At 36.8% G+C, this 59549-nt stretch overlaps 4 protein-coding genes across 18 annotated transcripts; 1 reads left to right on the top strand and 3 right to left on the bottom strand.

Moving 5' to 3' along the window:
* Positions 1-1960: 1960 nt before the first annotated feature.
* pcyt1ba (phosphate cytidylyltransferase 1B, choline a) lies at positions 1961-14320 on the bottom strand. 4 transcript variants are annotated; one of them, XM_081352703.1, is made up of 10 exons: positions 14160-14320; positions 10674-10804; positions 10355-10582; positions 8329-8428; positions 5296-5412; positions 5015-5166; positions 4865-4943; positions 4643-4785; positions 3942-4130; positions 1961-3521 (listed from the first exon to the last, which is right to left on the bottom strand). In XM_081352703.1, the coding sequence occupies exons 3-10, from the start codon at positions 10391-10393 to the stop codon at positions 3309-3311; spliced, it is 1032 nt and encodes a 343-aa protein (XP_081208829.1). In that variant the 5' UTR covers positions 10394-10582; positions 10674-10804; positions 14160-14320; the 3' UTR covers positions 1961-3308. The 4 variants fall into 4 exon arrangements, with proteins under 4 accessions (XP_081208829.1, XP_081208831.1, XP_081208828.1 ...); XM_081352705.1 differs by having other exon boundaries at positions 1961-3518; XM_081352702.1 differs by having other exon boundaries at positions 10355-10561.
* crhb (corticotropin releasing hormone b) lies at positions 13970-41191 on the top strand. Of its 5 annotated transcripts, XM_081352707.1 has the most exons (5): positions 14068-14102; positions 24624-24782; positions 30987-31048; positions 39736-39903; positions 40239-41012. In XM_081352707.1, exon 5 carries the CDS (start codon positions 40261-40263, stop codon positions 40747-40749), a length of 489 nt encoding a protein of 162 aa, XP_081208833.1. In that variant the 5' UTR covers positions 14068-14102; positions 24624-24782; positions 30987-31048; positions 39736-39903; positions 40239-40260; the 3' UTR covers positions 40750-41012. The 5 variants fall into 5 exon arrangements, 4 of the variants coding, with proteins under 4 accessions (XP_081208832.1, XP_081208834.1, XP_081208835.1 ...); XM_081352708.1 differs by lacking the exon at positions 24624-24782 and having other exon boundaries at positions 13980-14102; XR_014029195.1 differs by lacking the exons at positions 39736-39903; positions 40239-41012 and adding an exon at positions 38101-39448 and having other exon boundaries at positions 13981-14102.
* A 1225-nt stretch (positions 41192-42416) lies between these two features.
* On the bottom strand, positions 42417-48917 carry trim55b (tripartite motif containing 55b). Of its 3 annotated transcripts, none has more exons than XM_081353130.1 (8): positions 48142-48917; positions 47640-47809; positions 46108-46285; positions 45879-45974; positions 44029-44262; positions 43630-43652; positions 43426-43550; positions 42417-42889 (listed from the first exon to the last, which is right to left on the bottom strand). In XM_081353130.1, exons 1-8 carry the CDS (start codon positions 48259-48261, stop codon positions 42702-42704), a joined length of 1134 nt encoding a protein of 377 aa, XP_081209256.1. In that variant the 5' UTR covers positions 48262-48917; the 3' UTR covers positions 42417-42701. The 3 variants fall into 3 exon arrangements, with proteins under 3 accessions (XP_081209256.1, XP_081209257.1, XP_081209258.1); XM_081353131.1 differs by having other exon boundaries at positions 46108-46282; positions 48142-48470; XM_081353132.1 differs by having other exon boundaries at positions 42569-42878; positions 43427-43550; positions 48142-48493.
* Positions 48918-51671: 2754 nt separating this feature from the next.
* dnajc5b (DnaJ (Hsp40) homolog, subfamily C, member 5 beta) lies at positions 51672-59107 on the bottom strand. 6 transcript variants are annotated; one of them, XM_081352257.1, is made up of 7 exons: positions 58849-59073; positions 58686-58756; positions 58347-58418; positions 58110-58232; positions 56329-56542; positions 54651-54825; positions 51825-52166 (listed from the first exon to the last, which is right to left on the bottom strand). In XM_081352257.1, exons 4-7 carry the CDS (start codon positions 58214-58216, stop codon positions 52081-52083), a joined length of 582 nt encoding a protein of 193 aa, XP_081208383.1. In that variant the 5' UTR covers positions 58217-58232; positions 58347-58418; positions 58686-58756; positions 58849-59073; the 3' UTR covers positions 51825-52080. The 6 variants fall into 6 exon arrangements, with proteins under 6 accessions (XP_081208381.1, XP_081208380.1, XP_081208383.1 ...); XM_081352256.1 differs by having other exon boundaries at positions 51881-52166; positions 58845-59073; XM_081352255.1 differs by lacking the exon at positions 58347-58418 and having other exon boundaries at positions 51672-52166; positions 58849-59107.
* Positions 59108-59549: the final 442 nt, after the last annotated feature.

Here is a 59549-nt window from a genome sequence, read left to right as displayed (position 1 = left end):
GTCCTAAAAATAATTTTCTTAATGCAAAGTCGTTCTTAATTTTTTTTCTTTTAATGTTTTAGGTGAAACGTGAGCAGGACATTTCCCCGTTAGATGCGCTCAAATGTTTTTGGGGTCAGGGAGTATGCTGATGAACTGATGTTTCCAAGCATGCAGGAATGCACTTTTAAAAAAATCAATGTTGTTTCAAACATGTATTTATTTATTTATTTATTTGACCCCAATTTATTTAGCATTTCCCCCCAAGACTCTGAGCTGGGCCTCAGTCTTTAAGTGCGACCAGCAGAAGTACATCTCCTACATTCACTTATAGGTCAACAATACAGAGCTTCCTGCTAATGTAAATGGTGAGAGACTGTGATAAACTTTAAAAAGAAGAATGCACCACAATAGCCTATTATAGCATTAGTGCTATAGTCATTTATTTCTTTTTTTTTTTGTCTTCTGCGTTCACGACTTATGGCCCCTGCATGGTGATATTTAATAGTTGATATAAAGATATTTGCTTTCAGACTTTGATGGACCAGAAAGTTTAGATGTTTGGATTGAGAGAGAAAATGCATAGCTAGATATAAACTCATAGATGTAACTCCATGAAATGGCTGACTTTTGATTTCGATTTTTAGCTAAATATATTTTTATTATACCACTACCTCTCAGTCATTTCTTGTTTTCTAGAGAACCTCATCTTAAAATAATTCCTGACAGGGATACAATTTGGGACCGTTTGAGTGCAATGATTCTTTGACATTAGATGAAATACAGGGCAGCTTGTCTTAACTACAAGTGTAACTTTGCCCAGGCTAGTAAGTTTGTCTGTTACCCTGTCATTGATCACTTAAAAGATGATTTTGTACGCACAAGTATATTTAGGTGAACCTGAATGATATTTCTATAGTTGCTTTTTGGAAACTCCAGAAGGATGAACTTTGTGTTTTTACTGCAACACTCCATGATGAATCTCACGAAACCGGTCAAGAACACGTCTGAATCATATTTCATCCTAAAAAAATTATTCTGCATAAGACAAATAAATCCTATTTTTACAATGAGATTTCTTTGCATTACAGTACTTGAGAATTGAGGAATAAAATCTATTAAATTCTCATGAAAATAGAAAATAGGTTCAAAAGACCTTAATGGTCCTAAAGCAAGCAAACATTTGAGATGATGAAATATGATTTTCCCCATGATATTTGCCTCATGCTGTTGTTTTATACAGACCCATTGTATATCCATCAGCTGATGTTCTATTACTGTTCCACATGTCATAATCTTTCCATAGAAATCATACAAAACCATCTACATCTGTCTTAATGCTGGTTTGTTAGTCCTCAAGGGAACTTTTTTGGTGACGAAGTGCATACAGTACCTTACATTTTCTCATGTTATTGAAGTTTAGAATTCAGTATTTATTTAAAAATATTTTTAAAATGATTTGTTAGTTTTTATGTTTAAGTCAATGAAGAATGCACTTTGATGCCTTGAATTCAGAGCGTTCAGAAGAGCAGACTGAAGTATGCCTTGTCGTCGTCAAGCTCAAACAGTCTTTGATTTAGCTGGTATACTCTCGTTTATGCATGCGTGAGGTCTGTTCATGCTACAACACCTTAGGAAAGACTTTTACCTACAATGAAATATCTTACCTGATATTCTAGTGTTGACGTACAACCATCTTGTATCTGCAAAATGGACATTTCTGTGTGACTATTGTTGTTTTTTTGGATTTGTTTTCTTGCTCTTCTCAAGTAAAACACCACTGCTTATAGATAAATGCTGTTTGAAACAAAATACAAAATGTGTTAGATGGTTTTGTGTAAGCCTGACATTCACACATAAATCATCACGATGAAGACATTCCATAAAGTACTGATATAAAAGAACAATAAAGAGATCTTCCAGTACTATCATTGATTTTGTGTACTTGAATTTGTAATGAATCTCAAAACTGACGATTGTTCCGTTTCTCAGTTTATTATTTACATTTTAAGCTAGTTTTAATGTAAAAGAAAACATATACAAACCAAATAAAGACAATTTTTACAAAGTACAGATTATGCAAATTGACGAGACTCTTGCATACATATAATGGCATAACTAGACAAGACGGGAGGAATTACATGTGAATTGAGCAGCACAGATTAATGTGATATCCCTCATTTGCATGATTTTGTTTTTTTCTTTCATTTTATTACCATTTATCTAAAAGCTACTAGACCTTTTGGCTGTATTATTCTTAAGACCAATCTTGATCGTACCACAACATGTGCAAAGAAATTGCTTTATTTTGTGGTAAAAGCTGCAATAACACAAGTTGATGACTGTTAATGAGAATTAAACACATTCATGCACAGACAACTTAGTGAACGCTAGCGGCCTCCTCATTGGTGCACTGATACATATTCATGAGGTGGATCAGACATCATTTTTCTTGAAAACAAGGAACAGGGATTGGTGTATGTACAGTATGTTACAGTAGGGCAGTCCTGAGCAATAGACGACAGAATCAGTCCTCATCCTTTTAAACATTTGGGGCGAATTCACTAAAGTTGTGGTACTTTTGCTCAGTATTTCAGTGCAAAAATCAGTTCTATTTCACTAACCTCACTTTTTTTGGCCACTATTCTGTCATTAACCTAATTAAAGTAAACTTAAAATAAGCAAATAATAATGTTTTCTTGTTTTAGCTGATAACTGATACTAACTCTAATCTATACTTCATTTTGTATATTATATTTCTATACTATATTTTGTCTAAATAAAAAACTAAACTAACGTTATAATGTACAGTATGACAGATGGACATTTATTTTGAGATTTGCTTAAGGTTACATTAAAGTTATTAAATTATTATTGTGTTAAATATGAACTTTAAGTGTGTCTTAGATAATGACAAAGGTAATTTCAATTTAAAAACACGGTAATTGAGCACACACAATTAAATATTCAATAAATTCTAATATCATCCAAAAAAACAATGTTTTACTGGTATCCCTGTTGATTTGCATTCATGTTTAGGGATTTGGGTGCGAAAAGCTCACACAGCGTGTTCAAATGTGGCCACTATTTATTCAGTGAATCCCCCCTCTGTTTACTAAATCTCCTCTCAGGATCTGTTCAGGGCTGCAATGGCTTTTTTGCTGTAATACCAGCACAACTAAACAGGACTTCAACAACCCTGCGCTGTGTACAGTACTTTAAAATTTTCCCATGAGGGTAGTTGACCTGTCATTGCTGCCAGTGTGTGTTATGTATGTGATGTGTGAATGGGTAAAGTGCAGTCTATTCTGTGTGTGATGGGCCACTTTTCACTTCTCATCCTCGTCTCCCTCGCTCATGCTGCTGATGGAGGCTGAAGCACCCTTCGGGGACGAGGGCGGTGAGGTTCTGGGCATGGCCCAGCGGGAGGGGGGTGACGGGGAGCGGGATGGGGAAAATTCCCTTGGTGGGCTGTTGCTGGGTGAACCGCGCGGAGATAACGCCTGGATCATACGTCCGCTACGATCCTGAAACATCTGCTTCTGGAAAAATGAAAAGGTCATACTATATACAAATACACCATTCAAAAGTTTAGGGTCAGCAGGATTTTTTTTTTTTATTAAAGAAATTAGTTGGAATGATTTCTGAAGGATCACGTGGCACTGAAGACTGGAGTAATCAGCATTTTTAAAATATAATAAAATAGAAAACAGTTATTTTATATTTTAATAATATTTCACAATACTACTGTTTTTACTATATTTTTGATGAAATAAATGACCCCTCTGTGAGCATTAAACATTACACATTTTTACTGACCCCTTTTGAACGGTAAAGTGTGTGTGTGTGTGTGTTTATATATATATATATATATATATATATATATATATATATATATATATATATATATATATACACATATACATATACACACACACACAAATAAATACATATTTGCTTACCCATGTCCCATCTGGGCCGAATAGCTCCAGGAAGTTCCCAATGAACTCGCGTGATTTCTCCTCCCACTTCTGGATAAGATCATGGCTCTTCTCTTCCACTCTATATACAAAGTGCTTGGACTTCTCCTCCACTGTCCGCACTTTCTCTTTCATCTTGTCCACCTGATTCTGCAGACGGTACTTTTTTTCCTGTCCACAAACAGTTCAGCGTCGGTTCAGCAAGCATTTTATATATGTCAATGGCATTCAAAACACACTTTACTTTTGTAATGTTTCGTACTTCAGAGAAAACTAGGATTTTCAATGAGAACGTTTTATTGATTTTAACTATGGGTCAAATTATGCAACACTTAGTAATGGAATGTTTTTGGTCTATTTTTTATCTTTTTTTCCAAAACTATTTAAACATTCATATTATCACTATATTTATATATTCAGTTCATACATATAGTGACCCAAATACACCCCTCTATGATGAACATGTTTAAATTTATGAATTAAAATGTATTTAGATATATATTTTTTGGTTCAGGTTGTAACATGTCATGTGATCCCAAAAAGTAAATATTTATGAATTAACAAAAATTCTCTGAAAAATGGTTAGAAAAAATATGTTGATTAATTTGTTTCAGAAAAGTTTTATTTATTAAAATAAACTGAAATTGGTTCAACATTTAAATACATTAAGTTCACTTTCTTACATTAATATAACTGACATTCAGTTCTTTAGCGGTGTAGCCCCTCTGCAAGTTGCGTCTAGCGTACACGTCATAGTCTCTCACTATCCGGGTGATCAGGTCGGACGTTGAGATCCCTTCTGTCCTTTTAGTGGGCACAAACATACCTGAGACACTCAAACATGTTAGACCTGGTCTGAAGCACAAACATACACATGCTCTTAAGCGAAGAATGCTTTTCTTTACCTGCCTCCTTAATATGCTTGTAGACGTCCTCAGATCCAGCAGAGGAGTATGGGATGTCATCATGTGCCACAAAGTCAATCTAGAGAATATGAACCAGAGGGTTAATCGCAGGGAATTATGGGCACGGTACTGTGCTAAGACTTGACTAACCTTGTGTTTTTCTAAAAAATCTGGAGTAAGAGTCCAGGGCGCATCACGCAAAATCTCATCGACGTAGCGACAGTGTCTCAACGCCTCGTACCGCTCGTCTTCCGTCATTACGGTGAAACCCTTGAACTTGTGAGTGAGTTCATCACTGCATACTTAACACACACACACACACAAACACACACAAATACATATTTCATCAGTTTAGGACCACACAATTCTTAATTCGACATCTCCTACAGAATACTGAAAAGTCTGGATCAGTAAATTAAGTGTGTCTGTACCTCCAACTATAAGGTAGGCGTTTGGGAACAGATTCTTAGCCTGCATCAGGGCGCGAGCGTGTCCAGAATGAAAAAGATCGAAGATGCCATCTGCATAGATTCGCACCGGCCGGTCCACTGAGAATGGGAAATTCAAGACACGTTTAGAAATTATTAAGCATTTTCCTGGACATACACAAAAAAATTGGTTTATACATTAACGTTCAAAAGTTTTGGGTCACTAAGTTTTTTTTTTTTTAAACAAATTAATACTTTTATTCAGCAAGGATGCATTAAACTGATGAAAAGTACCAGTAAAGACATTTAGAATGTTACAAAATATTTATTTCTCAAATAAATGCTGTTCTTTTGAACTTTGAATTCATCAAAGTATCTTGAAAAAAATATTAAGCAGCATAAACTTTTTCAACATTGATAATAATAAAATGTTTTTGAGCAGCAAATCAGCATATTAGAATGATTTCTGAAGGATCATGTGGCACTGAAATCTGGAGTAATTATGCTGAAAATTCAGCTTTGCCATGACAGGAATAAATTACATTTTAAAATATATTTAAATAGAAAACAGTTATTCACAATGTTACTATGTTTACTGTAATTTTGATCAAATAAATGCAGCCTTAGTGAGCATAAAAGTCTTATTTAAAAATGATTGACCCCAAAGTTTGAACGGTATTGAACGCCTTTAAGATGGTCATGTTCAACTTTTTCCTCAGTTTTACCTGCCACAAACTTAAAAAAGTCCTTAAGGGCATCAAAAACCTTTCAACCCTTCTCCTTTGGTCTCTTCTTCACTGTAGCCGAGCTCAGTTATCGTTGCCCAGCAGAACTGTGGTATGCGAGAGCTTTGTGACTGTGAGAATCTGGGTCACAGAATGAACAGGGAATCCCTGAATCTAGTCTTTCTGTTTCTGATCCCAGTGGTGGGCTATTCTACAAGCACTGCATTTTCCTCTGCCACTGATATGGGATCAGTTTAAGTAGCTTAACTTATCAATGTTTGATAGGATTAGAGAAAAGGGTCCAAAAGATAAAAGTAAACTTGTTCTTTTCCAGAAAAGAACTTTGAAATGTTTTTTTGCACATGTACACTTACAATACACATTTTTTGTTACTTTTTAATAAATCAACTACCATGGGTCTTAGACTTAAAGCCTTACTTGTTTTTGGATTGTGTCAATAATTATGCATTCATACATAAAATATATATATATAGCTTAGGTTTCATCCTGTTAATTTTCTTGCAATTATATACAACCCCATTTATATATAAAATGCAATAAAATTCACAATCTTTTATTTGTTAATTCTCTTTAACCTTTATTTAACTGACAAATGTACAAAGAAATGATTTTCAAAGTGTTCACTGACTGACTAAGTGTATTCTATTTCTATTTGTAAATAGAAACAAATTTTCATTTTGATGGCAGCAACACACTCCAAAAAAGTTGGGAGAGAGGCAAAAAAAAAGTGAAAAGCTTTAAGTTAAAATTTAAGTTAAGAAAAATTTAAGTTAAACTCTTTTGAAACAGTCCACAATGAGCAGGTGAACTGGTAATAGGTGAGAGTATTGTGATTGAGTGTAAAAGGACCATCTCTTTTTTGCAAAGACGGGTCATGGGTCATCACTTTGTGCCAAATATCATGAGAGAATTGTTAAACAATTCACAAATCACATTTCTATAAGATTGCAAAGAATCTATGTCTTTCCCCATCTACCAAAAATATTGTGAAAAGATTCAGGGAATCCAGAGAAATCTCAGTCTGTGTAGAGCAAAGCAGGAGACCTCTGTTGAATGTGTGATCTTTGAGCCCTTAGACAGCACTGCATGAGAAACTATAATGCAACTGTGTTAAATACAGCCACACAATATTTTGGAAAACCGTTGTCACTTAACACAGTCTGACGCTGCATCAAGAAATGCCACTCAAATCTCTGTTTCGCAAGGAGAAAGCTACACATCTGTTCAATGTAGAGATACCGTGAGTTCTCTGGGCCCGAGCTCATCTCAGATGGGCCAAAAGACAGTTGAAATGTGTGCTGTGGTCAGATGAGTCCATGTTTCAGCTTGGTTTTGGAAAAAATGGACATCAAGTTTTCATGGTCCCTTTCAAAGACGAAAGGGACCATCCAGACTTCCATCAGCGACAGGTGCAAGAGCAAACATCTGTCATTGTATGGAGTTGCATCAGTCCAAACAGAAAGGGTGACTTGCATTTGTGTGAAGGTATCACTGACATGGAGGCGTATATTGGGATTGTACACACATTTAATGGCATTAAGATGACATCTTGGGAAGCAAGACAATGCCAGGCCTCATTCTGCACATGCAAAAACAGAGTGGTTTCTAGACACTCTACACAGTAGACTGGATGTGCCTGACTGCTAGGCAGAAGTCCAGATCTGTCCCATCATGAAAAGGAGAATCAGACAACGACGACCACGGACTGTTGAGCAGCTGTCTTGTATCGGACGAGATTGGGCAAAAATTCCACTTACAAAACTGCAACAATTAGTATCCTCAATTCCCAAACATTTAAAAAGTATAATTAAAAGGAAAGGTGATGTGACACAATGTTAAACATGCCTCTGTCCCAACTTTTTTGGAGTGTGTAGCAGCCATCAAAATCAAAATTTGTTTATATTTACAAAATACATTTAAGTTGGTCAGTGAAAAACTTTTCTTTATACTTTTGTCAGTTAAATAAAGGTTAAAGAGAATTAACAAAATCACAGATTCTTGATTTTATTGCATTTTACAAAACTTTTCTTGAAATGGGGTTGTAATAAATCAAGATATAATGAATGAAGTTATGCGCTTCAATAAAGTTAAGTTTTAGTTACTATGTAAGAGCTTGAGATAGCATATTTCTGAGTGTGTTACACCCAGTTACAGAACTACTTCATGATGTGAGCATATTAATTTTCTTAGGTTATAGCGTAACAGGAATGACCTTATTGCAAAAGTATTTTTTTAACTAGTGTTTATCTTTTTGTATGATAAAGTGTGAAGAGAGAAAGTACAGACTGACCGGGCGTCCCGAGTCGAGCTTGCTCTACAGTCAGCTTCTCATGTGGCGCCCGACACTTACAACTCGTCTCGGGGGTAAATAAGGCTGGCTCTATAAGAGTCTAAAGAGAAGAATGAAGAATATATTGATTTGAGAGAAATTATGAGAAATATATATACACATTGTAGCTTCCCAAATAAAATATTGTTTAGGTTAAACAAGCCTAGATCCTGCTGACTTGACATCCTATCTAATCTTCTCAAAAATGTTTTCCTTTTTGTAGTAATACAGGTTATTATCTGACGTATTGATTTCAAGACAATCTGTGTAACAGTGTAACGCCGAATATTGATTTGTCCAGTAGAGGCTTCTCTGATATCGTTGACTAAAGACAAATCATTCGTCCACAGCAGCACAGAGTGGGGGAGATGCTGTACATAACACAGATATTTCAATCTATTCAAACCTCCTAGAGGCTTATTGCATAAACAGAGAACAAAAGGTCTGCAGAGACTGTGACAACACATGGCATATCAATGTATAGCAAGGCAGCAGGGATACACTTCATTTTTTGTGCATCTTTCAGTTTAAATGTGGGGAAGAATGGGGTTAGTTGTCAAAAGTGTATTGAATTTTGGCTAAAAATGAATGAAATAGGCTAAAATCAATTTCGATATGGAAAGAATTTATTAAATATAAAATATTATCTTGTTAAAAACACTGTCCACTTCAAGTCTGTATTATATTAATAGCTGGAGCATATGCATATAGTTACTAAATAATTCATGAAAAAGGAAAAAACAGTAACATACAAAATGATCAAATTATTGAGATGTGGTTTTATTGTGAAACTTTAACTTTCTTAAAACTTTTTTTTGAAGTATTCTAATTTAAGACAGATTTGAATTTGATCTTTTGAAACAATGTTATATATTTAATGGGTTTTTGTTTAATAAAAACATTGACCACTTCAAGTCTGTATTATATTAATAATAGTATATTATAATGCATTTTATATTTGATATATTAAATAAAATATATTGTTAGGCAATGGGGTTTTGCCTAATAAAAACACTATCCACTTCAAGTCTTACATTATATTGTTTTTTATATATTATATTATACATAATTTATTTTATATAATGTATTCTATTTGGGTTTTTGCTTAATTTAAGGAGTAAAATAAACATCATGAAACAACAAAATGAAAAAGGCAACAAAAAATATCAAAACATTAAATTGTGTTTTTTGGAGTTCACTTGTTTACTCAACAGTACATTTCTAAAAAATGTTTTGCATTATTCTAATTTAAGACCATTTTGAACTTGGTTTGTTTGAAACCAATACAAAACCTTTCCTACAGAAAAAAATGTATTTATGAAATCAGGAGATATCAAGTATATAGTGGCCTTTGACTTAAAACTTTGTAGTTACAGAGATATTATCCTAAAGCCAACCTTCTATTGTGACAACTAGCCCCGATCTGTTTCCATAAATGTGGGCGGAGCCACCAGACACTGCTTAAATAAATACTGGTCAAACACAATAAAATTTACATTTTACAATGAAGATATGCAATGTAGGTGTGATATGGAGGAAAAATCTCCATGGAGCGATGCATGATTCATTCCCATAGCAACGGAGATGGTGTTTCAAAGGATGCTGGGTACCTTTCCCAGAATTCTATACAAGGTGAAGAGGAGGAGCAACATCACAAAAGGGCAACCTGCAGATAAATGCAATCTGGATGGTGTCTGTAACATTAGCCCTGCAGCATCCAACCAATGTGTTGGCTCTCTCACTTAAAAACAACATCTGGTAGATGCAAAGGATTAAAAGAGCTGATAGCAGCATTATGACACGGCATTAGCACAAACACACACACATTCAGTACAAAACATCTCACTTTAACTGCAGTTTCACAAGCTCAGCGTCACCCAGACAGCAGGACAATAAAAAGGACAGATGAAAACAAAGAAAAAGTGATCCAGCCTCTCCTCAACGTTTCACGGATGCCCTCGACGACAACAAAACGCATATATCTCACCGTTCGTGGCAGTGGACAGGTATGTTCCAGCTCCTCCATGATTTCTGGAGGGTCCAAGCCAAACAGGATGTGACTCCACCTGTACCTGACTCAGCATCAGTCTGGAGGCGCTTTTCTAGCCGTTAGCCGAGCCTCGGTCAGGGATGCTCTACTCCAGCCTGTGTCTAGATCCCGCCCACTCGCTCTTCTCTTCCTCTCAGCCCCTCCCTGCGCACACACACAGGACCTCTATGATGGCACAACAACAACAAGGAAGAGTCTGTTGATGAGGGCAGTGGCAAGTGCGGGGAGGACCAATCAGCAAAACATGCCCTCCTACCTAATTTACATACGAGAGTGTGATTGGCTGAGCAGGCTATAGCACCATCACTGTGAACCCACTGCTGAGTATCTCTGAGTGCTCTTCATCTTGCTTCTTCATTGTGGTGGCTGGTGGATCACAAAGGCTTGCTGAAAGAGACAACAATACAGTTAAGTTGGGATAGTAACGTAGATTTCTCATCTGATCCCCATTTATCAGCCCTAAACTTTAGACATGACAGTGAAGTGTAAGGCGTTTGTAGCAATTTGTATTCATTTTCCTTTTCATACTATTAAAAACAACCATGCACCGTTATATTTTAGATTTAAAAATAAAGATATTTTAAGTTCACGTGACGTATTTTTATATTTATTAGAATTTTTGTTCATTTGCAAACATAGGTTTAACCATTTTAAGCTATGCAAAACAAAGACCTAAGCTGATTTTTTTTATTAGTTTTGTGTAGTTCTGAAAACATTGACTACTTGAATTTGGTCCGTCTGGCGAAGGTCATATTTTTATATGCAGGTTCGATATCATTTTTTCAAAAACAGGAAAAAATCTAAAACAATTAAATGATTGATGATTATAAATAATATCCTAATAATATAGTTTATTATAATATTTATAATAATATAAATATATTTATGGTAATTTAATTCATATACAATAATTGAACAGTAATCTATTAAAGCTTACCACAGTTCTGTGCTATTTTTATTTATTTAATTGCTTTTATGTAATGTTTCATTTTTTGTTTCATAAAACAGGTATTTAATAGATTACATACTACCATACATATAATACACACACACACACACACACACACACACACACACACACACACATATACATAAATATATATATATATTAGAAACATCATGGCCATATTCCAGGAAGACAATGTCAAGATTCATCAAACTCAAACTCTGAAAGAATGGTTGGGAGGGAGCATGAAGAATCATTTTCACACATGAATTGGCACTTCAGAGTCCAGACCTTAAAATCATTCAAAGTCTTTGGGATGTGCTGGAGGGGACTTTACAGAGTGCTGGACTTTTGCACCGTCAACACAAGATCTTGACCAAAATTTTACGCACCTCTTGATAGAAAAAAAATGTTGTAATGTTATTTCCATCAAGAGATGCATCAACTTTTGGTCAAAATCTTGTATTGAGGACGCAAGAGTCAAGAACTCTGTAAAGTCTCCTCTAGCACTTCATGTGTGAAAATGATTCTTCATGCTCTCTCCCAACCATTCTTTCACAATTTGAGCCTGATAAATCTTGACATTGTCATCCTGGAATATGGTCATGATGGGTCTTCCTACGTGGTTGTTTAAGAAATGAAAATCTACTCAAGTGGGGTTAGAAGAACTGTTGCACATATAACTAGAAACATAATCACTGCAATAATGATCCAATCATAGACTCTTAAGCATTTGCCTATTTAAATCCATTTATTTTTTTATTTTTTTTGCCTGGCAGTGTATCTAATAAAGCTGTAAAATATTGCTATATTATATTTTGTTTTTCATTGAGATTTACTTACAGTTCAGAAAACATTCTGAGAACTGTTCAGTTGTTATCCACTTGGTGGCACCATTGTTTCAATTTAAGTTAGTGTGTTTGAACAGGGCACAAAGTGGTTATTGAAAATAGTTACAAGATGCTACCGAATAAAATAAGGGTTGGAAATTAGACAAGCAGTACTTGTTAATATTTCCCCATACAGCTTCCATCCATTTACTGCTGTCAGTCCCATGGCTAATCAAGTTAACAAAACTGAACATTTTTAAGTTTCTTAATATTAGTTGACAATGTTTCATGATAAACAGGATCAAGAGTAGCTCCATTCAGCACAAACTTTTCCCTGAACATGTCCTGTGTGCATCTCTCCATTGAGTGCCAGTGTTGCCCTCATTCAGCAGGTAATTATTTCAGTAACAGGACAGAACAGAAGTGCTTTGAAGAACCACCCCCTATGTGGTCCAGGAGAGCTGGCGAGAGATTCGATATCCTCTTATGTGTTTTCTGTGAGCTCCTCTCCTCATAAGCATGAAGACCGAGTCTCATTTTCCTCTTAGACTGGGGGTATGTACTTTTGACTGCTGTATCCCCAGAGACTCAGAGGGCAACAGTACTGTGAATAACACTTCTATCGGTGGGGCCGTAGCTAATTGATTCAACTCTCACGGCTTTGTGAAGCAGCTGCGCTCCAGCTCAAAAAGGTTATCGGTCTGTGTCATAATCAAATAGAGAATAAACAGGAAGATCCTTGACAAAGAGAAGAGACTCTTCCCTCCAAGGCGTTGAGAGGGTCTGCGGGGAAAAAACACTTACTTTTTAAGACAATTCCAATGTGATGATAAGTGTGCTGATTCAAGGTTAAGGATATTCTTTTATCTCTCTTGAATACTGAGATTCCCCTGAGAATTGTTTGACGTAATCTGGCTAAGTAACTTCTTTTAAGTGACAATAATTTCATTCTGGCCTTACAAACAAACTAATTAATTTTTCATTTTCACAGACATGCAAAATAAGACACTGCAAGGGACATGCATGCTTATTTACTTCCTAATCAATTTAAATGTTAATTAGCATCCACTGTAGCATCCTTGCTAAATGAGTAAGTGCATGCAAGACACACTGTAGGAATATTTCATGCTAAATACTAGTTTTAAAAGAATAGTTCACTAGAAGAAAAAATAAATCATAATTTATTCATAAACATAAGTATAAGTCATGTTTTATTCATCAATTAGTTACTATGCTAGAATTCGATTTGCTATTTAGGTATTTAGACAAACTTCTCATTGTTTGTATCACTTGTCTGGTATGGGCTGCGTTTCACAAAAGCATCGTGAGGTAAGTTGATCGTAGAGACCATTGGTTGCTGGCAGTGGTTAGACATCGGTCTGCCAGTAGATGGCAGAGTGAGTGATGGTGCATTGAATCATTGACAAAACCGATTCGTTCAAAGCCAAAATCATTGAAGTGAGAGACTGTAAGTTTTGAATACCTAGGCTATATCTTCTAAATGCGAATTTTGTCATTGTTTTTGAGCACACTAGCTTATAGACAACAGTAAGGCTAAAAGCCAAAACAAAAAAATCAATTTTGATTTAATCGAATCCTCGTCCAACGCGCAATGGGTTGTGGGCAATGTTAGCCGTTAACGGTGCACGGATTTGCACTTCGGATTCTAACAGTAAAAATAATCAACCGGTTATCTTTGAAATACTCATTTCAACATACTACGATTTGGGACACACTAATTCTAATGTCGAATACTATTTATTTAGTACGGATAGTATGCGAATTTTGACGCAGTGTTGTTCGGAGAGGCAACGGTCAGTTCTGCTGTAGTTTTGTTTGGAACTAACTTATGTTCGTCGGCGCAGCAAAGAGTCGAAGCAACTGTCGATATTCTGGCTGTATCTTAAATGTAAGTAGCTCAATTTCAACTACTTTTTAACGAGCAATTTTTATATATTACACTCACCTCTGGTGGTGGTGGGTTGCAGAGTGGATAATTTTGGCATGAGGCAGGTCTGTTCAACTGTTTCCTGTTTTCTCTGTTTACTACTTTCAGCGGCTCTCTTCCTCGCTAACAGCACGGGAATGCACCTGCCCTAGTCCGATAACGATTCACGAAGCTACTCTAAGCAGGGGACGCGTCGCTAGACCCTTTTTTACTGAGGCACCAGGCACGGGCGAGCCCCAGTGAAATATTACTAACTTAATGAGTAAAAATAATAATTTTCCCTGATAGTACTTCATTAATCACGTCGTGTGATGAAATTAAGAACAGTTTAAATAAAACTGTTCAATGCACAGGTAGTTCCAGTCAGTTAATCACCGTTCTATATTAATGCGCTCCTTCTTTCATAAGCACGCGCACACAGTTCAGAGATTTTTTGTACACAGCCTGCACACATTATGAAGCAGAAGCTTGTTATTAACGCGGCCCGTGAATTTTAGTAATAAAATACTATTTTTTTTTTTTACTATTAATTTGCTATTTGCTGTTTGTATAAAAGTAGGTTCATGATGGACCCTTTTCATATTTCCGTGTTTCTCAGAAGCGGAAGTCGTCATAGTTGGGTCAACTTCTGTAGTGGTGAATGAGAGACTACATCAAATATACTTTTTTGTGTTCCCATTTGGTCAAATATCAAAAGAAAAACTCCTCAATAGTGTTTTCAAAACTTTTAAAAAAGAGGAAACACATTGAGAGTGATTTATACCGGTTGTTAGAAGAGAGAAATATGTCAATTTGATGCAAAGGTAAAGTATAGTGTTTATGGACAGTCTAGAAAAAATGATAATATAAAAAACCTTGCAGTATTTATGATGTTGATGACTGTTAAAACGCATCATCACAGTCTGTGTAAAGGGTCTATAGAGCTGGTAAGTCCCGCCCCTTCCGCTAACCCCACTGGACCTCTAGGTTGAAAAATCGTCAATGCAAGTGAATGGGAGAAAATAATTATTTTCTGGTTCCGTTTGAATTGTGCCATGAATTTGAACATATGTTGTCTGTGAATTTTTAATATAATTTTTTGTTTAAAGAATGCTACAATTTAGCGGGTAGAAGTTTGATACGGTTAGACTTTGAGTGAGAGCACTTTGTGGACTACAACTCTTCGCTGCTTTCGACGCGTTTGAAACGTCACCACCACTCGCACACGGACACTAGCTCACGGATCCCGCTAAACATGGCTGTGTCTTTGGTGCACTTCACCGCCTTCTTTCAGGGAAAGGAAAAAATCGTTGAGGTAGGGGCAAACCACGGGTAAGTCAACTTTATGGGGTGACGTCACATAGGCGACATGTAGTCTTTCTCGTTATGTCTTTTCCACAACTGCTAGCCGAAGAATCATACCATATACTGTCAACTCGTAACATGAAAAATTATATAAAAAATTCACAGACAACATATGTTCACATTCATGGCACAATTCAAACGGGACCAGAAAATAATTATTTTCTCCCATTCACTTGCATTGACGATTTTTCAACCTAGAGGTCCACTTGGGGTTTTACGGAGGGGCGGGACTTACCAGCTCTATTTCTATTAGTAGGAAAATGCTGCAGACGGAGGTAATTCACACACACATCTCTCTCTCTCTCTCTCTCTCTCTCTCTCTCTCTCTCTCTCTCTCTCTCTCTCTCTCTCTCTCTCTCAACAATTAATTCAAATATAAATTATCGGACAGAATAGACCTAACGAGTTGTAACTCACGAAAATAACCCTGATTTTCACCCATCAGTCAAATATTGCACTGCAACATCAACAGCTTTAACTTGTAGTTAACTTGTAGTAAATGACCACAGTATAAGCAGGATAATCCACTGCTAGCTGTGCATTAAACAATATGAATGCACTCCGCTTCGCATCTAACCTTAATTACTTCGCAACGGGTGGTTCTTCTCCTCCACATTGTGCATTAAAATTGTTTAATGCACCACTAGCTGTGGATTATCCCTTATGTATTCCTTTCAAATTTCTTATTTTTTTGACAAAGCAGTTATGTGGGAGAGACTACTGCAGGAAAAATCAGGAGAAAGCTGATGTCAGAGTATTATGATGTGAATTCATGCTGACATGCATGTCAACAATAGAGTGCCTTGATTCCCATTGTTTTGTCAGACCTATGTATAGCTATTCAGGCAATATATATTTAGAGTGAAAAAGCTTAAGCCACAAGGGCTTTCTCAGTTTGAAGAGCTCTGTGTGAAACGCGCTCAGGACAATTGATGTCTTTACGGATCGCAGCTAGTTGCAATAAATTAATTAACTTGCCCGATATAGAGCCTTTGAAATAAAATTTATGTCACAGCAGGAGCAATTTCCTGACTATAAGGGCCTGATCACACATGCTCTGTGTGAAAATAAAGCCTAATTATGTCCGACATCTGGTTTGCATAGTTAAGAATTTTCATATGATAAAACAACAAACAAAGCATCACATACCATTTGTTTGATGAGAACCCCAAAGCTACACAGCATCCATCTAATCGTTTACTATAGATAGCTTACAGGTATGTGAAGAATCTTGTTACAGCACCCAAAGCTGTGATTCTGGATTTAACAATGTCAACAGATCACCAAATGGCACCGTTTATTTTGGGCATCACTAATTACACCCGGTATTGAAGGCTTCTTATGAAAGTGAAGCTTCTGACAGCTATGGAAATGAGAATAGGAATGACGCTCTCGTGTTTGCCTGCAAGTAGTGTGACTGTGAGAATTTTAATGAGGTGAGCGCAATATTAACAGTCGCAAACAGTTTTTGTTTAGGTCCTGGTGTGAAGTCCCATGTTCTGTTGTTCCAGCAGTTTCCATCACTGCTGGTTGTTTGATGACGCACGCAAAGAAGTTGGTTATCGTGAAGGGTTATTGAGTGCTTGTTTTGTAATCGGAGCACGCATGTGCTTTGTTTAGTGAATTTATTTTGTTATTGCAGTCTTTGATTTACCAAGATGTGACGACGAATCACTGTTAAATTTCCCTAAGGCTTTCCGAGCTTTATTTTATTGGATGTATCATGGCCTTAAAGTTAAGTATTTCCGCAGCAGAACATGATCAGTTTTGAGAATGCACATGTACCCGAAGGTCACGCTGTCGTTGTGTCGGTGGTGGGAGTGATCAGGCTCTCCCTGTAACACTTTCTGACTGGTTGCACCTTCGGTGATCCATGAATCATGAAACGGGAGGGACCGACATTTCCTAAATGGAAGGTAAAGTGTTGTTGTGTTGGCCATCCACTTCTCAGGGAGATTGCTGTTGACCTGTCACACACAGAGGGCATGATGGGCAGAGAAGGGAAGCTAACAAAAGGGCAATGATTTCATGCCCGTCTGACTTAATCCAAGTGACCATATAAAGAAAGACGCTCAGTTGGACGTGTTCTTGTATTTTTAGTCCAGTGTTATATAAATTAAACTGACCCACTTTGCCTGGGACATCCAATTATATGGAATCACATGGAGGGAAAACTGTGTCAGGAAGTCCACAGACCGTGATTTCCCACTGAATCATATTTGTCCCGTCGACTTAGGGGATTCATTGGAGCAACCGGTTCAAGGTGTCACAAAAATAATGTTTTTAATAAAGAGTCACATTACAAACACTTGGCCATCAAACATGAACATGAGCAATGATTTTTTTTGTCTAAATTGCTTATGAATGCATTGTTGCATTGAATTGAATGTGACAATTTACATAAGAATGGTTATACAAAACATTTACACAGAAATTTGTTATAAGAAACAGTTTACCCTGAAATTTGGTCTGTTAATATTTTCCTGAAGAAATCCCATTTATTTAATAAAAAATAATGCACTGGATTGAAGGGTCACATTTTTAACTCAGCATATTGTGTAATGAGAGAGAAGTCTGAAAAGTTTTTATCAAGATGTGTCCATTCACAACCAATGAATGTTAATGGGTCATACATAGGGAATTAGCTTTTTTAGAACACTTGAGATTTCCTCTTTAAAATATTGTTTTGATATTTCTGACATCATACAGTATTTAAGGGAGTGACATAATTTTTGACCATATGGTTAAAACATGTTTCTGAATATTTGTAGTAATCTTGATTTAGTACCTTTTCAAAAAGTCAAGTCAAGTCAAGTATGCTTTATTGTCAGTTCTTCCACATGTACAGTACATACATACAGAGAATTGAAATTACATTACTCTCAGACCCATTGTGCATACAGATAACATTAACAATAAAACCTAAAAATCTAGATCAAATATAAAGTATAAAATACAACTATCTAATAAATAATAATAAAAAGCAGCGCAAGACACATGGCAAATATGAAAAAATTCCCCCAAAATACCACAAATTTCCACAGTTCCCAGAATATAAATTCAAAAAACAAGCTGATTCCACTTGCTTAGCTTAAAAAAAAGAAAAAAGAGCACAACGTTCATTAATTTGTTAACTAAAATTATATAATGATGATATAATAATGATACGAATGATATAATAACAAAGCATTAGTCTATATTTTCCTTTGCGATAAGAGGTTACCCTATGAATTTATTTATTTGATATAAAATGGTTTTCCATATAAAACCACTCTGGAAAAATGAAAATAACATCTGAATCCTTCCTAAGAAAAACTGATAACCACTTGCTCCAGTCTTCTCTCAAATGATGATGTGATGTTGCGTGTTTCGTAGGGTATTCTCACATGATCAGATATGAGATGGAAGAGACTCTGGCCACATTTGCCATGGCTAACATTCTGCACGATCTGGCTGGTATCCTAGAAAATCCCAGCATGCGAGCTTGCGTCCTTGAAATTACATTCCAAGGTTTTTCTAGCATTTTTTCATCCATCTAGGACATGCTGCTACAGCAGGAAGTCATGCGCTTTCATGCTGTGGCCTGGACTAACTATAAAGGCAAGCCGCATTAATCACAGAGGTCATCCCCAACCCCTCCACCATTCAAGGCCTCATTAAAAAAACAGTGACATCATTCACCAAGCTCAATATTTTAGCTACAAGACAAATTGTTACTTTTTTCCCACTTTTCTCTGTTCTCAAACACTCTGACTAATCTCCACAGTGTCAATAAACCTGAGAAATCAGACTATTATTACCCAAGCTTGTCAAAAAGCTCAGGGCTAAATTATTTTTATATTCTCATAATCTCAGCCAGAGTGCAAGACAAAATGGAAATATCATGCATGCAAATATTCGGTGTTTGCCTCTGGGAACAAAGCCCACAGAAATTCCCTTTGAAGTGCCAAACGTGCTGAACCAAAGATCCAGGCAGGAGGTCATAAGCTCTCTTTATTAATTGCTCTTTAATTGGAGTATGACCACGTTGTAATTTGACCAATGAAATGTAATTAAACAGTGATGTAGTTACAGCATCTAACACCAGGGGCTAAACCATAGGGCTAAACTGAGTATGCTAACCAAACAAACCCTGAGCTGCAAAGTGTGTAGCTGTGTATTTGTTTAAAAGAACGTATTGGTGCCAAACAATCACCAATAAAAAAAATTGTGTGAAATACCTGAACGTTTTTTTTCTTAGAATACCATTAATAATTGATTGCAACAAAACTATTAAAGACACACCAAGCCCCCAATGTTTCGGAAAACATTGAAGCTTCCCCGGGCGTCGCCATTGATTAGCAGACCATCACCTGCTGTTAGCATCCCATTGACTCACATTCATTTTGGCGTCACTTTGACAGCGAATAACTTTACATCTGAGTCGTTTAAAGACTCCATTTGTCCATTATTTATTTCTAAAGAAACACGAAAATGTATAAAAGGCTCCATTACCTTGTATCTTTCGTTATGGCCCCATAGAAGCTGTTTTTGTAAAAATAGGCTAACGATTGCGTCATAACCACACGACTCTCTGTCGCACAGTAGAGAGATTACCGTATGGACGGGAGGAGAAGCTTGTGGGCAATCGGGGGGACGTGGAGGCAAAATGACAAAATAATGAATCAGAATACTTAGCAAAAGTTGCTCCTGCTCCTAGCTCATGGACAGCTCACACTCTTCGTCTATGCAAGTTTCAGAAGGGAATGATTCAGATTTTTCTTGGCACAGCTACTAGAAGACAGACGGGTTGCTCACGTCACATCTACGTCGTCAAGCTCAGTTTGAGTCTGCGCAGTACGCTCAGCCATCAGGAAGTGAGTGCTTCTAAGTGACTTCACTTTTCTCCGTTGAATCCAATGGGGTCGCTGTGTCCATTTCTTTTACTGTCTATGAGGAACACTATGCAGTTTCCGTTTTTCTCAAACAGCGACCCCTAGAGTCGCTGTGGAGTAATTTTATTTAACGTTACTGTCCTAAATAGCACTCACGCAGAGCCGTCTCTCCACTCTTCCGACCGCGTTTTCTTGCCATGATTCACGTCTGAAATGCGTGCTAGTATAGAGGCTGCTTCATATGTTGTTGATGTATGTGACGTCTTGCCGTAAAGCAAGTCGTGATTCTCGCGAGATTTGGCGGGGCACCACATCTCAAACCTGCATTGCTGGTTTTGCCAGCGGCGTCCCCCCCACTGCTTTGCTATCGGGATGATTCGCCCTACTACGAGTTCGTTTACCATCTAATTAATGATTTCGAAGCTGTTATATCAAGGTACAAATCTTGCATAGTGTGCCTTTAATATGAATTTGTTTCTTTAATCACAATGGTTCCGGATAATTTTGAACATTATTCGATTATTGATTTGCGGTTCAGTGAGGGATCTTGGTAACGATTCAGTGAAGCTGTAAATATAAATATAAATATAATACTTTAATTTAAAAATTAAAACAATGTGTGTACATTTCTAACACTTCTATTACCATGTTATATTTTTACTATGTAATAAATTGTAGGGGAGTTTCTAATAGAGCTGCTGTAGGAGTTACTCTAAATTTGACGTCTTTCACTCTTCTCTATTTTTTTTTAAATGAGAAACTGAGAATGCAAAAATAATATTTGCTGCAATGTCCCATGTACCTCTAAAGAAGTTAGCGACCATTTTAGATGCTGACTCCTAATATTAAACACTTAGTTAGCGTCTTGTTAGTGGGCAAAAATATCTGATTGAGTTGTGCGCAATTATGCGAAGATGTCATTTTAACTCAATGGATCTAATTGAGAGGTTGGGCGGTTTGAGAGTTTTAAACATCTAATTGGTCGTCAGCACACCCTCTTCTGACACTATGTGAACTGACAGAGTACGACCGCTGGGAACAGGCAAATCTGAAAGAAATGACTTCTCACCAAATCTGCATTTGACAAGTGACAAATTAGCCTTTTGAGAGATGTTCTGAGGCCATTACAGCGGTTCTCGTATCCCATGGGGCCGCTTACAAAGTGACGTTCACCCTACACTCTCCATCCAAATTTGTGCAAAGCTGCATCAAGTATGGAGACAGTTTGATTGCGGCTTTTCATTAAGTCCTACAGAAAAAAACAACTCTTTTCATGTATAAACAACCTTTGAGGGTTTGAAAAGTGCAGTATTTCAACACTTGTTAGACCATCTGTTAATTTATGTGATGACTTGAAAGTGACTAACATCAGAAAAAAAAAAAAAAAAAAGTGTGAAAGACTGTTGATACCTCATCAGCAGCTAATTTTAAGGCAGAAGCCTCTATGGAGTTGAGCCCAAAGAATTTTAACCCTTTACAGCGAGTGATCTATTTTAACACACTTACCGAGCTAATTAAACAGCATATTTTTCACAGAACTCCCACACAGCTGGAGTTTGGCTACATGGACTGGCTACACCCCTGCAAACACAGTGCTATGTGACAAGCCTGACCTTTTTCAATTTCTTTGTGCTGTGCTCTCCAACATGCCAGGCACGCACCTGCCTGTAAACGCTATTATGTGCTACTGAGTACGTAGAAAGAATCCCGCTGAACGACTTTTAGTTTCTTGATGTACAAACACAGTCAATGTCAGTCAGAGTTCAGAAGTCAGTAGTCAAATCGCTCACACAATGTGGCAATTATCTCCAGTGGCTGCCAAGCGTTATTGTCGCACATCCATGTCACCTGTGATATTCTGGCACCAAATATTCCAGATCAGTTGCTGGCAGTGATTAATGTAAGGTGTAATGCTCTTGGCCGAGACAAGCCGCCACATTTGCTAACTTGCTGAACCGTCTGTTTCATTGAGCATGAAAGCTTCCGAACTGTGTAAAATCCAGTGCCACTCTGGTTTGCCATAAATAATTTAGATTATGTGTACGCAAGACATCCTGTTATGCAAATGACACCTTCAACTTATTTCATTTTTCAAAATTAGATTAAAGAGCTAAAAACAGAAATCAGGTGCTGTGAGCTTCACTTTTGTGGAATACGTAGCCCTTTAATGCCTCACCTTTATATCTAAGAATAGTTGAAGATCACACATTATTTAATTAGCTGTGGTTTCCTGGTTGGAGTGATAATTGATTTAAAATGTGGTCAGTGAAGCTCTCAAAGAATGGGAGATGCAATATACAGTATGTATTAAATAGAAAGCATCACTTTTACTGTTGCTCATATGATTAAGCTACAAATTATGCTGCTTGTTGCAGAGAGTGGTGTTATTTTAGTATTATTTATATACAACGTGTGACACTATGTAACAACTAACCTTGATTGTGGCTTTTTTGCTTTTCAGAAAATGTAAAAATGTAGTTTAATAATATAATTTAGGAATATAAATGTATAATTTATTAATGTGACTGAATGCCTCTCATTAAAAAGTCTCCAGCTTGGCTGCGCTTGTTTGTTCCTGCTTTAAATGATGGTCAATTTGTGCTTGGGAAAAGTTGGGTGTCCTTAAACCTCTTGGTGCAGTTAGAGACTAAAGAGCTGTCAGCTGCCAGCAGACCTGCTATTAAAACGAGGGATAATTTGGAATATGTCTCAAATCAGATTTTCTGTTGAAATGGTGAGTGCTAAAGAAGAGTTTTGGATGAACAGCAAATTGACCCCTGCCATGGTTCTGTTTTTAATTGGCTTCCAACTAAATTAAGCTCAAGTTTAGAAGAAGTCACTTAAATATTGTCATCCCAGATATGGCAGGAAGATAACATCAAGCGCTGAAAAGGTCTCGGGCTGTCTGTACTGCTGCAAATGACCTTATGATTCTGTAAACCCATAACAAAAAAGGTGCAGTGAAATCTTTGAGGGATGAATAAATTCACCACTGCTTCAATTACCCCAGGCAACATGTGATACATTTAGTGCTCGATAATGTGTTAATATGTTTTGAATAATCAAAAAGTAATTTGTACATTTAAGCCATATTTTTATGTCTTTGCATTATAAGTCTATTTTGCTTACAGAGGCTGCATTTGATCAAAAATTACATTTTAAAATGTAATTAATTCCTGTGATGCAAAGCTTAATTTTCAGCTGCCATTACTCCAGTCTTCAGAAATCATTGTAATATGCTGATTTGCTGCTTAAGAAACATTTATTATTATCAATGTTGAAAATAGTTGTGCTGTCTAATAATTTTGTGGAAACCCGGATACATTTTTGTACCATGATAACAGGATTCTTTGGTGAATAGAAAGTTTAAAAGAACACCATTTATTTCAAATTTAAATTTGCTTAACTCTTTCCCGCCCGCGTTTTTTGAAAAGAATTGCCAGACAGCGCCAGCAATTTTTATCATTTCTACAAAAGTTTCATGGCCCCCAGAATATTTTTGTTGTATGAATAGCTGAACATGCAATATATCAAAAGAACAGAAAAGAACAAAAAAATCCAGCTTCATGCATACTGCACACTTCATGCATAGTTTTCTTATCAACACTTGGTTGTGGGTACGTCTGGATCGGATTCAGAATGATGATGAAAACAGAAAACAGTAGATCGAGTCCATCAACGGGGTTGAACTGAAGCTTGAACTGTCCTATAGTTCGTCCTAAGTCGACATTTCATTCAGTAACATTAGGCAGTTTTGATTTATATGATGCTTAATGTTGATGATCGTGTTATTTTACACATGCATAATTACATATGATATCGATTGTTTCTGCTTTTTTTCACGTGGGTTCACGGAGATTCTATTCTTTATCAAAATAAATTATCACTAAAATGTTTCGCAATTCTTCATCAAAATAAATTGAACATTTAACATTCACAATTACAGCTTATTATGAGCAATACAAATTTCCACCATGAATCTTTAATTGACACACCCCCAGCTTAGAAATTGGGCTTATTGAGTTTCATCTGTTCTCATCCCGTAATAAGATCATTCCAGCACAACTTAATTATATCTTAATTCTGCTTCTGTTCTTGGCTTATTATAACATCGTGCAATATTCTAACAGTTGTACTGTGAAACTTTTTTTTAAACTGAAATGCATATTTATATTGAAAACAGCAGTTGCACATGATGCATCATGTTCTTCTGTCCAACCACACCAGCCTGTAGACGTACTTAACACATTCTTTGGCATTACAGAAATAAGACAATGAACTGATCTCCAGGTGTCTGTGATGTTCCGATGGGCGGCGGGCGACGTTTCGAGGATGGGGTGATTAATGCTCTGTCAAGGGTTCAGGAGAGAACGTGGTGATGGCTGCGGCATCTGATTTGCATATCTACTCTAAATAAAAGCTGGTGAGTCATTGCTTTGAAGAGTGTTGAGAGGCTCCATGTGTCAACTCCTGTTGTGCTTTATAGATATCATTATGAGCTCCTGGGAAAGCCACTGCAGTGGATTCACGTTTACATTGTTGCACTGCTCTAGAGGTGGTTGGCAGCAATGGCCAGGGGCGAAGCTTGCTTGATTTCTCTCTGGCTTCTTCATTCTGGGTTGTGGGATGACTGCTTTTAAACTTCAGATTGAAATAAACATCACAGCTGGGCAACTCACCTGTTAGTTTAGATAGAATTTAAAACTGAAAGGAACGTTTTCATTTCGGGCTGAACTATCCCTTCATGACAATCATGATAATAAAGGAAACCTGATGTTTTATTGGAAAACAGTGTATGTACAGTCCAGTAGTCCTGTGGCAATATACTGTTTGCAATACAATGCAGTTCACACAGTGTGAATCATTGTGTTTCTTGCCCATGAGTCATGACTTCACTTTCGCTATTGTTCTTTTGAGTCTTTCCTCAATATTGCCAACAGAGTCGTTTAGGTTGCAGCTCACTGAACGGAGATAATCCTGAGAAATCGACAACCTACACTTTAATTACTCTGGAGCTCTATAAAACTTGATGCACATTGAAGCAGAGCTCTAAAAACCCAACTTCTACTGGACAACTTCCGAGACTCGGCTGCTTGAAAAGTACAGGCTTTTTTAGATGCGAGGCAATTCACCTGGAGGTGTGGATTCACCAATCACATTAACAGATCTGAAAGCTGGAGTGTGGAATTTTGTTCCTCTTTGTACATGGCACATGAAGCAAATGCCGCATAATGATGCACACGTACAGCTTTTCCTCAGGGCAAGAATATGCAGAGGTGTTTTCTGTCCCATGAGCATGGGAATAAAAGCCATGCAATTCTTTGGCTTACAAATTTTGACTCATAAAATGGAATGGAATATATGGAATAAATGAAACCATTTTAGGACCATTTTGAACGTGAGCTTGAATTCTTCTAACATCAAATCAAAGCTGGTCCCTATAGACTAAAGCATCATGAATACATCTCTTTTGACATTGAATATGTGGGTGCTTTCAGCAAACGCTCCAACTACGTCAGAATATGAAAACGGTGCTTCAGGAAGAATTACAAGGACAAGTACTTTTTTGTCATTTTTTCTCTGAGAACACACTGACCTGTCAAGTATAAAATTTTCACTCAAGTTTTAAAAAAGGGGAACTGGAGCAAGATCCTTTTCGAAAAGTTACTTTGCACTACTGAATTTTTGTTTGATTTTGAAAGTCAGTTACATAGTGCACCAGTAGCAGGGCATGCTGTCACAAAGACAATGTATTAAACAGGCTATTTAATGGCTTTCAGCAATAATAATTAATATTAATTGAGCTCAAAATATAACTATACATACATGTGTGTGAAAATTATAATATATAGGCCTATTATATAATCTCAAAACATTGTAAAGATGTAATTTATTAAAGATGTGAAATTTATAATTAATAGATATGTATAAGAATTTTATTGCATAAAATTACAGCATTTAAATCATGTGCCTAGCCCTGTTTTTTCCCCCCAATTTTTAAAATCATACTCTAACATATGCATCTGCTAAGTTTTTTTATTATAAATTAATAGTTCAGGTTCTTCTAATTCAAATTGATTGTTATTGCTCATTAATGCGTGTTGTGACATGTTTGCACTAAATGCAATAAACAACATCTCCATTTATTGCTCTAATGAACTGCTAATGTGCAGCGTGAAAATACAATTACGACAAAACCGAGCTTCTTGTTTTTACATCGGCTACACGCCGTCCTTGCTCAGTAATGACATAAACCGATATAATAAAGCTTAAGGTGTGTGCTTCAGAGAGAACGCCGGCTCTCCTGAGACGCTGGAGACTTTTTCAATTTTTAGACACGTCAAAGGAAAATTCAATCCACTGTATTTATTTCCTTCATTTTCAGAGACTGGAGGAGATTCTTTTTAGCGGATCGACATTTTTATTGATTCAGTGCCATATTCTGTCCTCATTTCAGAGAGAACATCAAGCTGTGTTTTTTCCCTGCTTGATGTTAAAAGTTGGAAAGAGGCCTGGAGAGGGAACACTTTTTAAGCCTAAACTATAAAGATACGTGCGCCACTCCCTTGAGAGAAGCTGACTCATCCGATGAGCGCCTGTAACTCACATATCGATAAATTCCACTGCCAATTCACCATCGCATGGCATCTCCTTCTAATTGATCACGGACATCTGTTGTCATTCTGTCCCAAACAAGATGTCAGCTTTGTTTACTGCAATCACTTACGCTGATAACTTCTCTCAACAAGTGAAAAATAAACAGTACACTTACTGCAATGAGAGGTTGGCCGAGCATCTCAATATATTCGTCTCTCCACGCCCTTAAATTATTTTTTGCTAAGAGGTGTCTTCTGATTTATGTTCACATAGAATTGACTGATGAATGACCATGTGTCTGTGTAAATCAACAACGTTTAATTAAGCAAATTCAGAGGTGTCTCTCAACATTGGTTTCGGATAGGAATAGGTTGTTCGAAAATCATTCTTGTACATCCCCTGCCTCGAGTGCGTGAATGAAACATGATTTGAATGCAAAGAGTCGTTTGACGCACAGTGAAGCTTTACGTACGTTCTTTTTGCACAATTAGCAACTTTAATGATGGTGATTAATTAACAGGGTAAATCAAACTGATTGATGGGTGAAATCCTCCGATTCAGTCTGAGATTCGCAGAGAGAGCTCAAAGTATCAACCTTGGAGCTAATGAACACCAATTAGTGCGGTGGATGACTTTGGTACGCCTTTGTTTAGGCTCACACTCGCGGTCCCTAATGAAAAAAGCACAACCTTGTTTTGAAATATCCACATAATGATGTGGATGGAGATGACCAAGGAGACCTTTTCACACACCAATTAGACAATTCTTTAATGGCATTGTTCTAAGAATTCTTTTTTTAGCCCTCCACATTCATCTATAGGAGTGAAACTTTTGCCGAGGTAATTATTCCTCGGGATTTTTAAAGCTGGATGTGTACTCTGTGACTTATGAAATTTCACAGTTTTAAGTTGACGTTTCTCGGATGGTATTTCTGTGCATCGTAGCATCGCAGCTTGATTATCTGCTCTGAGGGATGCACACTTCTGCATTCATCGGAAGATGCAATTGGCCACTGATTATGTAAAAAACACTATGCTGAATAAAGCATGAAGATGTTTTACTGATCAGTCACTTGGACTCCGTGTGCTTATGCCCATTAAATTGATAGTTCACCTGAAAATGAAAATTGAGTCATTATGTACTCATGTCGTTCCAAATCTGTACAAGTTTCTTTCTTCTGTGGAACGAAATATATAGAAGATATAACAAGAAGTCAAGAGTGCCATTTGTTGTATTGGACCCTATTGACTCATACACTAAAAAGATGCTACAGCAAAAACCTGCTAAATGTATTTGTTTACATGTAAGTTATCTTACCATATAAGGTGAAAAACTGCAAATGGTTTAAAATTGCATTATATGTAATTTTACTGTAAAATACAAGCACATTAATAGTTTTAGCAAGTAAATACTATTAATTACTGTATAATTTACGGTGAAACGCAGTAGATGTCCTTGCGTGACATGTCACATGATTCTATTTTATTTAAATAGTTTTGTTTCTTTGTTTTTGTTATCAGTAATGTAAATTAGTTTTTTGTTTAGTTAATGTTTTTACTTTAAATTTAACAGAATGTCTTTTACAGTGTTTGGACAAAACCAGTTGAAATATTCTTGAAAATCTTTCAGCAAAAGAAAGAAAGCCAAGCAGGTTTGTAACAACATGGAGTAAATAATGGCATAATTTTCATGTTTGCCTGAGTAGACCCTTTCATTTAAAGTTTTGAGTACGTCCAAGTTGCAATGAGCAAAAGGGGTTGGGTTTAACTATGCCAAGTAGAAGTAATCAATGCATTTTATCCAATAGTAACTAAGATTTGGCTTCAATTTAGAAAGCAATTTGGCTTACACAAAGCCTTGACTCATATGTCAATTCTAAATAACGGTCTATTCCCCCCTTCTCTCTCGGACTTTTGCATTGGTGGACGAAGTATACACAGTACTTGAGTAAAAGACCTTCCAATTGAGACATTTTATTAAAAAACTGTTTCCCCAACCGCCTTCCTGACTCTGAAATCAGTTTTTCACCCTTGACCATGGCCAAAGATGGCTGATATCTACACTTTATGGCAAAAGAAATTCCTTATCACCATTTCCCACTAACTCTCAAAGAGCGCTTTAACATTTCCTAGAATCGGTATTGTCCCTAACCCCTTAAATGCTCTGTTTGGTTTCTTCACATTTCTGATTATACCTACTACAATGGACCGTGTTATTACCCTTACAACATTGCTAGCCATATGTGCCATTCTCCTCAAATGGAAACACTCTTCCCCACCAGCGCATGAGTAGAGAATATGAGAGGTATTACAGTGCATCCAATTTTTTAAAAATTGAGATACGCTCTGAAGGGATCCTTGAGCTCTTTTCATATGACCTGGAACCCTTTACTTGCAATTGTCGATGGTCTTAATAATGGGCTAGATAATAAAGTGGACAGGACTTGCTGATTAGAGGGCTCTGGAGAGAGGTTTGATCTTGTGTCCTAATTTATTATTTATTTACTTGTTTATTTTTCGTTTATTTTTCTTCTTTTCTTTTTCCTTTTTTTTTTTTGGTATGTAGCTGGGATGAAGGGGGTTTGACTGCGTTTTGTGTACTACTATACTTCATTCAATTTTCTTGTCAGGTGCCTTGTTTTATTGTGTTACAGTTGCAGTATATTTTACAAGTCTTCAATAAAAAGATGTGGAATATAGAAATAACTAATGAAGTGAGAACGTTTTTGGTCAGAGCTCTTGCAAGAACAGTTTGGAAATTATGTTCATAATCATGTTAGACAACAAACTGGGATGAAAAGCCAGCAGAATGGAGCGGAGTGAATATGATGCTCCTAATCAGTGTGTGTGTGTGTGAGAGAGAGAGAGAAGGGGCAGCGACAGGGCAAAGCTGCACGCTCTCTGTGCGGTCACGGAGGAAAAGGCCACAAGTCATTGATTCTGTGTCACTGAAACATGATCAAGGATCGCCGAGAAACATTCCCATGGGATCGAATGCCCTATAAGACACCAAATGAGTTGAAGGCAACGGTGGTCACATTTGCTTTATGATAAATCAAGATAAGTCAGGATATTTGATATTCATGCATTTTCTGTTTTAAGGTTTAGAAAATAAACACATTTTATTTTTCCACCCCAATTATGTAGGTGTTGTGTTGAAAAGCCTTTAAATGCGATCAATTACTACTAACACATACTTTAAAAAGTGACATTGTGCAACTACTTCAACCTGACCTGACCCTTAAAATTGCTTTCATTGGTGTTACCTAATGTAGTCTGATTGATTCAGCTGTATTGAATAATGTATTTGAGTTGAATAAAACTTATATATTTAGGTTACCTAACTAAAAAGAGTGACGTTTTTCTTACGAAACTGCCCTGAACAAAACGTGTTTTACAGTGCAACACCATGTCTCTAAAGCATTTTAGTTTAAAAGCTGCCGCACAAAAGAAAATTAAGTACACTTTGGTTAAAATATTCATGGAATTGCACTTAGGTAGTGCAGTTAGTTGGCAAGGTACTTCAGTAAACAATCATTGCGTGCAGTACAAGATTTGAATTGTTTACACAGATATGATTTTAATAATATGATGTTTAATGCATTTTCAGGTTTACCAATATAACCATATTCTACAGTACCTAAATTATACATTTATAAACTGAAATACCTGTAAATAACATACACTTTTTGCATGCTTTTTATTGGGGTGCTTACAGACATATATTTAATGCTGCAAGCTCTTCTTTAAATCTTAAACTCCTCATAACAAATTCAGAGGGACTGGAAGCCAGCAGCAAGCCCTAAAGGTATTCTTAAGAAAAAAAGGCACCTTGACTTACAAAGAGGCAAAAAGCTGTGATGTGTTTTTTCAACAGGCATTTTTAAACAGTGATGCTTCACCCCATATGTTGTCAAACTCCATTTGAGTTGTAGATCACGATTTCTGTCCGTTACAAATCTTAAATTGGGATTCACAGTTTAATGTCATCAGGGATATTATAAGTTCACATTCGATTTTTTTTCTTCTAGTGTTGCCAGAAGAGTGGGTCTTCGGATGCTTCTTGAAGATTGCAATGGATTCTGCTGTTCAGGTGAAGTTTATTCCAACTAGGGATTAAATGATTAATCGGCGATTGGTTAATTGTCAATCATACATATAGCCTAACATGTGCCTCGGCATTTCATACAAATACTTGGTATAGAACGGTCAAATTCGCTATAATCACTGTAAAGCCAAGCTTCTTTTTGTGTTGGTCAAGCAAGTGGTTATTGAGTAACATAACTTAGTAGCGCCCGTCACTTTGGATTTAAGAGGTTAAGGTTAATGATTAATCGATTACTGATTTTTAATTTTAATAATGATCGATTATGGGAATATAAGTAAATTTACATCCCTAATTCCAACATGCACTTTTTAAAGGAACACGCCGTCTTTTTGGGACTTTAGCTTATTCACTGTATCCCATGCATCACTCCGCAGAAGTAGCAGTGCTTCGCCTTCTGAGAATATAGTTCCCAGTAAGTATACGGTTAGAAGATGGCTGTGCCTCATGTGACCTTGTTATTTGTATACGCTGTGACTATAAAAATCACAACATGGAAATAGGATAATGTTGGCGTTATTTTGTCACTTAGTGGGAGCAGAATGCTAGCTGGAGCCATTTACCTCCAGTCTTTGTGCTAAGCTAGGCTAGCGATGGGTGCGTCAGACAGAGTTACGGCACGCACGGAGATGAAAATGGTATGTATGGACTCCTCTAACTCTGGGGGATACGGAGAATAAGCTTAAGTCCCAAAAAGTCGGCGTGTTCCTTTAATAGCAAATTGGTAGTATTCTAAATAACCCTCATTTGCATAGAAAAATAGACGTGTTTACTTTGAAAACCATTTCAAAACCATTTCTGCACAATTCCGGCACATTCAGTGTTTGGTTACACTGGATAGTGGGTGGTTTGAGAATATGATAAGGTTTTTGAAATCCGCCCCACACTGTTTGTTTCTATCCTTACTGTTTTTATGATCTCCTGCTAAAAGTAACAATTTTAGTATTAAAGACAAGAAGGACATGAGGACTCTAGTTTACAGGATATCTCAGCTTTATAAAGATGTCAGTACAGTTGACTTAAAAGTATGATTGATTCTCATGCCAAACCCAAAGTCTTCTCATGAGGGATACTCATGTCATGTCATATCAATCACATCACAAACAAACAGAGAATGTGTTGTCAGGCCCAGCAGAATTGTCAGAAAAAGGTAAAAGACAGGGATCCTACACTGTCTGTGACGGGTACTCAAAACTGGAAGAGTTAGATAAAACCAGAAAGGGACAAGTGCAATAAAGCATGGCATTTCTGGAAGAATATCTGTGCCTTCTCATTATCTCAAGGTGATTCAACAACAAAGGCCAGCAGTAAAGATTGTGAAAAGTTAAATTTGGACTTTGAAAAATATTTGGTTAGAGTAAGTTTCAAAGGAATTTCTACAAAATAATGCCCTGAAAATGTGTTTGGGCAAGTGTTCTGTATTTATTTTATATTTATTTATTTATTGGAATATTATATTTATTTACAATTATTGCAAAATTGTCTAAATGCAGTGATTTTTTTGTTTAGCAGTGTTATGACTGCTTTTAAAAAAGATATATCTGTATAAACAATTCAAAAGAACAGTGCTTAAATTGGCAAGAAGAACTCATCATTCATGAGTAAAATAACTACTGCACATTGTATTCGTATTTGCTGTAAACTAACGAACAGACCTGTGGGTGGCAGAACAAAAGATACATTTCAGTTCTTGTGTAAGACACACTGTTCAGCTTTTGAATTTTAAATCAAGACGATCCTTTGTTCCTTCCCCACAATTAGGCATATGCCTTTGCAAAATATCCATCAATTTAACAAAGCGTCCCACCATCGCAGAACAACAAGCTTCAAATTATCAATAGAAAACTTAATTAGGCCCAGAAATGCAAAGTAACAAATCAAAGATGCATGCGGAGCAGAGGAGACCATCACCTCTCATTCTGAATAAATAATTAAGCCAGATGATATTTTGCTCATGTTTGACGCTGTGTGTGATTTTGGCTTCTCTGTGCTGATCCAGTTGGATTTAGAGTATCGTGGCCTGAGGAGGTCATCTGACCTCATCTGTTCTCCCTGTCTGCCAAGAGCTCCTTGTATTTTAAGAGACCTAATGGACTCGCTGCTCCCAATGAAAAGTCCAAATAGAGCAGATTTTGCATGCACCTAAAGGACAGTCGCCTGATGGGGTTGCAGTAACATGATTTTGGAGCTTTCCATTTTTATTTAACTTTCCACTGGTTGGACTATAATCCTGGATGACATTTACAAACCCATGAGAAATTGGATTTTAACAAGCTTATTAAAACTTATGGTACAGCTGATGAATTCAGACATGTCTGTCAGACAATGAAGTCTCCGCCGTATTTGCATTATGATTCAATTCATTTGAGATTAAAGACTAGTACAGTCTTTATATTGTTGGCAGTGAAGTGTGCAACAACTGGACACTTTGCTATCCCATAAGCCCACCAGAGCTGAGGGGGCCATCAGATAATAAAAAACAGTGCACTGTGAGCCAGGAAGATCTTTTCAAGTGGCATTCAAAAATCGATAATCAATAAGTGAGTTCTTCATCAGATTCAGTACTATGATAGTATACAGATAATTATTTTATAAAAAAATATTGAACATAATATTGATTTACAGTTATTGATTTTACTTTTCAATAAAAAAAAATAAAAAAAAAATATATATATATATATTTAGAAAATATTAAATCTTAACATTTTATATAAAATAATAATACAAGTACTTTAAGTACCAAGGAAATTCACAAATATGGATGGTCAAGAAGTAAGTCCTTCATCAAAGTAGTACTTAATGTATGGGAATTCAGACAACCTATTGTTTCATAAAAATATTGGAGCAAATATTGGTTTGCAGCTATTGAATAACTTCTGGAATTTTTTTTAATAATATATATATATATATATATATATATATATATATATATATATATATATATATATATATATATATATATAATGTATTTTGTAAGTACCATAGGCAAATCTTAAAATTAAATATGAAACGTTTATATAGGCTATTAATGTTTTATTTTTAAAGATTTTAAATAATAAATAAGTGCTTTAGGTGCCACAAAAGTTCAAAGATTGACATTCAAAAAGTAAGTTCAAATTTAGTAAATACTATAAATGTATACAGGATTTCGGACTCAATAAAAATTGGATAATACGGTTTAGTCTTTAACTTAACATCAGTATGGTGTCTATAAACATCTAAGTGTGCTGTTTTTAAACATCTCTGGGCGCCATTAATAATACGTGTCTGAAATCCAGGAGGAAGCCAATATTGTGAGTTTTTCAGATTCAATTAAAAGACACCAATTCATATCAGCAAACACCCCATTGAGAAGACAGATGAGCCTTTCTATTGAGTCAGACCACAGTCTATTTGGAGCAGGGAGATCAGCAGGCTCTCTGAGCCTCTTTATACTCATTTCTGGTACTGACAAGACAACCTTTATTGATATCTCGTCGCAGTTGACCAGAATAGACTATATCTGTTGATGACGGTGCGCAGCTTAACGGCATCATTGTTAACAGCGCTGCCGTAATCCAATGCAATTACAAGGATGAAAGTAAAGTGTCTTATGTAGATGAGAGGAACATATGAGGTAAAGAGTTTAATGAACTTTTTGTTATGCTTCAAGAGCTAGATTTAATGGTTCAGTTACTTTCTGATGTGTCTTTAGAGCCTCTGGTAAACAGCATATGCCTTTATTCTCATTAATCAACAGACACCGGAGAAAACCATGTTCATTGCGTGACGTGCATGGATTCAGTGTGCTGGGCCTACGGCACTTCCTGTGTTTAGTCACGTGGCATGTTTTGTGATCCACTTACAGACGTTGATTTGAAATCGTAGTGACATCGATGACCACAAGCGAATCTGCGAATTTTACAGCAAGGTGGTACGTTGGATTTGTGTCAGAAAGCAGCCGCATGTCATGATGGGACTTGACACCGGGCCTGAAGGGAGATGGAAAATTGCTCTACTTTATTTTGCGGAGAAACGCTTAAGCTTTTGACCTCATCATTTGTTTGAATGCTTCATACAGTCAATCAGAATGAAAACTCCCACGCAGTGGAAGAAGTATTCAGTCTAAAACATCAATGAATGCCAGGAATTGCTTCATAAAGGTGTTTTGTCTAACTTTTTGGATCACACAGACGGCTGCGCAACGTGGGGCAAATATAATAATAATTAATTTACCGAGTGAATCACTGGCGTAAATTTGAGTGGATTAGGGACTAGGTGCTTTGAGGAGCTGGAAATAGAACCAAGATGTCTGCCACCTTCTTCATCTGTCAGCTTTATCGTAGATGGATGCAGTCATTATCTATAATAACGTTATTCTTGGGATGAATCCACTCTTCTTGTTTAACCGTCACCCTTTTTCCCTTGAGCCTTCCCCATCCCACATATCATAAATGTAATGGCACTTTCCACAAATAGGGTGCAAATTGGCTCCCCATAACTTTTTAAAAAAATTGCACAAATCCCATGCTTTTATTGTAAGAACTATTGAATATCATAAGCATGAAATGTTGGCTAAATATCTGTATCACTCCTTAAAATGGTGATTTTGGTGATTTCTTTGATTTCACGATTGTATCCAACAATTATAATCCCACAATAATGTCCTAATTTTGACCTAATAAGTTGAATTGATATTCATTTCATTGTAGTATTTATAAACATAATATAGCATGAAACACTGAATACACTGTAAGATTTCACAATTATTTACAGAGAAATGGCAAGTGACAATGAATTAAACGTAAAATTTTGATGTACAAAGAGCGATATTGTATTTTCTTGTAAAACTAATAATACTTCATTTACAACTTTGAAAAATCATTTTTGTAGAATATTTAGTTTGGAATTCTATGGAAGCTTGTTTCCGCCACAAAAATAAAATAAAAAAAAAGATAATTGCGACTTTTTATCTCACAATTCTGACTTTATAACACGCAATTGTGACTTTATATCATGCAATTCTGACTTTATATCTCCCAATTGCGTATTATAAAGTCGCAATTGCGAGAAAAAAAGTCAGAATTCTGACTTTATAAGACGCAATTGCGACTTTATTTCACGCAATTCTGACTTTATATCTCGCAATTCTGACTTTATAACACGCAATTCTGACTTTATATCTCGCAATTCTGACTTTATAACACGCAATTGCGACTTTATTTCACGCAATTCTGACTTTATATCTCGAAATTCTGAGAAATAAAGTCAGAATTGCGAGATGTAAACTCGCAATTGTGAGATAAAAAGTCGCAATTATCTCTTAAAATGTTTTATTCTGTGGCGGAAACAAGCTTCCATAGAATTCTCAGGTTAACAGCTAGCATTTTCTGAAGGTTAAGCACCTCTTTTCAATGCCATTTGTAGAGAAAAATGAAAGCAATAGAGTTCAACAGTTCCCCCTGTTGTATTTTTTCCATTCGTTTTTCCCCATAGGGATTTAAAAAAAGTCTTTGTTGAAGAAGTATATGCCATGAACAAGCCAATCAGCTACAAGGTGAATCATAACATTAGAAACTTTGATTTGAAGCAAAAAAAAAAATGCAACAATCGGACAAAATGACAAAAGTAAAAGACTGTGTACTTAATGGCTTTGGTGAGGGAAAGAACTACAATCCCATGAAGCATTGCGAACAGCATACTCAAATTAAAAACGATGGAGAAATATAAAACTTCTCATGTACAAATGTTGATTATATATATAAACAATATATTTTAAATGTATTGCAAAATATGCATATAAATACAAATATTTAAGTATTTTAAGAGCTTAGAGAGATTAACTTGATTACGCCACTCGCAGTGCTTAAAGGGGTCCTATTATGCTTTTCCACTTTAGTTAGTGTGTAATGTTGCTGTTTGAGTGTAAAACAAAAGATCTGCAAAGTGACAAACTCCAAAGGGAGACATTTTATTTAACAGAATCCCCTTTTCAAGGACTACAACGAATGGCTAGTTTGGACTACAACAAGATTTTTCCCGATCTTATGAAGTCACAATGGTATTCGTTTAAATAATCCCCACCCATGGAGTACGAAAAAAGGGGGTCGAGGTCTGGTTAAGCTGCATTAGAGAAGACAGTGTTGTCGCTATGTCAAAGAGACAGTTTTTTCCACAACATTTCTAAAACTCATTTGTTTGACCTTCCTAATGCTGACGAACTTAGAGTGGTTAACTTATTTTTAACACTGTTCCTGAACATTATTACCACAACGTTGATCTGTGCGCTGCACATTTTATGAAGAACAGCTTGTTCTCTGTTGCTTTTGTAAGCTCTCGCTTTTGTAAGACAAAATTACAAAAAAACACACCACTCTGAAACATCCTGTGAAATCCATGCTTGCAAAGCATGTGCATGAAATGTTCGTTAACATTGTCAGGGTCTGAATCGGGATTGAATTGGTTCGAAATCACAATAGAGCAGAACTTGCAGTTATGGAGGGGAGGACATTTCCCAAACACACGTTAAGCTCTGCCAATCACAACACACAGGGCCAGCTAAACAATCACAGCACATTTCGTATTTTGGAAGGAGGGGCTTCATCGAAATCGGCATGTTCGAGTCAGACTGGGGAGAGAGATGCTGTAATATTGTAAATATGTGAAAAATAATGCTTTTTTTGAACAATCAAGTATGAAAACATATTCTAGTAAACCCCAAAACAAAATCAAGACTTTGTAAAAGGGCATAATAGGACCCCTTTAATGAAAGTGGGTGGAGTTATTTTTGCACGTGTTGCTTTTTTCGACTCACTGATTGGTGTAATTTTCTGTAAACAGCATCATGGGTAATGTAGATTTTCACTAGGAAATCTGCTGTTAAATATGATTATATAATCTGAAATATCGCGGGTTGACGGCTTCAAAAGAAGAAAATACCATGGATCAACAGCCTCATAGCTGGAGTTTTAACTTCCGGAACCCAACTGTTCCACTCTATTTTAGACCTTGTTTTATCCTATCCATCCTATGCCTAATAATTACTTCTATTTTTTCTTTAGTGGATAACCCACATGACTGGATGAAAGGACAAAGCATCAATGTGGAATTTCCATTCAAATCTATTGGGAAATAAGTAACCTCTGTTTCATTACACGTTAGCATGTATTGTCTAGAAGCTGATTGGGATGCCATCTGATTGGCATTCTGAAAGCAGGTGTGAAGGGGCTGGAGCCAAGTGTTCCATCTCCCAGCCTCCCTCATGGCCAGAGCAGAGAGAGGGGGGAGGACAGCACTTGACAGCAGTGACTGTGAGAGTGACGTGGTCCTGCCGCTGCGCATCTGTAATCACTGGGACCCAAAGCTCTGTCTGTGCTGTCTGGATAAATGACACCCACTAGAACATTGCCCGAAGTTCACCACGCCTGCGTGGCTGTGTCTGCAACAACTTAACAACCCGCGGTTTAGCGTGACGTATTTGATGATGATTTTAAGGAGGGAACAACCTGGACTGTGACCAAGGAATTGACTACTGCAGTTACACCACATTAAAATGCATCTTTGGTAATTAGAGATGAATAAGCAATTAAGCAGAGATCACAATGTAACCAAATATTCAAAACCAGTCAATGACCCACATTGGTCAAACACGCTGCATTTAAAGGGACAGTTCACCCAAAAATGAAAATTCTGTCATCATTTATTCACCCTCAAGTTGTTCCAAACCTGTATGACAAAAAAAAATATATATTTTGAAGAATGTTGGTAACAAAACAGTTGATGAGCCCCATTGACTTCCATAGTATGGGGAAAAAATACTATGGAATAAAATGGGGCCCATCAACTGTTTGGTTACAGACATTCTTCAAAATATCTTCTTTTGTGTTTCTTTAGCAGTAGAAAGAAATTCATTCAGGTTTGGAACAACTTGAGGGTGAGTAAATGATGACAGCATTTATATTTTTGGGCGAACTATCCCTCTAAGTAAAGACTATAACAGAAAATCATAAAAGTATTCAATCCGAATTTTATCAATGTTTGTATTATTCAAGACAGTTGACGTTGGTCTCGCGCACAGCAAATAGGCCAATTTGGCGCCAATTACAGTTAACCGTCTTAAGACATTAAAAAATATATTTTAAAAAACACTAAATACCTTTTGTAATATATTTGTGATATGTAAACCTGTAATAAAGTGATTAATGAAAACAATGCTTATGTTTTGTCGACGTACCATCCCATAGTGATCTTAACGTGAAGGGCTCGAGCAGCGAATTGTTGCCATGGTTACTTAGTCATTCGAACGGGACTACTCTCCCCTAACATCTTTTTAGTGCATTCTGCTTTACTTGGAATCTAACTTAGGGAACTTGTGTTAAATAAACTATGTACTTTTAAGACACTCATCCCAAACTTTTGTCTTGACTTTCTTTGGGGGGTTCAAGTGGAGCCTCATAATTCGAACAATGCATTTTATAGCCTACATATTTTTCAAGGTATAAAACTTGCAAAATATTTAGAGGACACCGTCTTACATTTCATTCATTAAAGAGGAGAAAAGATCAATATAAAGGATCCTAAATACCGTTGTTTTATGCATCTTCTTTCATACACATACACACACCTCGATGACTCATTCAAACCGAAAACTGTTCACTTACGTTCATTCAAGTCCGCTCTCTCTCTCCTCTGCGCAGACGCAAGCTACTAAATGCGTGCCACTTGTCGCTGACCGTGCCTATATAAATGCAAACTCCAGCCTTCCTTTGAAGAAGTCCTAAAAGTAATTTGATAGGCAACAACTGGAAGAGAGACGCACCTCGCAAAGTTCAAAAACCATCCAAGGATATACCAATTACGCACAGGTACGCAACATCTTTTTTAGAATAAGACAGCTCGTATTGAGGTAGCTTAAACCTTAGCAAATAACATGTTACACTGGTAATCTTTATTATAGTAAGTTTTGTATTGCTGTGGATGCGTCCTCGTGTTTTGCGCACAATTGAGGCACCCATCTATCCAACTTTAAGGCGCGCGTAAATGCCCAAGTGGACTTCAAAATATACAATTGTGCAATGTAAATATTCAGTAAGGTCTCTAAAAAAATACATCTGTCATATATTGAGCTTTGTCCCAGAGTGCGCAAAACAGTTTTTGAGAAGTTGAATTCGTGCGCATAATTGACTCACTTCTCCCACAGATTCTCCTCGCCACTTTTTGACATGAAGCTCAATTTTCTCGTCACCACCGTGGCTCTGCTCGTTGCCTTTCCACCACCGTATGAATGTAGAGCCATCGAAAGCAGCTCCAACCAGCCAGCCACGGACCCCGATGGAGAGCGACAATCCCCGCCGGTTTTGGCACGCTTAGGGGAGGAGTACTTCATCCGGCTCGGTAACAGAAACCAGAATTCTCCCCGATCCTCAGCCGACAGCTTCTCAAAGACATCCCAGTATTCCAAAAGAGCACTGCAGCTCCAGTTAACGCAGCGTCTGTTGGAGGGGAAAGTTGGAAACATCGGCCGTTTGGATGGCAATTACGCGCTCCGGGCGCTCGACTCAATGGAGAGAGAGCGCAGGTCGGAGGAGCCACCGATTTCCCTGGATCTGACCTTTCATCTGCTACGAGAAGTACTGGAGATGGCCAGAGCCGAGCAAATGGCCCAGCAAGCTCACAGCAACCGCAAAATGATGGAAATATTCGGGAAGTAACCACGAGCAAACCCATCAGCCAAAGATATTTTTACATTTAGCACAAACATGAATATTCTGTACCATAGTGCTGCTTTTCCATCATGATCTATTTATACCGGTGACTTATTTATTTGTAGATATTTCAACGAAGGCGAATAGAGTACAGTAGGTGTATATGAATCAAAGTGTTCAGAAGCGCAAAACTGTCATCACTCTCCATCAATGTTATTGTATAAGTGATAATTCAAAACTGTAGATGAAGAAAACGTTTGGGTTTCTTTAAAAAAAAAAAAAAAAAAACTATTTTCCAGTACTGCATTATTTTATCTGACAGACTTGAGTTTCATTGTAACATACAGTACATTGTTTAAGTTTGTTAATAAACTAATGAGCAACCATTAATTTTTGTTGTGCAAGAGAATGTCTTATATTTATATTTTTCAATAAAAATTTGAAAGCCAGTTTGACACCTCTTGTCTAGATTATTGACATGGAAAAAGTAATTAAACAATTACAAAAATAAATCAACTTATATTTCACAATCACTACATGTACACATATTTATAAATACAATCATGTTGTCAATGTAACTGCAAAGAACCATGATAAATCCCCTATGGCGTTAATGATCAATGAATGAGTGAGATAATTGACATGTATCTTGTTGCTAATTAGGCTTTACCAGATGAGAACAATTCTTCCTTCATATTTAATATTCCCCAAGAATTTAATCCATAATTTCAGTTACAATTAAAAGGGTAAATGTGACCATACAACACTAGAAGGTTAATTTTTACCACCTACCTTCAGATAACGGCTCAAAAACAAGTAGTAAACACATAACCTCAGAGTATATTGCACATACTGTACACACTGAATTATTAATCAACATACTTGCTTGCAATATACTTAATTTTTCAAAAAGGACACTGAATTCTGTCTGGATTTGGCAGCATGTCTCCAATATAAATTCACTTTATATGGGCAAAATGTTACTGGACAATAAAAAAAAAACAGTAGCCATGCATATTATGATAAGACAACTGATTAAATTGCAGTATAAACACCGGTGCTGACTGAAATGTTTCACACCAGACCAAATAACTGACGTGTGGTGACTCATTCTATCTATGCAGCAACTAGAAAAACCATGGGTGTAGGGTTTCACTGAACCATGTCCTAAATTTGATGGTTGAAGCACATCTATATCGATCAAAACTCAGATGCAAACTAAGAACATTTCAGTTCGCTTAAACCTCATGTTTTATGCAGCACCATTCTTTGCCAGAGGTGGAATCCACACATGTTTTGGGGTTGTGCTCCCTGGGCCTCATTATGTTCGTTGTAGACGTTCTCTGTGTGAATCCAGCCACAGATGCACATCCTGTCACTGATCATCCTCCACTGGGCCAGAATATATGGATTACGCAATGTCCTGGCATCGTTATTTCAGCTCGACCACCGAGATGTGTGAACAACACTTGTTTACTCTTCGCCTGCAAAACCAGGGGGAAGACAATCCTGTGAGCAATGAGATGTGGAGATTACTTTCACGCCTTGCTATGGATGTTCCTTCAAGTAGACCGGGCATCTACTGTATGTGTGATAAACCAATGCTTTCAGTCCAAATTGAACTGACTTGAATGTTGGTTTAAATTAAATATGTTACAAATGATCCCACTACACAAGGGTAACCTTTTATTCGTCGTTGACATTAATATGAAATCCAGAACATTTATAGCAAATCATAACTCAAATCCCACGTGAACACTCCCTAGACAGTAAACAACACCACAAATCTTGGAAGGGTTTCTTAAGTCGTCTACATTTATATTTAGTCATGTGCTGACTTAAAGGAACTGAAACATAAACAAAAAAACAGTACCAGCATCTGAAATTCACTGGTCTGTGATTGTTGTGAAGAGGTCTCAAAAAGACCGTTGGATCAATATGTGTGTTGGCATGTGCAGTTAGGATGATGTGGCGGGTGTGCGTGCGCTCAGGGTTTGTGGGGGCAGAAGGGGCGGTAGGGTTTCGTTCAACTGGCCCAGTGGATCGGCATCTCCCGAGGCTGTCTGCCCTGCCCGGCCGTCCACATCGATGCCCACATCATCCTCATCCTCCTCCTCTTCATCATCATCATCATCATCATCATCATCTGCAAAAGATGAGAGTATAAAGGGTCATTCACACAGAACACATTTTTGCATTCCACTGTGCTGCTTTTCCATTGATTTTCTATGCATCGATTTGCGTTTTTTTCAGCGTCTCTCGTGTTCTAAAAATGTAGCGCTCAAGATAAAAGAAGTTCAACTTGTAAAAAAACGCATCTTTTTTAACCGCAAAAACACGTTCTAGCAGTTTAAATTGGAAAAGTTCCATTTCCTCAACCCATTCTCAAGTGTGAAGATACCATCAACCCCATACTGATGATCATCTACAGGACTGACAGTTTTTAGCACCGTATTCCTGGTGGATTTTGTATAAAATTGGCTTTCAAATCTGATTAATATACTGAGGCTTTTGAACTGGTTGCCCATTGAGTTGCAATTTGAAAACATGCTTAGAGAGACTTCTAAATGGGCACATGAAAACGTTTTTTTTTTTCAAACAGTAATCAGTTCAACAAGCTAACTTGATTTAAACCCACATGTTGATAGTCAAAAGTTAATGAGCATTTTAGGCGAGCCGTACCTCTGGCGAAGTCGATATTGCGTAGGGCCATGCACTCTTTCTTGAAGCTCACAGAGTAAAGATCCATGTTCTCATAGCCGCGCTCAACTCTCTCCAGGTGCGAGGTATTCGATGCCTCTGCAATTCTTGCAAACAAGAAACCAATTCAGGGGATGTACAAAACGGGAAATACGCATTAATGTTGCAGAAAGGATCAACACTTACTTTTGAAAGAGGGGTTTGGAACTCTGAATGGCATGTATGAGAGAGAAAGAAGTTTATTTCACAACAACATAACATAAAAAGTATGAATAAAATATATTGAATTTCTACAGGGTTCCCACTCATCAATTTTCATGATCTTGTTCATTGCTGGCATAGATTTTCATGCCATTCATAGATTTAAATAATTATGCTTAATAGTGTACGGGTGCCTCCAATAAGATCCTTAAACAGACAGAATGATATTTTCACACTAGCTTGGGGGCAGGTTTTTTTCTCTAAACATTTACAAATATTTTAGGCACAGCAAAACTAGGAAATAGTATATTTCTCATTACCATGAATTTGCTATGCTTTAAAAAATATATAATTTATAAGTTTTTATAATCCATCTTAATGGACCTGTAAGAAAACAGCCATCTCAGGTTCTTCCAGTGTCTGTGTTCCTGTCTCCATGATTTTGGTCATGGTCTCCAGATGATCTCCATACTTCCTAATAAGGCCACGTATGTAATTCAGTTTCTCTTCCTGTTCAGCGTTCACTTTCAGGTTCATCTCTCTCTTCCTGTCCTCCAGGATAGCGTACAAGTGGTCAAACTTTTCACACACATTGGACTTCTGTCGCCTGCCATTTTCCTGTAAATATACAGGTAAATATGAATACATTCATATTTATAAATGTACAGTATATAAAATTAAAGTATATGTATATTATGTACACTACTTTTCAAAAGTGTTAGTGTTACTTTTAATCAGCATAAAAGTTATCTAAAGTAACATTTCTTTTGAACATTTTAAACTTCAAAGAATCCTGAAAAAGGGTATCATGGTTTCCACAAAAATATTAACCAGTACAACTGTTTTCAACACTGATATTAATAAGAATGTTTCTTAAATAAATAAGTCAGACCTCTTTCTCATTGAGACGTGGTCTGGGAACCACATGTTCATTTTCTCGTATTTGAGGCGTGGTTTACGAATGCCCAGAGCTGTTTATTGGGCGCTACGAATGTCTATCAAATGCGCCTGTACGTAGCTCATAGCCAATCGTTTCAATTATACCAGATGATGTATGTAGAGCGACAGAAATTCGACGAGGAAGAAGACGAAATAAACTTGCGTTTTAAACTACTTAGAACACTATCTAAGGCTGCATCGAAAGGTAACTTCACGTCTGCTGCCATGTTGGATCCATAGATATAAACAAACTGCTTCGGTGCGTCATCGTCTTGCTGCTCCTTCCCCATTCTGTGATTGGTCCCCTCGCTGAGGGGAAAATCTGGTCCATGGAATCCAGGCTGCCTAGCAGCATGAATAAAATCACGCTGCGCTCATCGCAGCATGGGGAAACCCAGGCTACAATATTACTGTTTTTTTTTCTTCTTTAAATAAATCCAGCCATGGTGAGCATAAGAGACTTCTTTCAAAATCATTTCATAATCTTACCAACCACTTTTAAGCGGTAGTGTATATAATGTATCTATATGTAATCAGTCCTACTCAACCCGCTCCGAGTGGGATTCGAACCGGCGTCTCCCAGAGTGGCAGGGCTAACAAGGACGCTAAAGACTGCTCGCGCGCTTCTTGAGGCCAGGGGAGTGAGGTTTACTCGCACAAATCTTACTGGCCTACATCCGTTACACTCACCCCCCTAAACCTCCCTCCCATCTGGGTCACGGCACCAAATGTAACCAGTCCTGTTCGACCCGCTCCGAGCGGGATTCAAACCGGGGTCTCCGGCGAGCCTTGTGAGGCCAGGGGAGTGAGGTTTACACACACAGCTCTTACTGGCCTCTGTCTGTTACATATAGCATAATCTGTGCATATAATTTTACCGAAGAACGTCACTTCATGGATACTATTTGGTGATTGGAACACACCTTCAATGTAACTATGGCTCACCATAGTTTTTTAAAGATTAAGGTTTGAAACTTTCACTTTACAAATCAATAGTTTGACTACCTGTTCTTTCCTTCGACCACATCTAACCCTCAACCTTGTTCACAATGACTTTCTGTCAGAGGAGCCATATGCTCAACAGAGACGGCTCATTTCTGCTTGCTTGTCAATCATGGAGCCTCTGTGAACGCAACTGTGAGGTCTGGAGAGAATCCAGCTTCCTGCCTGCCTGCTCGTCCATGCCAGAGCGCGTGTATCTTTTGTCAGAGGAAGCGTTCTTACGTTCCTCATCAATAATCCCGTTCTTATGCCAGGTTTTAGGGAGGGAGAAGCCCCCACACAGGGTGACTAACCTCTATGGTTCTGCAGGTCTCCTCCAACTGACTGATGATGCCTTGGATTCTGTCATTATTGCCCACCATCATTGATATTCCATCCGTGAGCTCTGTCTGGAGATGAGGACGTGGGTAAGCATATTAACACACACACTGTAAAAATATATGCTGCGCAGACAAACGCATGCACGCTGATGCAAACTCTGGCGTACTTATGCAGACAATCATAAATATTAATATTTTTTACCTTTTGCATCTGGTAAATACTGTTAAGAGGGGCCACTTCACAGTCCTTATGGGAGCCGAACACTTTACACATTGAACAAGTGGGGACGCTGCAGGTCAGACAGTATATGTTGATTTTCTCGTCCTCATGGATCTCACACATCGGCTGGTCATCCTTCCTCTCAGGAGACGGTCTGCTGCTGTGGAGAATTACAGATCCATGAGTATCAATGTCTGACATCTGAGATTAAACACATGCAGCATGAACTGAATATGTTCAATTCAAGTCACACTTTTACTTTTCAAAGGTTCGAAACCTCTCGGCTTTGCCTCAGATGAGGACAGGAGTTCAAAACAACGCTTACTGAAATAACTAGGGTTCACAAGGCCATATTGAAGGTCTGTGATGTGTGTGAGTATGCCTAGGAGACTAAACACTGAGTGGTGGAACTAAAAATAAGTTTCCTGCCAGCTGACCGTCATCCTTAGTCTTCTGACCTGTCTGAGTCACAGGTCTTGGGAGTCACATGGATAAAGAGAAATCTGTCTGTACACACTGACAGACACTGAATGAATTATAAAGCTTTAAAAGACAAACCTCTCATCCAAAACAAGCTATTTTTGAATTCATAAAGTGAAACGCTTAAGTGCTATGCAAAGTGACAGGGCGGTAGAGAACTTAATAGTTCAACCCTGGGGAATTTCATTCTTAAAAGCATGTCTGCTCTTATTTTGAGTTTCTTCAGGTTTCTTAATTTCATGCACTTTACTAAAAGGATAAAGGATTCTTACACTGTAACCTGCAATTATTACTTTAAACAGCTGTTTTAAAATCAAAAAAGTTTTTTGCTGGTATAAATGAATATATTTAGGTTGATTCAATATACCTTTTTCAGTATATCTCAACAAAAGAGGTAACTACGAAAGCCCATTTCCACCACATAAGAGAAAAGAGAAAATCATTCTGTAGTAATTCATGATTATGACAAGAAAGGTCATAATTATTACATAAAAGTCTAAATGAATTATGAGATAAGAAGTCAAAAATACTTTTTAATGTCCTAATTTCGCTGTTTTAATGTTTAATGACATCATAATTATGACTTTAATGTCAATTTCAACTTTTTGTCTCATAATTATGACTTTTTGGCTCGATTTCACAGACAGGGTTTAGATTAAGCAAGGATTAGGCCTTAGTTCAATTAGGACAAGTAGCTTTTACAATCGTGCCTTAGAAAAAAACATTACTGATGTGCATCTTGAGACAAAACAATGTCACTGCCATATTTTAAGACATGCCAGTGCAAGTTGCTTTCAGTTAAAACAGCTCAAACATGAATTTTAGCCTGGGACTAGCTTAAGCCTTATCTGTGAAACCGAGTGTTTGTGTCACTATGATTTATTTACCAAACTGAAAATGACCCGTGGTTCAAGAGTCATTTGTGCACTCTGTAACGATTCAACCTACTTCATTCTGTATTACACAAGGGATCTTGTTAAACCACATGGACATCCTATTAGAGCTTCCTGAGGTGTCCGTTCCCCAGATCTAACCTGATGTACTCCTGTTTGTACATGTCAATGATGTTTTCCACCAAAAGGTTTCTCTGCAGACCGTAGACACCATGGCGGTCCAGCACAACTTCATGCCTGCAGGATGGACACCTGAAACGGCCCCCGGATGTCACGGAGCCTCCTCTGGTGGGAAGGTATGGATTTGAGGACTGTATGGGGAGTGTGTATAGGAGAGCAAATTAATAAAACATATATATTTTTTTTACAAATATTCATATATTTTAGCTTTCTGTGTAAGGTACATCCCAAAAAAGCCAAATTGTTTTAAAATAAGTGAATGAGCCGTAGCAACACTCTGATAACCAATGATAAAACCACAGTAATATAAATTATAATACAAATCATAGTAAAATGTTCAAAATAATTTATGAAAACATCCACAACGTTAAAACAATGTATTACTTTTTTTTAAATATGGGATATCAATGTTTGTGTGATAGGCTAAATGATATTGACAAACAAAAAAATATTGAAACTGTACCTGGAAAATGTCATTAGCACATTTCCGGCAGAGATTGTGTTGACAAGGGAGAATCACAACCGGTTTCGTGAACATTTCCAGACAAATGGGACAGATAAGTTGCTTCTCCAAGCTGTCCATCCTGATTTGACGATCAATGGCTCCACTGAAGTTGAGAATGAGACTGTTGTTGAACGAGGAAACTAAATTGTCCCAATTCTTGTGAACGGGGTGAACTCAGGCCCTCGCCATTGCCCAACCGCCTGTCTGTACCCTCTATAATGAGGCTTGGCATTCCCCCACGCCAGGGCCCACTATCAGCGAGCGCTGTTTTTAGAAAGCCGCACGTCAGAGGATGCCATGTTTACTTGCCCATATATGAAAATGATACTGTTGACTGTTGCATCTCTTATTAAACGTAACAAACACAGGGAATTCATAGAAACATAGAATTTAAACATATTTAATACGTAAAAAAAATACATAATTCAACTTAAATATAAATTATTTTTTTTGTACTGGAATGCTAATAGGATATGACAGACTTGTAATGAAAACAAGCGATTCAATGCATCATGCAGTAGTAGTAGCCTATGCAAGTGCCAAGAAGAAAAAAAACATTACGCTTTAAAAACATAAACGTTTAATTTAAAAAAAAAAAAACGTTGTTATAGACTTTACAATACACCTTTGGCTTTTAACACAATTCAGGTAAGAGAATATAACAGTACAATAATGGCAACGCTGTTAGAAAAAGGTCTGGAGAATGCGGGCATCGATCCCGCTACCTCTCGCATGCTAAGCGAGCGCTCTACCATTTGAGCTAATTCCCCACATGAGCTAGCATAGCGGCTAGGTCTAAGAAAATGACGAAACTGCTGCGAATATCTGGATTGAGTTTACTTGATAGAAGTAATCATTTTTTTTTATTTTGTGTTGTAGGCTAAATATAATTTATTCTGAAGCAATATTCTCATCAGTATTCAGTCAGCTTTGACATATTTAAATCTGCATATTTATGATATTTTAACCTTTATAAAGGGCATTTTTCCCTGATCGTTTTAAATATATGCTTCATCTTTCATTTTAAATTCTTAAATTTGATCAATAAATTAATTAGAATAAGACACTATATGGCTGTTACCAGTGATGTAGTGGTGCCTTGAGAAGTGGATATACTCTTAATTTATGCCCCCAATATTCCGTCCCAGCAAAGGATGAACACTCTGTGTTATAAACAGTGACATGTTAGACTAGTCTTCATATTAGTTCACCCCCAAATGGACTAGTAGTATTTACACATTATCACTTAACTTTTGCTGCTTGACTTTAAGGAGAAAGGATCATTATGAAATTAATATTAGCCACAGAAGAGGTGCCGTTTTTGCAATTAATACTGGCCCACAGACTAGGAAGAGACAACTAAATAGTTATGAATTTTGAGTGACTATTCCTTAGTACATCCACACATGAAAATTGGACAACTATACAAGGAATCACTACATCACTGTCTTTACTGGGTGCAGGGCTGTACGTAGGGTTTTATAAATACCGAGGTCCCAAAAATGATCTTGCTCTTGGTGTTTTAAGGCCAAAAAATGGACAACAGTAGCTTTAAAAGCACGTCAGTGGGCAACATAAATGATTTTGTCAAGCTTATAACAGATTCTTAAACATGAGAATCAGTTTAAATGTCGCAATAAATGACCCACACTATAAAATGGAAATGCAGAATGTTTATGCTTATTGTTGACAGTACACAATCACATATTCGAAACGGGAATTAAGAAATCATTCAAGGATTAGGCCTAGGCCCTATTTTGCATAGATGTTACATTTCAAACAAACGCCAATGCAATCCTTCTGTGTCCAGAGGCGTATGAGCAATTAGTATGAGCATCAAAGATCAGTTTCAGCTACTTTTTCTTTCCTAAATTAATCAATGTTTTTGGACTAATCTGTTCATTTAATCAATGGTTCAATTGCTCATTCATAAAGACAGTCACTTGTCGCCACCTTCTGGCTTAATGATGCAAGTTGCGCAGACACAGACAAGCGCAGTGATACAAAGAGTGAAAAGTCCTAGTGCTGATACTGGGGAAATATTCGAACACATTCGAGGTAACGTTATACAAATATATTTATACAATAATTAGGCAATATATTTAATAGGGTGCTTGTGTTGTTAAATTCTTCTGTGAACATAAATCCTTTGATTGGTCTCAAACAATTTTGACACTGACGAGCAGGTGTTTGAGTGCTGAAGCAGCTCAGATAAGAAGGTCAGTTATCGTCGCGATGGGCAAATCATTGCAGCACCAAATTAGGGTTAATATTAGGCAATTATTTCACAATTTTCATTATATACAAATTAAATACATTCATACACTCCGGACCTCAGGGACCTCATTGGTGGGTATGGCCCTGTCTGGGTGTTTTTTATTCATATGAGATTGGATCAGCTACTAAATGATGCACATCAGAGGGGATTTAGAAGTGGATATACCATATGCAATGCCGTCTGAAAAAGAAGTGGGTAACTTATACCCAGCACTTCACCAGTGGCTGTTACCAATCATATTAAATAATTTACACTGAAAAATTACAACTGCATTAAATAATGTTATGAGATTGTTTAAAATGGTTTAAAAATAGTTTTGGAATATGCAAATGTGAAATATTGGAAAGAATGATACTTTTGAACACGAAACTAAACCACCAGTAGGTGGCGGCAGGTGACCGTCTTAATGAGTGAGTCATTGAGCCATTTATTCAAACGATTCGTTCAAACGGCTGAATCATTCAATGAAAACACGGTTATGTGTTCCGGTGAGATGCATTAGGTTCTGCTATGATATTTGTTTGGAACTATTTTCGCTTCTGAAATAGAAGAAAACAGTCAATATTTTGTCTAAAATGTAAGTGACTTAATATTAATTACTTTGAATTGTCATATGAAATCAGTGTCACATTTTCAATCGTGATGGTATTCAGCACTCTCGGTCCTGTGATGTTGCTTAACTGTATCATAATTATAAATATAAAAACTCCACATGATTTTTTACCGCTGCATTTTCACTGAGTTTCTTTCACGCGCTCATTTGTTTCCATTTCTCCTCAACAGCACAACCTTGGTACCGTCAGACATTCAGCGGCTGTTTGCGGATTGGTTGGCAGTGCGAATGTCGGCAGATTTTTATTTTTTTTAACGATAATTAAAAAATTACAATTACATTTTAAACTAACAAATATTGTAAGTAAACAACTATAGCCCAAGTTTAGGCATTTTTTTAATTAAAACTTTAAAAAAAATAATTCGCGTATTCACTGTTATCATCTTAGTTACAAAAGCCGGAGATCGGGCACTACATAACGGGTTCCTTCGATAGCTCAGTTGGTAGAGCGGAGGACTGTAGAGGAATTGCTGTAATCCTTAGGTCGCTGGTTCGAATCCGGCTCGAAGGAAACTTGATTTTTGATAATAGTATATATATATATATATATATATATATATATATATATATATATATATATATATATATATTGTATTTAAACTCAATGTAGTTGCAGTGGATAAAATATTCGTTCAATTGCAAATCAATATTAAAACCTCTGAAGACAGACCAAAGGGCTCTGTGCACATTGTATTGCATGAAGATTTTTTGAAACAAGACAAGGTAGAGAAATATCTGAATTCTTATTTTGAAAACCTTTAAGACATACATTTATTATTTAAAGGAAAACCATTCATATTTTTTTAATCACATTATCTGTTTTAATTGCACATTAAGCATAAGAATAATATAATATCTGTTATTTACAGACAGCATGACTACACAAAGCTTAAGAGGGTGAGTATTTTTTGCTTTCTCTGTCCTAAAAGAAGCAGTATATTGTAAAATACATCGATATATTCAAAAAGAATTTTAAAATTAGTATCTATCAATAACTTGTTTGCATTTAGGTGTATGTTCTGTGTCCATCACCGATCAGCTGGGTCTTCTCACTAGCATTGGTTGGCTGCAGTACAATCGGAGTGTCGCCCTCTGAAAAAAACAAAATCACAGGTAAAAGAGGTCACATATGATCATCAGTATGGAATAAACAAGAGGTTACTCTGTCTAATGTCATGCCATTTCACACTCCTAATTGAACTTCCTGCTGAAATGAAAAGTGTTTTGTACGCTCCAAGGACGTCCCAGCAATCTGCCGTTAGCCTGCCCCTGCTGGCTGCACTTTTATGACCTCATTGAGCTGGCTCTGTAACACTGGTTTGAAGGGCAGCCCACTGTCCACTGACTTACCTAATGCTGATAAAATAAGATTCTAAGGCCACATGGGTGGATTTTTAGAGACCACTTGAGCAAGATATGACTTGGGCATGACTTTTTTCACTGCACTAATATAAATGCTATAAAACAGGAACAGGTGCATGCATGCAATCATGGAGTTTCTGCAACGGACTAAAAAATAAAAATGTAATTGCAACTTTTTAGCTCACAATTCTGGCCCTTTTTTTCTTGGAATTGCGACTTTATATCTTACAATTTGGACTTTATAACTTGCATTTGAGAGTTTATCCCCCGGTTTTACAGACAAGGCCTTGGACTAAAATGCATGTTCGAGCTGTATTATCTAAAAGCAACTTGCAACTGTCATATCTTAAAATAAGTCAGTGCCATTGTTTTGTTTCAAGATTCATACCAATGTTTTTTTTCGAATGCACATTTATAAAAGCTAATATGAAAGTCCTAATTTAACTAAAGGCCCGTTCACATCAAGGACGATAACGATAAAGATATAATTCTAAAAATCGTTCTCCATATTAAAGAATAACAGAGTTCACACCACAACTATAACGATAAAGATATGAGGAACGATATCGTTGGGATCACTTTCAGAACGATTTTTTTCCAGCTGGCAAACGATAAAACTGACAGCCAATCAGAATCCATTCTAGCAGGTCATCCATTTTCGCTACTTTGAAACCGCAGCGCGGGCGCGCACGTGCTTAGAATAAAAAGACCGTTATCGGTCATTGGTGTGGACGCATATATAGTTATCTTTATCGTTATCTTTATAGTTATCGTGCTTGGTGTGAACGGGCCTTAAGGCCTAATCCTGGCTTAATCTAAGCCCTGTCTCTGAAACCGGCCAAATATCTCACAATTCTAAAATAATAATAATAAAAAATAATTGAGAGGTATAAACTCAGAATTGCAAGAAATAAAGTCAGAATTGTGATTTTATATAATCGCAATTCTGACTTTTTTTTGGAATTGTGAGATTTAAAAATGTATATATTTTTTTAAAGTTATAAAAAGATATAAACTAGCATGAAAAAAGGGTCAGAATTGCAAATTATAACCTTGAAATTGCAAGGGTTAGGGTTATTCTCACAATTCTGACTTCAAGTTTATAAGTCGGAATTCTGACTTTATTTTTTCTAGAATTGTGAGATATAAAAGTCGCAATAAAGTCGCTGTGAGATTTAAACTCAGTTTATATGAACTCACAATTAAAAAATGTCATTGTGACTATTTCTCTCACAATTCTGACTTCCGCAATTGCGAATTTATATCTTGCAAGTTTATATAAACTTTTAAACAGAATTTTGAGATAAAAAATTGCAATAACCATATTTATTCTTTATTCCGTGGTGGAAACAAGTTTCCAAACACTATACTATATTAATATTAAAAAGCAGGATATTGTGCCCTTTGTGTTATCAGGTTGTTTGGGTGAATGCAAGTAAACTAAAACTGAAGAGCAAGTCAAAAGTGTATTTTTTTACATGGATGATGTAGTTAGGGTCTAAATAAGACAAAAGGCATTTTTTGTCAGTACCATCTTGCACGCCGCCTTTAAAATGCAAGCAAAGAAAACATAGTTTATTTTTATTGTGAGAATGCTATTAAAAACTAGTATGCAAACACACTTTGAGAAATGACTCAGATGGCAATTATCACTTTTGTGAGGGACTACAGCACAAGATGTAAAAAAAAAAAACTCCTACAGCTCACTGGCAGAAGAACGGCGTATTGTATCCAAACATCTGGCTCAGAAGTATCAATTCTATTTATTTTTGTAAGCAGGGTGACTTATACGTTGAAAGCTCTTCCCTCAGCTGATAAGCCATGATCTGCTACATCAAAGCCTATTTTTCTGTTTAAATATTTCATGAAGTTTTTTAATTAGTAAATTATCATATAAGGCTTTTTTTAATTATTATAGGAAGATTTAGTTGCATAATGTCATATTTAAGTCTTTATAAAGTCTTTCCGCTTTCCATAGAAGAATCTATTTTGAAGATTACCAGCAGAACATTCACAATTAAGACATGAAGAAGATGCTGTTATCGAGAACTAAATGTGATGCTGTAATTTTGGGATGTGTCCCTTCTAATCATTTTTATCCACTTTTTTTCTTGCTGTAGAGTGACTGAGGCATGTTCTGTAATCATATACCATTTCAAAACTGAGTGTGACCACCTGAAGAACACATCTAAAGTGTTTGCGCATGCCATTTACCTCTCTCGTTGTCCGTACGGATCTGCTCCTCCAGGTCTTCAGGAGACACATAGCACTCAGTGTCCTCTTCTCCAGGTGTGTGCGGTTTGCACTTTCCACAACAGCAGTTGAAACAGCAGCACAGACAACAACAGAAATAGCAACCTGTCAGCAAGCCGCAGATGGCAAACAGACCCTATAAATGAGAATGTTCGAAATCAGACAGGCACACAGCGTCATGGTTTAGTTTGGATAAAAATGCATTCAAAATATCTACATTACAGTACATTACATCCATATTATATAATATAATGTTACAAAAGTGAGATAAATATATATATATATATATATGTATATGTAGTTATACAACTTATAATAGCAATATTTATTAAACCAACTGTTAATTAGATACATGTAGTTTAGTTGTATTACTCGGTAAACACTTATACAATTATAGAATACTATAATGTAAATATAAAATATAGCTTTAAAGTCAGTAGTTGCATTTGCATAAACAATATTTAAAGAACCCTTGTGGTGAAAATCAAGCTTTTAAATGTTGTGCAAAGTTGTACAAACCATGTGCAAATTCATAAGTAACAGCATTGTTGAGTATTTTCTCTTTAAAACTGCAGTGAATCAAAGACCGTCTCAAAAACGCGGTTTAAAATCGTTGGTGTTTCTGATGTCAGAAACTACCTTGTAACAACGTCAATGTGATCGTCAACGAGTGGATCTCTGAGCTGGTGTGAGTGAGTGGAGGCGGGGCTATTTTGCATATTCATAGAACCTCATATACTAAATGAGGCAAGGGTGTAGAGTTACATTCGAGCTATTTTAAGGCATGAAGAAATTGTTTTAAGGATTTATTTTTGAATATGTAATTTCAGTGATCAAAGATGAGTTTTAAGGGATATAATTATTGACTAGAGGGGGAATTTAATTAGTTCTTATTTATGTTCCAGCATTAAAGTCACAATGAAAGAATTCTTTTATGGAATAGTGCACTATTTATTATAAATCTTTTTTTTTTTGTGTGTGCCCTCATAATCTTTAATCATTTGTTTGTTATATGTGTATTTGTATAACTGGGCTGCCTATCTTGGCCAGGACACTCCTGTAAAAGAGATTTTAATCTCAGTGAGGTTCACTCCTGGTTAAATAAAGGCTAAAAAAAAAAAAATGTCATTTTTTGACATGAGGGCGGGATCAACCTGTCCGTCACATGACATCACAGCAATAGTGAACCACAATGATCAAACGATCCAATCAATTCCTGATGGATAAAATCAAGTCCCGCCCTACATTTTTTCTTGTCCGAGAAGCCGTTTCACTCGGATTTACGTCACAATAAGGAAGAAAAGTCTGCCGATTTCACATTTTAATATTATTTCTGTTCCATTTTTTTTAGTAAATGTTTTGCTATAAAATAATGTACAAATATTTGAACATGGTTTCAAGTATATAAAATCAAAAATGCAAGAATAAAAGAAATAAAATGCACTGTAAAAATATATTTTCAGGTAACCCACCTAAATTTGATGCAAAAATATTATTTATTTAATATGACTAATAGTATTGTGTTTACATGATATATAATTCAAATTGTGTAGATTACACCAACAAGAGATTTTTAAGTATAAGGTCATGTATTAATAGCTCCTTAAATGTCTGTATAGAAACAAGACTGATACCTCACCTTTGCCCACCAGCTGGAGAGCATGAAGTACGTGTTCACATTCTCCTCCCCGAACTGCTGCGACACATACAGACCCAGGGAGCCGTACTTGTCATAAATGTTCCTCTTAGTAACGTCAGACAGCACCGCATGGGCATTGTTGAGCTCTTTAAATTTGTCAGTGGCATCGGGGTTCTCAGGGTTCTTGTCAGGATGATATTTCAAAGCGAGCTTCCTAAAAAAAAAAAAAAAAAAAAAAAAAGGTTGAGGACATTTTAAAGATAAAATTTTTTCCTTGAAACATGCAATGCAAAAAGCATAACTGACCTGAGGATCATATAAACATGTTAGGAATAAAACAGAAGAACATATGTAAAATCAGGAAATATATTTAAATGACCTCAGAAATACAGAATGTGCCCTTGGTATGCACCTAATGAAAGTGGCATAAAACTACCGTAATAAAAGGAAACACAAATACTTTTGGTCTCACACACAGTGAGAGGAGACTCATTACCATGTGGCCAGTTTAAAATGCTGTGTCTGTCTGTTTGATGATCTCAGCAGGGTGTGATCTTTAGCGGCTAGCTGTCTTCTGCGCACGCTGCTTGACCTGTCTGTGTGTCGGCAAGACCGCAGACCCCATTAGCGCCTCGGCACACGAGGGGTGGTGAAGAGAGGAACGTCACCAAGGTTGACATTTTTTCCCATTAGAACCAGCAGTGCATTGCAAATGTCTCTGTCTCTGACTCAGTTCAGGTCTGCGCTGAATGAATGCCAGCATGTCCCAAACTCTGCGCAACACATTTCAAAACTCTCTGCAGCAATAAGGAAGACTTTGACATTTTATAATGCTGTGAAATGTAATATCCTTCAGCTCCAAATGGTTGTGGATGATCGAATATCAAACTATAAATATTTATAGTAGTTTGTAAAAGCCACGGAGAGCAGTATACATCTATTTATACCATTTAAAAATAGCCAAGAGTTTGAATCTTAAAAACATTACATGAACATAGTCTCTATTTATTTTTTTACATATCTTTTGTTGTTGCTGAACCCAAAAAATGAATGTATAATTTATAATTCTCCGAGCACGCTCGCTTGTTAATTTTTGATTAAGCCAATGCCGTCTGCAAGAGTTGTGATGATTATATATTCATTAACAGCAAACAAGTGCTGTTAAAATGCTAACCATTTAAATGCCTCCTTGAACAACGTGTAAATTAGAGCAATTAGATTCTATGATTGTTGGAACATCAGTATGGCGTTTGAAACACACTTGTCTAATGAAGCTCTCCTACTTGTTGCCTTCATGTTTTAGTGTACAAGATACAGAAGAAGCTGTGCAGCCACAGAAAAGGAAAACTGTAAAAAAATATATAGTTACCTACAAGTTATGATATTAAACGTCAAGATATTACTCCCAAAGCCAAGGCTGTCGCGTTTCCATGCCGCTATCTAACTTATAGTGCAGAATCATTCATGCACATACACACGTCGTGCACCACGAACATGCTCTCGTATGTGAGATTCTTTCATCATTCCTGATCCCAGTAAAATAAAGGATGCCATCTGTTCAGCATAATGAATATTTCAGTTTTGTGGAAGTCATATTATATTCATGCAGCTCCACTGCAACTGATGGCTGAGATTATAGAGGAACGTGTCACATTTTGGCGCTTTCTCCATCTTTTGCTCCCTTGTTTACCCCTGTCTTCCTACATATAGTATCTGAACTTCTTACCAGAACCCAAAGTAAATGCATCTCGGGACAAGTGAGAGTGTGAATCACGTCTTACCTGTAGGATCTCTTGATGTCATCATGGGTGCAGTTCTTGTCAAGGCCAAGAATCTGGTACAGAGCCTCTCCTGATGTGGACAGGGCCCGTTGCCTTTGCTCAGCCATGATCTTAAACCATTACCTTAACATCAAAAGAACAAATCAACCATCAATAAATTGTACAAGACAGTAGGTCAGGTCCGGTTCTCCTGTGTGGTGAACAAGATACAAATGACGTTTGGTTTTTGAGACTTACAACGTCACTCTTTCCACAGCAACCCAGACCTGGTTGACTTTTTGTTTACATAAGTTTGCAAGCAATCCCTCTCTTTGTAAGAAAAGACATCCATTGAAAGGTTATTGCAGATAATATATACCTGTCTGTCCAAAACAACCTCCAACCAACCCCCACTCCTGGATAATTCCATCTTTCATAATGAGCCTTCATTGAATATTAAATAGTTCTAAAAAATGATACAGCCTTCATATTTCTGTTGAGTTGTACAATGGCTGATTGCTAAAACGTGAGAAGCAAAAATGGGGCAATAAGAGCAATGCTGCTCTGAATCTCAAAGAAGATCATTCGTTTTCTTACCTGTTAACAGACTCCAAACCTAAATCCTTCTCCAGGGCAGGTAGATAGGCTAATGGAGTCAGGTTCCTTCTCTGAAGGCAAGTAGATTACTGAGGAGATAAATTATACATGGAACTAGTCATGAGCTCAGGTAACTTTAGGCCAGTTTAACATGGTTACCAACAAGGTGCATTAGGTTTCAGCGCCTGGTGTTCGATGGAAGATGTTTGATGATGACCACTGCCTGGTTTCTGAGTATGGACACACGTTATCTGCCATAACTGACTTTTAAACCTCCATGATTAGGACTGAGGAGGATAAAAAGGTTAGGTTTCGTGTCTATACGGTTGAATCAGCTAGAGTCTTGTGTGCGTGCATGAATGTGCTTGAGTGTATGCATTTCCTTTCTGAAACAAGATCGCCATCTTGCGGCGCCTTTCTGCAAACGCAGTGACGTCCAAATGCAAATTTAAAATAACTACTTTGCTCGTACAAAAATTTTAAAACAGGAAAGTCTTATAATTAGTTTGGTCTCAAGTTATAAAAACTAATGTCCAGAATTATTAGCATAACCGCCATATTAACTCACGTCAGAAGATGTGCGCATGCGCTGTTCAAATATTTAAAAGGATAGTTGAGGCTGAGTAAATGATTACAACATTTTCATTTTTGGATGAACTATCTGCTAAAATAAACTCTGACATTCATATTTTGGTACTGTATATTGGAAGAAACTAAAGACTGATTCACCTAATGTCATTTGTGAACAAACAGAACTGTTTCTAAACTAAGAAATGAGGTTTAATCGACTCCGTGACCATTTTTTATGCTTTATAACATTTTATGTGAATATTAGGCTACATTTTTCATTGAATAAGTAAATGC

This window comes from Scardinius erythrophthalmus, assembly GCF_964197995.2.
Source record: "Scardinius erythrophthalmus genome assembly, chromosome: 22".
NCBI classification, from domain to species: Eukaryota; Metazoa; Chordata; class Actinopteri; order Cypriniformes; family Leuciscidae; genus Scardinius; species Scardinius erythrophthalmus.
This window is presented reverse-complemented; position numbering and strand designations above follow the sequence as displayed.

What these genes read in the sequence shown, in the direction of transcription:
- dnajc5b (XM_081352255.1), bottom strand. Translation starts at nt 58,216, where the DNA reads ATGGCTGAGCAAAGGCAACGGGCCCTGTCCACATCAGGAGAGGCTCTG. An exon ending in GACATCAAGAGATCCTACAG is followed by an intron (nt 56,543 to 58,109) that starts GTAAGACGTGAT and finishes TTTTTTTTTTAG; the next exon opens with GAAGCTCGCTTTGAAATATC. An exon ending in TCTCCAGCTGGTGGGCAAAG is followed by an intron (nt 54,826 to 56,328) that starts GTGAGGTATCAG and finishes TCTCATTTATAG; the next exon opens with GGTCTGTTTGCCATCTGCGG.
- crhb (XM_081352706.1), top strand. Translation starts at nt 40,261, where the DNA reads ATGAAGCTCAATTTTCTCGTCACCACCGTGGCTCTGCTCGTTGCCTTT.
- pcyt1ba (XM_081352703.1), bottom strand. Translation starts at nt 10,393, where the DNA reads ATGGAGGAGCTGGAACATACCTGTCCACTGCCACGAACG. An exon ending in CCTGTCCACTGCCACGAACG is followed by an intron (nt 8,429 to 10,354) that starts GTGAGATATATG and finishes TCTTCTCTTTAG; the next exon opens with ACTCTTATAGAGCCAGCCTT. An exon ending in ATTTTTTAGAAAAACACAAG is followed by an intron (nt 4,944 to 5,014) that starts GTTAGTCAAGTC and finishes CATATTCTCTAG; the next exon opens with ATTGACTTTGTGGCACATGA.
- trim55b (XM_081353130.1), bottom strand. Translation starts at nt 48,261, where the DNA reads ATGGACAGCTTGGAGAAGCAACTTATCTGTCCCATTTGTCTGGAAATG. An exon ending in GTGCTAATGACATTTTCCAG is followed by an intron (nt 47,810 to 48,141) that starts GTACAGTTTCAA and finishes CTCCCCATACAG; the next exon opens with TCCTCAAATCCATACCTTCC. An exon ending in TCCAAACCCCTCTTTCAAAA is followed by an intron (nt 43,551 to 43,629) that starts GTAAGTGTTGAT and finishes CTTGTTTGCAAG; the next exon opens with AATTGCAGAGGCATCGAATA.